We start from the raw sequence: 71481 nt of genomic DNA, 5'->3' as shown, positions 1-71481 counted from the left end.
ATATCATCCAACAACTTTAACTAATAATAGTTTGTCTGATAGGAGAAAGTTCTCTCACTCGTTTGGAGCACACAATGATAGTAATAGTTAATCTTTGCCGGCACAAACTTTTTTTATTTACTTATTTTTTAACTTATTCTCTTACAATATGCAATTCTTTAACACATTACAGTCTTTATTGTAAAAATTTCTAAAGATCAAATACAAAACATAAAACCTTCTAGACTAGTGATAGGTATTAAATAGTTTATTACGAATTTTGGACATGAAGATAATTGATATAAAGAGTCAAGTGTAAATAATTTTTATTTCTTAAATAGTAAGATAGCATACATTTTATTTTAAAAATTTTGCTTACATAAATTTTAATAAAGTTGGAGTATATGAAATATTCCGAGGCATAAATTGTGTATTATGTTGACAGCAACTATAACAATTGATTAGTCTATTGAAATGTCATTGTTTTTTAGTTGAATCATTGGACACTCCACATAATTGTTGAATGGTACCAACTACCAAGCAAACGAAGATGGATCATTTTCAATTTCATTTTCCTTTTCATACCTAGACATTCAAAATTTCCACTAAATTGTATTTATAAGGACAAGTAAAATTTTTTTAAAAAAATACAATTTTCTAAATAATACTAATAATCATCATATTCAGTGTATCCTCGCTCATATGAAAGGTATGATCAAGATTTGGAAAAAGAAAAAAAACGATAATTCATACCCATAAAAAAAAGCGCGGTCAAAGAGTCAATTTTCTAAATAAATCATAAACCTAAAAAAGACAATTATACTATTCAATAAATATTAAAATAAAATTACTTTTTTATTTTAAGGATTTAAGTGATCTATTGAATTATAAACTATTGAGAGTCTAAAAGAACAATTTCATCAATCAAAAAGGATCATCGAGTCACTCCTCATTACAAATACTACTGGAAGTCACGACGAGATATTTCAAAACAAATAAACTAGATACGTTTGTCCCATTCATTCAACATTATTTGTTATATTGATTAATTCTACTTATTTTATATTATTTTTATTTTTATTCAATAACTCATCATTTTCTTTTACTGTCATTCATACAATGTATACTCTATCTCATTTCCCATTGCTACTAATTTAAAGGGACAAGAGTGTAAAACATTACTAATTTAAACTTGAGCATATAAATTTCTTAATCCTTCTTTGTGAACACTTGAATGATATAAAGCTTAACATTCACAAATCACAATCCTCCTTTACCATTGTAAATAGAGCCGTCGAAAAAACTTTATGACATATGTACATGACTTTATAATCGAATTTGACTTTAATCCGATTTCAAAATAAATTTATAATTATGTGAAAAGTAAAAATTAATGTACACATAAAATTCAATTTTAAACCAATCTTGAATAATTAACCAGAAATCTACATATTATTAGGCAACTTACTTTTATTTGAGAATAAAAACTACAATTTTCTCGCCAAATTTTTTTTTTTATACAGAATTTTATTCCTCTCTAAGACATTGATTCTCCACCCCTTAATTTATTTATCAATGACATACAACATAACACATTTGTTACTCAAAATTAAAGCTCACACTAACTTAAATCACACATATTTGTACACAAAATCACTCATAAAGAAGAATAAATAAAATAGGATGAAGGGCCCAGAGCCTCACTTGGAGTATCCGACAACAACCCGTTTAATTCTTTAACAAATATCTCCATAGCATTTCCGGGTAAACAAAGAGGAACCACAATTCCTTTCTCTCCTTTACCATTTTTAAATGGAATATAAAAGCTCGCAACACCAGGAATTGCCCCAACCCCACCTTTAGCGGGTCCGCCATAAGCGGGTCTACCCCATCCGAAATCCAGATCCGCAAATCCGGCCCGTGTGACATCCGAAACAACGAAAGTCCGAACCACTGTGAAGTGGGGCCTGCCTTTTAGAACCATGAGGTCAGCTAGTGATCTCATATACTCTTGTGTGACGTCAGCTTTGGCTTTTTTCACGAGGTTCAAAGCGTACCCAATCGGGTTACCCGAAAGTTTTCCGGCGGTTGAAATTGCTACGGGAAAAGCAAATGCATTGCCGTAAAAACCCGAAGGTATAGGCGGGTTGAATATGGATCTTGCGTTGAATATACACATGATTCGGACCGATTCTTCCGGGTCGGGTTGAAGAGCGATTGTGCGACACCGCCATAAACATGCTGTGAGTATTTCGAATGTTGAGGCTTTTGTGTTTGGAGGAAGGAATCGCCTTAGAGCTGCTATCTCTGTGGGCCCTGTTCAAGAAAAAAATAATTACTCATACATCATATTAGTGGAAAAATTACTATTATTTGTCCATTTTAAGTTTTTTATTTAAGAAAAGTGAAATTTAAATTTAATTTTTAAAGTATGTATTCAAAATAAAATTGATACCTTTAAGGTCAAAATTGATTCTTTTAAGGTCAAAATTGAAAAATGCCAAAAAAAATAAAAAAAATGCGCAGGTTGCTACACGCGCGAATTGGGTCCGTCTAAATTGACGGTTTTATTATGAGAACATCTCGTCCAAGACCAGCTGAATAAATTTATTATTCCATATCTTACAATAATACTCGAATCAAAAACTGTGCAATAGAGTTTTTTTAATGACTTTATTGAAATGTAAATTTTAAATTAGTGGAGTTTTATATTATTGAAAACTAATTATTTTGATTGAAAAAATTTAACCAATGAGATTTCTCAATATTACATGAAACAATTTTATTTTAATGGGTAATTTTATACTTTTAATTTTTTTAGTTTTAAGATATTAGGTTTGAAAAATGAATATTATTTTCTCAAAACAATCTTATTATGAAATAATAATATATTGTATTTTATGTTAAAGGAAAAAAGTGAAATTCTATAACTTTTTCTAGTATAAAAATATAATCTTACAATTAATTATCTTTATTTTTATTTAAAAACATTTTGTATTAAAGGAAAATAGTGAGATTCCATGCTATTTAGTATAGTTTTGCCAACACAACATACAAATGTATTGCGATGTCATATTATATTATAACATTTAATAATTTTGTTGCATTTGGCAAATAATTGTTAGATTAACATTTGTCATTTAGCAGCCAAATTATACTATTATAATTTATATAATTGTTTAAATTGTTAGTTCATAAATTCATATTACTCCCTCCTATTCAGCTTAATTGTCTCATTATTTTTTAGCACCATTCACTTATCACTCTTAATTTGTATTTTAAAACATAGTTATGTAGGATCTTGTTTGATTCGTCTCAATACAAGGATTATTAATATCAACTTTTTATAATTTTTAATTAAGAATAATTTGAGATATTAAAGATTAAAATGTTGGCTCGGCAAGTGTGAAAAACTAAATGGACACATAAACTAAATAGAATAGAGTATTATTTAAATTGTTAGTGTAAGAAAAGAATATACTAATTTAAATTTGGTTATAAACAATATTAGAAAATAGAAATACATACCAAAAAAGAAAGACTTGTGAACCATATCATCTAGTGGAATAATGGTGCCGTTAGTGTCTGCAACCTCCTCGTATTCACGGTGTTCACAGGTGACTTGAGGTGGATTCCGAGCATTAAATAGGTGGCGGTCCCATACTGGCTGGGTCGATAGCGATTTAGCACCGCGAGCGAACTCAGCGATTGCGTTCATGAATAAGACTAAGCCAGGAGCATCAGCCATGGTGTGGTTTAATCGAAGTGCTAGTATGAATCCACCACATTTAAGCCTTGTCACCTACATATTGAAAGTCACTTATCATTTTTATTTCACAAATTCTTGTGAGAGACGGTCTCTTTGAAAGACCATTTTTAATTGGGACGGTCCATAAGAAAAATGTTTTTTTTTATAAAAATACAAGTGTATAACATAATTTATATGAAGTTATTATGTATGGATGTTATTGCAGCTAACTAATAAAAATCTGAGGAAGTATAAATTAAAAGAACTAGTCCTTTATTTCTATCATAATTGTGTTGATCTTATGATCTATCAATACTTCTCCATATATTTTAACTTTTTATTATATTTCCTCCTATTTAAGCTAGTAGTTATTGGGCATTATTTACATATTATTTTTGATTTCTATTTTATTATTTTTAATCGTTAAATTAAAATATAGTTATGTGAGATCTTGTTTGATTTGTCTCAATGCAGAGATTATTAATATCAAATTTTAATAATTTTTAATTAAAAATACTTAGAGATAATAAGAGTTAAAATTTTGAATCAACAAGGATGAAAAACTAAATGAACTACAAAGAAGAGAGTACCTACTAGGTTGAGCACTTGAAAGTAAAATGTTTCAATTAATTCTAAATAAATTATGAGTTAAGACTTAGGAGTAATAATGCAATGAAATGATGTAATTGTTAATAGAGTATATAGATAGACTTGTTAATTTTCTAATTTGACAAGGCTTAAAATTGGATCGAAACTTGATCAAAAATTAGTGACTTATATCTAAAACTTTTCACTTGTAGCTTAATACTAATTCGACCCATGAAATTTTAAAAAATGGGTTTAACCTGAGAAACCTAAACCCGACTTTTTGATTTGTTTTTTCAATTTTATCAATCTATTTAGTTCAACATCGCTAATTTTTAATCGGAATTAACTATATTTCTAGTATTTTTGTATTTTAAGTTTTTATTTCTTTATCAAACCCTTAAAAGAGATATATTGGTATTTTTATAAGGAAACTTTTTAAAAAATAAATATTATTATCTTTATAGTTTTTGATAAAAATTTAGTAAACTATTTTTTAAAAAAAACTTCAAGATTCGTTGGATCAATTTAAACCGATTGAAAACAAAAATAATCCGTCCAAAAAAATATATAATGTGTATGTACTATGTTCCATTCATTTATATCTATGTTAAGTTTTTGTTGGATTTACTACAAATTTTAGGTAACAATAGTTTGGATAGTAGTTCATAATTTGATGGTTTGCCACCCTAGCTTGTGCCCTGTCGGCTGTGGGTCAAGTGTTTTGTGTTCCCACAATTACTTATACCTCTTTTCTTGACACGTGTGATGTGTAAGTGTGATGTGTGATAGAATAAGAGAGGGCAAAATAACACAATAAGTCAAAATCAATAATTTAATATACCGCACAAGTTAGATTCTGAAGAAGAGAATTATAAACCCGTCAGATTATATATATACTTCATTTGTTCCATAATATCCGCTACATTTTCTATTTTTGGCAATTTCATATTACTTGCTACATTTTCGTTTTTAGTAATAAAACAATCATTTAAAGTTCTACCTACCCCTATTTTTATCCTACTCTATACTCTATAATAAAATACTATATTATACTCATAAAGTAACCTAACAACTTATTTTTTCTTTTTTTTTCAATTAACAATAATAAAATACTATACTCTATAAAGTAAACAATCAGCTACAGTGTAGGTTAATCACTTTCCTTAATTCCCGTACTTATACAAATGTAGCGACTAAAACGGAACGGTGGAAGTATTACTCTAATATAATTTTAAGGCATGATCTATTTTACTTCTTTGAGGAACATTATATTGAATCCAATCCTTGTGTAGTTTGATTTTCATATTGCAAGTTGATTAGACTAATTGTAAAAAGTTTATGTGGATTAAGAAATTGATTAGTTGACTAAAAGCTTTACCAAACTCTAAATATAAAAACAAAGAAACGTCTAACTTTTCTACATTCATGTAAAGCTATTTTTGGTGTTTATTTATTTTATGGACTGTATTAAAAGTTGAATTGTGAAAGTTTATGGAAATTCTTTCATGTGATCTACTCACCCTTCACCTCCTCAAATCTTTTGTGGTTTTCTAAAAAATGTTATTTGATCAAACATGAATTAAATTGTGGGCTAAGATCTGCTTAAACACAGATTTTTGAGATAATATTACAATGAGATTATTTTTACTGAACTAATATAATATTTACTTGTTATCTTAAAATGATCACTTATAACTTTAAGGTGATCACTTACAGTTTTAAAGTAATCACTTTTTATTGGTTTAAAATGATACCTATAAACTTGATCACTTATAATTTTAAAAAAATCAATTAAAACAATAATCTAATTATATAAACTTTTCACATACTATTAGTCTATACAAAACTTGTTACTTACAAACTCTTGTATAAAATTAAGAAACGTCCAATATTGATCTAACTTTAGTTGTTATGCCCTTTCTAAGTATAGTTTATAGAGCAACTCTATTGTGGACCATATTAAAAGCTTTGTTAATTTAAGACAATAATTTCAGCTAGTCTAATAGACGTATATTAAGTTCAGCCCATTAAAGATTAATGTCTATTTATCGTATTCTTAATACCTATTTATCATATTTTTAATGCCTACTTACATTATCCTTAATGCTTATTTATTGTATCTGTAATGTCTACTTTCAATATCTTAAATGTCTACTTACATCATTTTTAATGCTTACTTACCGTATTTTAAAAAATATATATTAAACCGGCTCAATTAAAGATAATCTATTAAAGAGACCGTCTGCCAATAGAATTATACCAGTAATTTACCCTCCCGTCTATTTTATTCATAAAAATAATGATTTGATTGATATTAGGGATCATATTTTGTCTATACTCTGAAATCTGAATCAAGTAACTTTGCCATGTTAGGTTTTTCTTTCTTTTTTTTTTTTATATATTTTTTAAATGTAAATGAACACTAATACAAAATACAAACTTTATTTTGGTTAGTGTTTGTTTTCATGAATTTCAACCATAAACTAGCACATGTCTTACAATACCACTTCTAGTTTTCAAAGCAAATTAGATCCATTAAAAGTGATTTTAACATATAAGCTCATGAATTTAGGGATACATATAAACATTTATTAAGCTGATATGCATCAAAATGAATATTAATTCCTACTCTTATTAATTAAATAATTCTATATTCAATTTCTTATAGACAACTTGAATTTATATATCCTTATTGTAATAGTAATTCCTCTAGTTTTATTAATTGTTACAATTATTATTTTCAATATAGTACTAATTTAATTCTAAATATGCAATGAAATAAAAAATCCCATAAGAGTATATACTTCTTATATATAAAGAATAAAAAATAAAATAATGGGATATTCTATGTAATAGCAATATATTTTTATGAAACAGGGAAAAAAATTCCATAGAATAACATTGTAATGTTGTAATCAAAGCTATAGTAACATTAATGGGTTAAAAACGTTTAATTGACCATTAAGTTGTAAAACATATTATTTTTCCTTGTGTTTTTTCTTAGAGTTACAGTTTTTTTATAATTAAGATTTAGTATTACTAGTGTTTCATAAAAGTATATTACTATCATATGGAATATTCTTAAAATATTTCACAACTTAATGATCAATTAACGTTTTAGCGCATTAATATTACCGTAGTTTTAAGTACAACATTACGATGCTATTCTTTGAAATTTTTTTTAGAAAAAATACTATTGTTGGTATTTCATAAAAATATATTGCTACCATATAATAGAATATCCCTAACATATTATTTGGTAAATATTTATGATGCAAGTGTAACAACTAATAAAAATGAGTTTACCTGAATGAGGATCAAAGGGGCATCCAAAACAGCAGTTGAGCCAGGCACATCAAATAAAAGTTCTTCCAAACAAGGGAAAGGAGGTTGAAGAGCATCTCCAAACTCATCTAGAGTTACATCCGCATCAGCTTCAATAAACATTATACCTTTACCATTACATTCCACCTCCAATTTCCTCCCTTCTTTCTCCCTTAGCCGTCCGGCGAAAGGGTAGTATGACACTAATGCCTTCGCCACGGCCTCTTTCACTACTCTTGCTGGGTCCGCCCCTCTGGTGGCAGACCCACCAGAGTATTCATCATTCCGGTAAAATTGTATTACCGGAATTTGAAATCGAAGACCTTCTTGGTCATCGATATCGGATAGCTCTTTAAACTCGTACGGGGTTGGACCAGCCGGAGCGATTAGCTCCGGGTTCCTCCTCGTAACTTTGAAAACAAGGGGTTGTGCCATTGTAGAAATTAAGAAGAATACAAATTAGGTGGAGAGAGAATGTTGAGAGATGTTTGTTTGCGTGTGATTTGGAGTTGAGATAAAATGTGTGTATTTATAGACAAGATTGAAGAGGATTGGAGGAAATCCAGTAGTGTGGTTTGGAGAAATATGGAGTGAAAATAGTAGGGAAATTGTGCTTGAAAATACGAGGAAATTAAAGAGTTTACACCAACATCAAACAAATGTTTTTATGAGTGGAAAAACATAACGACTACAACCTACCTAACTTTATTTTGTTTTTCTAACATTGTTGATAATAAATAATACTACTTTATAATACTTTCTTCGTTCTGAAATACTTGTTATTAATGATGACATATACACCAGAAAAATGTCACTATTAGTAGTAAGTATAATGAAACAAAGGAAATAATAAACAATGGACACACCAAATTTGCAGGTACCTTATGTTATCTAATTTGATTGATTGTTGTGCGTATTTCTTTTTGCTATTTTGTTGGAATCTTGGAAGCAGTATGTGTATGGTTTGTTTGCTACATTTTCTGTCACCAAAAGTTTGTCATATAATAACACACTATTGCATCTGCATGCATGGGCGAAGCCACACCTGGGGCCGGCGCAGACCCGACCCCCTTGCCGAAAATGTAATCCTTTGTAATTTTGGCTTCGGCCCACTTACTAATATATTATATAATTTAAAGAGTGCATAATTGTAACAAAAATTACTATAGGTCAATGGTTGGGATAGCATATTTGTAATTTGAGGTAATGGATCAAACCCAAATTTAAACTATTATTTTTTAGCAGACTAATAAATTTGATTTATCTTATAAGGTCATTACTATCTATCTTTTATAATTCACATTCATCCTTTTTAGTATGTATCTTTATATTTTTGTTATATTAATTTTAATAGCGTTTTTTTGGAGACTTAGAAGGCAAATATTTGTCAAATATAATTTTTGCTATGATTCAAGTTAATTTCAGTCTATATGATTCAAATTTTCATAGTATATCATAAATAACTTGCTAGTATATCGACAATTTGACCCTACTAACTGAAAATCCTGGCTTCGCCTCTGTCCGTAAGGATATCGAGAAAATAATAATGACAATTAAATTGTGTGGATAGGATTAAATTTGATAAAAATAGAGAGAATATGTGTATAAAAATTAAAGCAAGTAATGAGGATATTACTCAAAATAAAATTATTGACAAATTCATAAAGTTAAAAGAATATCTCATGTATTACACTAAAATATTACAACTGCCCTTATCTTATAATGCACTTTTTTTTTTTCTCTGATGCAATTCTAGAGAAACAAAGGCCAGAGAAAATATTAATTAGAAGCGATCGAACAAAAATACATTATATTATTTAAAATTTTTATTTATTTTATATAATTTTAGAAATTTTGGAACCTTATAAAACTTAATAATTAAATCAAGAACAACGCCAACCAATGTAAACAAATAGTTAAGGCGTATATTAAAATTAGTGGATTTAATACGACAAAACATCTTGCACACGCCATTATCAATAAATCATAACCTTTCCCGGATATTAGTTTTGTTACTTCCCTTGTCCCATAAATTTTACTATTTTTTTGGCTGGTCTTATAGATTTTACTAAAGTTTTATTTTTAGTATGAACTAGACTCATTTTTATTCATATTTATACATTTAATTTATTTTTTTTATTAATTCTATTTTTATATTTCTCCCATTTTTCATAAATCACAATATTTTTTTTTCTATCTTTCCTTAATTTGCATAATATTTATACATAATATACATGGCAGAGACTTTAAAATTAGTAAAAAATAAAAGTAGTAGTATTAATGGGGAGTCAGGAGTGAGGACTACATCCCTATTAAAAAGTTTTGAACTTTCTTCGGTTTTTTGTTTGGAGAAAAATATTCCTATTGACTATGGTCCCATTCCCAGTTGTGAACTAAGTAAGTTACAACGAAAGTTTGGTGAATTAGAACATAAGTTATTAAAAATGACTAAGACCATGTGGGTGACTAAACTTGACTATTACAGGAAGATGAATTGCTTTTACTATTCAATTGAATTAAGTATGTATATTATTCAAATTTGGTCTCAATTATTTTTACTATAATAATCATACTTCCTCTCTCACTCTAAATAGTTTGAGAAATTATACAAAAACTAAAATAATAAAATAAGTGTTAAAATAAAAAGATTGTATATTTGTGGATGAGATTAAATAGAGAGTAAGGCTATATTTATTTTTTTTTGGACTAGATAAGTCATATTAACACTTATTCGTTTTTTCAAAAATTTTTTTAAAAAATTTATGGTGATGAAATTCTCATTTTGATATTGTTTTTAAATCACAATTTCTCATATAACCTATTGCCGCTTTTTCAAGAAGTAATAAATAAGAAACAAATTTATGAAGAACAAAATTATTAAAGTAGGATAAATATAACTTTAAGTACAAGGTACTAATCCCTAGCCTCTCTCTCTTCTCTCCTCCTATTTTTTCTGTCAAAAAATCGTAGCCTATATTGTTAACTTTGACTTTGAGCTACTATCAATCATATGATTGATGGTAAATCCCCTGCATAATTTATTTTTTAGTTACAAATAAAATTTATTTTTTTATTATAAATTTATTCTATTTATTTATTGAATTTGATCAACTATATAGTGGATTTTAAAATCTCTCATGATGAAAGTTTGAAGTCTTGTTATCAATTCAATGGTAAAAAAGGTATATGACGTCATCATGAGTGTCAGTTCTGCTAATATTATCAATAATATCAAACTTATGTCTATTTCAAAGTCACGGTAGATTTAAAGACCCTCTTGGAGGAAAATGTATTAAGCAACGATGTGATAGAAGGAAGACTTCAGTGTTAGATTTCCTTTATAATGATTGTGACTTTTTCTACATAAAATTTTTTTGATTACAATTGTTATGTATTTGATCGATTGTTACTCTATTGTAGATCTCATATGACATTTTTATCAATGAATTATTAGTTTTGTTTAAAAAAATAAATAAATTTAAGTCGTCAAACCTTATTATGTAATTTTTCTAGATAAATTAAATCATATTTACATTATTATTTTCGGTATTTAATATCAATAATCATCCTGCGTCATGCATCACTAGCCAACAAAAGAGTCAGAGTATTGGTATTGCACTACTTCATTAAAAATTTTGCCGAAATGACCAAACTTATATACATATGAAATAATAATCTTACCTAGCTTTATGAATGTGTCCAGTTGAATAGTCATTTAGTCTTGAAGACTTGTAATGATATTTGTACTTACCTTAGACTGTTCTCATACCGTTATTGATGACCCAGGAAAAACAAGGAAATAATAATCTTAGCTACATTGATTTTAATTCAAAGATTCCCTTAACTTAAATTTAATAAAAAAAAAATAACTATAGCTATAAATTTTTATTCTCTTTGCTGCTCCGAGTTTGCTAAACTTTTTCATATTTGTTTGTTTTTAGTGATTTACTTCCGTTACTTATATAAACATGATCACCATAATTTAATTCTTATTTACATTTTTTTTCTTTTATGTCATCAACACAATTTGAAAATTGAAGTTGAGTACATGAACCAATATATCAATTTTAATGGTTGTTCATATGGATTATTAGCACGCAGTATTGTACCTCCTTAAAAATTGTTTGTGTGTTATCTATTTTTTAAAAAAGTGTGTTACCTTTTCTTCTTTTTAATTGGATTTTTCAAGTTCAATATTTAAATTCTAATAGATATTAATATTAATATTAATTACCTATATTCTCTAATTTAAGTTGTTTAATCTATATATTGTTTCAAGCATTGTTGATCGTACCGCTACCAAGTTCGATAGATAGCAAGAGAATATAGACTATAGCCATTAGAAGCATAAAGGATATTTTCTTAAGGTAATAATTGACCAGTTTTAGATAAAAAAAAATACCGTGAAAATGCAACGAAACCACTGGAACAATGATTGATGTATAAGTATTTTGTGGGCAATTTGGTTTAGATAATAAATTTTAATATTTTTTAAATTTAATATTATTTTAGATTTAATAAAAAACCTTCTAAATATATAAACATAATAATATTTTTTAAAGAATATTTCAAATAAAATTTCAAATAGTTATTATTTTTATTGTCTAAACCTATCATCTGGCGTATAAATTAGAAAAATTAATTGTTCAAGAAAATTATTCTAATTTATTAAATAAAATGAAAATGAAAGGAAAGAATCAATACAGTTGCTAACAACTCTAATTTTAATTGTAATGAGCTTGACTTTGCAATAAGACAAATTGACAAATTGACATTGACTAATCACTTTATTTAGACTTGAAAATCAAGTCTTTTGTAGTTTACTGCGTTTATTATTTCTTCTACAATACTCTTAAATTTTGAAGTTTTTCCTTTATTATGATTTATGACTATATTCATAATTAAGGAATTTTAATAAATTTTGATCACTCGAACAACCATAACCCTAGCCCTAGTATTTTGATCCACTCTCTTCTTCATATTGATTTGTAATGTTTAATATAATAATTCGTCTTGTATGAGAATATTTCATCATAAGACGGACCCATATAGATAGTCTATTTTTCTAATTGATAATTTTAAAAATTATAAGTGATCACTTTAATAGACTTAATAATAGGTTAAAACGTCAACTCCAAATACCAACTTCAATAGATTAAAACACCAACTTTATTAAGCTATAACACCAACTTCAATAGGTAATAACACCAACTTTAAATATGTTCAAACGTGCACGTTAGTTTTTAGATTTTTCTCTTTTTTAATTGTCGGGTCGGACTTGAGATAACCGTCTCTTATAAAGACTATCTCTCAAGAGAATTGCTATTTGTTTAATACTTGTATATAAGTATCTAACTGATACTTGTATATAAGTATGTAATTAACCTTTAGAACACTACTCCGTCCTTTGAAGTTTACACTATTTTATCAAAAGAAGTACTAAAAATGATGAAATAGGGCAAACTTAAAAAGAGACTAATATATTTGTTAAATAAATTTTTATAATCATTTAGATTTTGATGAATTTTAAGGTATTTTGAATATATATTTGGATTTCACTTTAACTTACTATGTCCTTATTAACTAAGAAGAAAATTAAAACGTCACTAGTTTGCAATGAGAGCTTTTATATATTGTCAAAGCAAGATCTGGCAATTAGGAGTATTTTGGTTTTTAATGTTAGCCTAGCACGCGTAAATAGTCCATACAATTTTATCCTACAAAATTCTTGTATGAGACGGTTGCCTCATACATGTGCTTAATAGTCCAATAATACAAATTAATAGTAAATAAACTTCTTATTTTGAGGTCATCTTACCGAAAGAGTAGCTCTCTTATCCGTCGTGTTAAATTTACTACAAATATATTTATGTGGCGAAGTAATTTATGAATAATATTAAAATATACTTTCTCTCGTTTTAATAATTGCTATACTTTTGTTTTTCACGCTATTCAATATACGATTTTAATCTTTAATATCATTAATTTCATTTGATAAAAAATTCTAAAAAGTTAATATTATGAAAATATGTATTAAGACTAATCAAACAAAATTCAACTTGACTATGTTTTACATTATACATGAAGAAATGTATACCAAATAAAATCAGTTGCTGTTAAACAATAATTACTACGACCTACATAAACTGTTTCAACTATTAAAATCTAGAGAAAATATAATATTATAATATTATAAACTAAAATAGAAAATGATTAGAAGTAACTAGATCATTTTTAATGAAACACTTCACAAAGAAGAAATCCGGAAGGTAGGTGTAAAACCCGAAACCGTGGACAACAACCCGTTTGACTCTTCTCAAAAATCTCCATTGCATTTGAAGGCAAACAAATAGGAACCGTGTAAGAAAATTTAGATGGTAAAATAGTGAATGAATTTATTTGGAGAGGAAGATGAGTGAATATGTAGAATGGATATTGTTCTTCATTGCACAAAAAATTAATTACATCAATGGGTATTTATAGTGCAAGTTTACTAAAATATCTTAGATATTTTTAATTTTTTAATTACTTTTCTAGTTACTTCCATTATATTATCTTAGATATTTTTATTTTTTAATTCTTTAGTTTAGATATTTTTATATTTAAATAAAATCCTAGATTTTTCTAGATTATTTTAACACTCCCCCTAATCTGAAAAATCTTGAACTCTAAGTCGTCTTCTGAAATCGATAAATCTATCAGTTGATATGGGTTTTGTGAAAATGTCTGCGAGCTGCTCCCCCGTCTTGCAGAATTGTAGTTCGATCTCTTTCTTATCTACTAACTCACGAATGTAGTGATGTCGCATCTCGATATGCTTTGATCTGCTATGAAACACTGGATTCTTCGTCATTGCTATTGTTGACATGTTGTCGCAGAACATTGTAGTTGGTGTCTCTTGCTTATGTTGTAGATCGATTAATATCCTTCTCAACCAGATTGCTTCACGTGCTGCACTTGTTGCTGCAATGTACTCTGCTTCTGCTGATGATAAAGCTACTGTCGCCTGTTTTTTTGATGACCATGAGACCACCTTGTTTCCAAGCTGAAATACGTACCCGCTTGTACTTTTTCAATCATCCACGCTTCCAGCCCAGTCGCTATCGGTGTATCCTGTGAGCTTGAAATCTTTTTCAGTTTCGTACATGATCCCATAGCTTTTTGTTCCCTTAATGTATCTGAGAATCCTCTTTGCTGCTGTTAGATGATCCTTGCTCGGTTCACTCATGAACCTGGATACGATGCTGACAGCGTTGACTATATCTGGTCTTGTATGTGTGAGATAGATAAGAGAGCCGACCAAGCTTCGATACATTGCTCCGTCGACTTTTGGTTTGCCATAGTACTTTGATAAATTCTCATTGATTGCCATTGGTGTAGCCAGCGGTTTACATTCACCCATTTTGAATTTCTTGAGAAGGTCTTCTGCATATTTCTCTTGTGATAAAAATATTTTTCCTGGGCTTTGTTTGATTTGTATGCCAAGGAAGTATTTCATTGTACCAAGGTCAGTCATCTCGTACTCCTTCATCATAGCCTTTTTAAATTCTTCGATCATCGTTGGGTGTGTGCCTGTATAGATTAGATCATCCACGTACAAGCATAAAATGAGAAAGTTGTTACCTTGTGTCTTGATGTATAGTGAAGGTTCACTGGGACTCTTGATGAAACCATGCTGGAGAAGATAATTGTCGATGTTGCTGTTCCATGCTCGGGGTGCTTGTTTGAGTCCGTACAAAGCTTTTCGAAGGCGATATACTTTGTCTTCTTGGCCTTTGAAGACGTATCCCTGCGGTTGCTCGACATACACTTCTTCTTCGAGTTCTCCATTTAGAAATGCTGATTTGACATCGAGTTGAAAGACTGGTAGCTGATGCTGTACTGCTAATGCCAAGACTGTTCTGATTGTCTCCATGCGGACAACTGGTGCATATGTTTCGTTGAAGTCGATTCCTGGTTGTTGCGCATATCCCTTTGCTGCGAGCCTTGCTTTGTACTTATTGATGGAGCCATCATCATTATGTTTCACCTTGTAGACCCACTTGAGTCCGATGATTTCCTTATCTTGTGGTTTGTCTACAAGTTTCCATGTATGATTCTTCTCAATCATTTTGATTTCTTCGTTCATAGCCTCAATCCATGTTTTTTCTTGTGCTGCTTCTTGAAATGTTTGTGGCTCACTAGAGAAGAGAGTCATCATTGCTTGGTCACAATGGTAATCTTGTAACCATGATGGCGGTTGCCGATCTCGTGTTGATCTTCGGGCTTCTTGATGTTGAGGAGTTGAACGTGATGTTTGGCTTCTTGAGCTTGGGAATGATCTTGTACTTTCAGGTGTACTTGGACTCGGAGATGATGGGTTTATTGGTTGGTCTGCTCCGTCTTCTTCACTTGGATCTCTTAGGAGAGTATCTCCTTCGCGAGGTTCAGTTTCTTTTTCTTTCCACGTCCATTCGGATGCTTCGTCGAAAATTACGTCTCTAGAGATGATTAATTGTTTAGATTCAGGCTTGTAAAGGCGATATCCTTTTGTTTCGTGACTGTATCCATTGAATATTCATTTTTCTCCCTTCTCATCGAGCTTTTCCCGATTCTCCTTCGGGATGTGGGCATAAGCTACGCATCCGAACACTTTGAGGTGTTCTACTCTTGGCTTTCTCTTGTGCCAGGCTTCATATGGCGTTAAATCCCTAACTGCTTTTGTGGGAGATCTATTAAGGATATATACTGTCGTGTGAACAGCTTCAGCCCAGTATCCTTTGGGTAGATGTTTACCCTGCATCATGCTGCGGGCCATCTCTGCTATAGTGCGATTTTTCCTTTCCGCGACACCATTTTGTTGAGGTGTACGCCTTGCTGTAAGTTCTCTTTTAATCCCATGCTTCTTAAAAAAGTTGTTGAATTCGTTGCTTGTAAATTCTCCGCCACGATCCGTTCTAAGAATCTTAAGAGAATGCCCACTTTGATTTTCTGTGAGGGCTTTGAATTCCATGAAGTGGGAAAAAGCTTCTGATTTTTTCTCCAGGAAATATACCCACATCATGCGGGAGTAGTCATCTACGAACAGAAGAAAATATCTTTTTCCGCCAAGAGACGGATTTTTGGTAGTACCCCAGATATCTGCATGAACAAGCTCTAGAGGAGCCTTGGCCCTCCAAGGTGCGGTAGGAAATGGCAATCTGTGCATCTTGCCATATATACAGCCTTCGCAAATTTTACTTTCATTTTTTATTGATGGTAGTCCAATTACCATTTCTTTTTGTTTTAATAGTTTTAGACTGTTAAAATTTAGATGCCCGAATCTCAAATGCCATAAGGTGGATTCATCATTTATTGAGTTTAAAGCCAATTTTTCTTCAAATGGCAATTTTAATGGGAATATTTTGTTAGGAGCCATTTCAACAGTTGTTATTATCTGACCCTTATTTTTATCATAGATTTGACATTTGTTATTCTCAAATTTAACCATATATCCTTTTTTAATTAATTGGCCTACGCTTAATAAATTTTGTGCAAGTCCGGGAACATAAAAAACTTCATGAATTAATTTTGATGAGCCATTTTTTGTTTTAACGGCGATTGTTCCTTTTCCGGCGACATCTTCTTTTTTACCGTCGCCAAGTGTGATGTGTGTTTTAACATTTTCGTCAAGAGTGACAAAATAATTTTATTGCCGGTCATGTGATTTGAACAACCACTATCAATATACCATATGTCACTTACTTTTTCTTGTGCATTTAATCCAGTGTAAAATATTTGCTCTCCGGAATTATTGTTTTCGGAATAGTTTGCTTCTTCTTTTTGTCGATACCAACAATCTTTTTCGAGGTGAGAGTGTTTTTTACACCTCTTACATTTGTACCGACAATCATTATTATTGTGGTTAGTTTTCTTACATAATTTACAATAAAGGTCAGTTTGATTATTTAATCGACTCCTTTGATTTTTAAAATTTGCTCTCTCCTTGCTACAATTAGTTGATGTTTGTCCTTTTTCATGATTTTTACAATGACTATTTTTATTTTCACCATTAGAAAATTTTAATTTAGCTTGAAATGCTTGTTCTAGTGGTTCTTCGTTAAATCTTTTTAATCTCTCTTCATGTGCAAGTAATGATCCCATTAATTCGGGCATACTTAATTGAGATAAATTTTTCTTGTTAACTTCTTCTATTGTTGTGGCAATAATGTTATATTTTTGTGAAAGACTCCTTAATATTTTTCGAATCACATTTTCATCTTCTATTTTACCACCATTTGATCTTATTTGATAAACTATATTAGTGACTCGGTCAAAAAATGAATGTATTGTTTTATTTTCTGCCATTAATAGATTATCAAATTCTCTCCATAGTGATTGGAGTTTAAAAAGAATTACCTCTTCGAAACCTCTGTATTTTGTCTCCAGGATCCTCCAAGCCTCCGTAGCTGTTTTTGCAGGCATGATCGTTGTAAGTATTGCCTCGTCGACTCCACGATATAATAGGGATAGGGCATAGTTATCCCTTATCCTATTTTGTTTATATTGTTTTATCTTTGTTTCATCCCAAGATGACTCTTTAGTGTCATCTTTGGGTAGTTGCTCGTAACTTTCTTGTACTAATTCTCATAAATCTTGGGAGATAAATATTGACTTCATTTGCATAGCCCATTGTTCAGATTTTTCTCCCTTAAATGTGGGAACCCAATTAACTTGGGGGTAATTAATGGTTGAGGTCATTTTTTATTTTGTGGTTAGAGGTTTATTTTATTGTGGAGTATGTTGGTTAATGTGTTTAGGTTGTTTGGAGGTCTTGGTTTTAATTAGCTCTTGATACCAAATGTAGGAAAATTTAGATGGTAAAATAGTGAATGAATTTATTTGGAGAGGAAGATTAGTGAATATGTAGAATGAATATTGTTCTTCATTGCACAAAAAATTGATTACATTAATGGCATTTATAGTACAAGTTTACTAAAATATCTTAGATATTTTTAATTTTTTAATTACTTTTCTAGTTACTTCCATTATATTATCTTAGATATTTTTATTTTTTAATTCTTTAGTTTAGATATTTTTATATTTAAATAAAATCCTAGATTTTTCTAGATTATTTTAACAAACCGCAATCCCAATTTCTCCATTTCCATTCTTAAATGGAATATGAAAACTTAAAACTCCAGGCATTGCCCCTACGGCCCTACACCACCTTTAGCGGGTCCACCATACACGGGCAAGCCCCACCCGATATCCAGTTTTTTTGACCCAGCTTTCGTAATATCAGAAACGATGAAATTACGTACCACGGTAAAGTGGGGCCTACCATTAAGAACCAAGAAATCAGCAACTGATTTCATGTATTCTGGTGTGACAGCAGATTTGGATCTTTGTATGAGGTTTAATGCGTACCCGGTTGGGTTGGATGAAAGCTTTCCAGCACGGGAAAGGGCTACCGGAAAAGCAAACACGTTTCCGTAATACCCGGCACGGAAAGGGGATTTGGGTAGGGTCCGACTGTTGACGATGCTCATGAATCGAACTAATTCTTCCGGGTCGGGTTGTAAGGCTATTGTTCGGCATCGCCATAGACATGCGCTTAGGATGTCGAGTGTGGAGGTCTTTAGGTTTGGTGGAATAAAGCGCCTTAAAGCTGCATTTTCTGTAGATCAAAACACTATTGACGTGATCCCTTTTTAAAATTGTCACTTTTTAAATAAAAATTTCCACTCAATAATGATTTTATTGTTATTAATTATTACTATCCTGTTTTCTGTTCTTTCCATTTGAAATATTATTTTAAGGAGAGAGAAATTTAGTTAACGTTTTTTTAACACATATTTAAAATGTAAAATATATTCATGTGAAATCTCGCTAAATTCGTCTCAATGTATACTTTTTAGTATGTATTTTTTATAATTTTTTATTATGTATATTTAGAGATATTGAGGTTAAATTTTGCATTGAAAACTGTGCAAAAAGTTTAAGGGAAGAACAAAAAAAACGGAGAGTATGATTATCTTTGACTTACGACTTCCTTATTTTGAGTATATTATTATTCTTATTAATTTTTTTTTTATTTTTCAGGTCAAATCACATTTAATACATTAGAAAACTATATATATTTCATGTATTTCAATTATCTATAAAATGTTTTCAATTTTATTTATTAAACGAATATTATTTAGTGTATTAGATATTTTAAGATGGTTAAAACATAATATACTTTTATTAGGATTTGTTTTTGTTATTTACACTCTTGGTTACATAAATGCAATGATTAATTCTAATACGATTTAGGTTGTAACTATCTTTATATAAGTCACATGTAATTTTTATGAGAAAAAATTATTTTTGTCGTTTGAACTAATAAAATAATTTTACATATTTTTATATATTTATATTTGATTTTAAAGTGTGTTATTAATAGTAATAATATTTGATAATTCTATAAACTAATGTAATAGTTATTTTTGTTAGCATAAATTAGTATGTTATTTTTTATTAAAAAACTCATAATTTCGTATTGTACCCAAGTTACGAACCATTTGCTCTTTTATTCAAAATGAAAAATATAAATATAAATATAATTATGGTGCACACAATGCAAAATATGATATAATGCACGTAATGTATACAACTGTTCAGCCAGTCTTTATGAATATCGTTACTATTGAAATGTAACGAATATTGTGAAACGGGATAGTATTAACTTTTTATAATTTTTAACAAAGCACAATCAAAGATGCTTTAGATTAAAATTGTACATCTACAAGTGTTCAACAATCAAATAATAAATTTAATTAGAATATGAGGAGTTATGATTTTATTGGAAACAATCTTCAGCCAGTCTCTATGAGAAACGTCTCTCAGACTCAATCCATTAAAGCTTATTGCCTACTTTTACTCTATATTTTTCTTTATAGGTCGACCCAATAAGAGTTGATCTTTCAAAAAGATCGTCTCTGGCAAGAATTTGTGAAAAGTCTTGTATGAGATCGTCACATCATGAGATGGGCCCATACAAGCAGTCCATTATAAGAAAAAAAACATAACAAGAAATAATGAAATTTGAATCCACAATTGTATAGGAAAATTAAGAAAAATAGTTAAAGTAATATTTTATGAAAAGTTGGAAACGTGTGAGAGATAAGTAGATAAAATGAAAATGTAGTTTAAATCTATGGCCGAAAATTATTAGAATATGAAATTATTGTTCTAAATTTATAATACCAAATTACCAAGGGCTTATATCCTTATGCTCACATTTCTTTCTCTATTTCCGGCCCATTGAGGTTCATTTTTGTTTGGGCCGTACGTAGCCTGTATTCGACCATTTCATAGGTTTACTCATTCAGTCGGCTTGAGAAATCGTCTCTTTGAAAAACATCTCTCAGGTCCAATCCAACAAAGCTTAATATATATTTTTACTCTATATTTTTTATGAGCCGACCCAATTGAAGATGGTCTCTCACAAGAATTTGTGCTACTCATTTCCAAGAAACGTAAGATGGTATTAAATTGAGTTAAATAACATAATTAAATTAATTGAAAGATCTACTTTTCTTGTTATTTTTTAACACCCAATGAAAATTATTCCCTTTTTTTTATCTTTGGAATATTTATTTTACCACCTTTTAATTAATCTCGAATAATTTAAATTTTGAAGTGCATTTTCCTCTAGTGCACCGATGTGCCCATTAACATGTACAATAAGTTTTTTATTTTTAGAAAACTCTGAATAAATTTTTAAAAACTAAAAAGGCAAGAAACAATTAAGAATTAAATAATTTTTTTAGAAAAATTTCTCATCCTTTTGCCTTTTGCATTTGCATTGGCTAGGATCTTCTTGAGCAGAATATTAGTCAGGGTCAGCCCAGGGGTGCATGAGAGAGAAGGGCTACCACCCTGAGCCCAATATGAAATTACATAAATTTGATATGGATAGGCCTACATAAAGAAATAATAGCTGGTCTTGGACGATACGGCTTTATAATGAGACCATCAATTTGGACCGGCCCAATTTATACATGTAATAATCTAGGCATTTTTTTCATTTTCTGGGTATTTTTCAGTTTTAATCTTAAAGGTTATTAATTTTGACCTTAAAGGTATTAATTTTCAAAACTGATACTTTTAAGGTTAAAATTGATTAATGCCCTAAAAATTAAAATGTTGTTATACACGCAAATTGGGCCGGCCCAAATTAACGGTCTCATAATGGACCCTCTCATCCAAGTTTTTGTGAAGAAATTATATCACTAGAGTGGGGCCAGGGATGGATTGGGTGGAGACAGGGTCAGGGGTGCCCACAGGGTTAAAGTATAAATTAGTGTTTTATGTGAGACATACTCAAATGAAACGGTCCGTGAACCTATTTCTATTGGATTAATTCATTGTGTATTTGCAGTCTCAAAGGATCATTAATAAACCTTAAACTGATTATTTACATGTTACAATCTTAAAACAATTAATTATATATAACTTTAAAGTGACTATTTACAATTTTAAGGTGATCAATTAGAGAAATAAACTGATCATATGGGCTCGTTTCATAGTGAGGTCTCAACTGTAATCAGGGTTTGAATGGGAAGAAAAGCGGTAGCTTATAACTATAAATGAGAGTATGATCACATTCGACATAAAAAAGATTCATAGATAAATCCTTAAATTAAACCTCAGCTGATTGTTTAACAATAACACATCTATACATCCAGCTCATATAATTAATACATGTGCATATTAGTATTGTTTTCTAGAAGCTTGTTAATACTTAATTTGTCAGAGCATATAATATGTTTTTTAATTAACAAGTTTTTCTAATGAAAGAAATTCTCTTTTCTCTCTCAAAAAATATTTTTTATTTTTAAAATTATCACAAAAAATTCTAATTAATAAAAATTTAAGAGTATATGGATAAACAACTAAGAAAAAAAAAAGAGAACAAATGGAATACAGTTTGCTGAGTTTGGAATTACTTAAATTGTGTAGTCAAAAAAGTAATTTTCTATGAGTTTAAAGTTTAAATGATTGCATAGTGCTAAAATTTTATTTAAAACTAAAACTTTTAACTAAAAATAATTTTCTAAAGTTTAAATTTTAGCTGAGTTGAAAAAAAAGATTAATATTCCACTTTTGACTATTTAAAACAAACTAAAAACTAAAAACCAAAAACTAAATATGATACTCTCTAAATTCCATAAAAAAAAGGTTTTATTTTAAATGTAGATATTTCATTTTTGACAAGTTCATTTTATATGTGTTCATATATATAGAAAAATCTTTGATATAATTAATTTATCTTTTATTTTTGTATTTAGAAAAACTTATGTTATATAGAAAAACTTTTAACAAATAGAAAAATTTATCATGAAGTCACATTTTTTGGGGACGACTCTTGTCATACTAAAAAAGCACGAGTAACGACTCTTGTGTAGAGCTTTGACTCATTTAACTCCATACAACTTCGTTATGTTAGAATATATTTCATTTGTCCCACTTAATTTATATTAATTGTCATTTTAGTTTGTCTTATTTATTTTGTTTTACTTTTATTTTTGGATTATGACTATTAATTTTTTTATATCTCATTCATACATTTAAACTTTGTTTTAAATTTATCCATCCAATTCATTTTCTTCATTTATTTATTATTAATATTTATTTTTTATCAAAAATTTGATCTTTTTTCTTTAATGCAATTCTATCAAGTATATTGTATATATATGTTGACATAATAGTTCAATAATAATAGCGTATTAATTGACAACCTTGTAATAATCAACTATGGCAAATCAATTTATATGCAAACAAAATAGACCAAGTCCTCAATTGATTGACTTGCCTTATCTTATTACTCGTAATTTTTTAATTCAAATTAGAAAATTCTAGAAACAAATTCATTCCCACTTATTTGCACTTTACAATTTTTTTTGTTTTATTAAGAGAGTTCACATGATTTTAAAGCGTTTCGGGTTAGTAGTTTTCTAACCTATTTATATGACTTAAATACGAACTCGACCCTAGTCCTCACGTGATCTGTTCCATAGGCCTATGGCAAACCAAACGAGTAGGAATCTAGGCCCAAGACATTTGAATATAAACCTATTAATATTGAATTGTATAACCTGTAATGTTTTAGTTGTCAACGATTCAGTTCTTGTTTACCCTCCAATGATCTAGTCCATGCCTTGTCTAGTTCATTTCTTAGTGTTAAACATCTTGACAATAAATATATTATACGACCTAATGTTAAGGAACCAAAACAATCAAAAGATTAAGGTAATGGTTGAAGTCCCAACAGGATGTGTTACATACACTAAGTCTCTAACACACCCCCTCACACGAGATCAATGAGGGGTGGTTGAGATTCGAGCTCGTAACCTTTTGTCACAATGCTTTTGATACTATGTAAAGAAACCAACTCAACCAAAAGCTTAAGCTGATGGTTGAGGCCCCATAATCATACGTTCTATTTATTTTATTGTATAATAGCATAAGGTAGCTTGATGATAAGCATACCATTTTTTTTTTCATTGGACGCTATTAATGCAATTTGAGTGATTGACATTTATTTTTGAATTTACCATATTTACGAATTTGCATTTTCGGAAAAATGTATACATTAATGGATGCAATAAATTACAATTATTCCAATTACACTATTATATATAAATATATTGTTTAAAAATTATACGTTGAAAATATATGATGTACTGCGTAGAAATTATATATTGTCTGATAAATTATTGGAATTACACTATAATATATATGATGTACTGTTTAAAAAAAGTGTACTGCGAAATGTATGATGTACTATGTAGAAAATTATACTACATAATAAATTACATTTATTCCAATTATACTGCGATTTAAGAAATTACTGGAAGTACATAATTGCCCTTTTTCCAGCAATTGTTCTTTAAAACTGAAATGACATAAATTTTATTTAATAGATCATTAAAATCAATCATTTGCATTGTTAGACTACTATAATTACAATTTTGAATTTTAGAAAAAATGTTAAGAATATTTAATTGAATGTCAATTTGGTAACAAATAAATTAATGCAAAAAAGCAGCCAATTGTAATCAGTCTATATGCAATCAAACTTCTCAGATACCAAATATAGTGCAATAAAAATCAACCAACTGAAAATATTATCGAACTTTCAATAATGCAATTATCCCTTTTTAGAAATGTATTAACAATTTAATGGCAGAAATTACTATATAATTAGTCTAAATTTTAATATTTTATTAGTCTAAAATTTTATTAAAATATTAACGTATTTAAAATTCGTACACTATCCTAGTATATTATATACTCTAACAAATATGTCATATGCAATCTTGACACTCATGAATTATAATGCACTCCTAATTCTAGCACCAAAAATACGCAAACGATCTATAATCTGAAATATCATTAACGAATGGTCTGATTGAACTCTTTGCACACCATTTGGGCATGTATTATCCTTGATTAAGCACACATTACATATTAACTTAATTAGCATTACTTCTTTAATGACGATATTAATTAATAGAACAAAAATTTAAGGCTACATGTATCTTGCTATGAGACCATACTCCTATATACATGTCCTACCTCGATATATAATAATAATTAATTATACTTCCGTTCATATAAGTTTGTCCCATTAATTTTCTCAATATAAAAATTCTTTTGTAGGTCAACGAGCGTTAATGTAAAACCACTACTTGTTTAGAGCATTCCATGTCCAACTTTCCATGTCTTCCATAAGAGGTAGTCCTTGTAACATCTCATCAAGATCAACCATGGTTAAATTAGTATCATTAGCAATGGTATGGCTACTATCACTAACAATACCTGTACGTAGTTGTGATTGTGGTTGTAGTTGTAATGGTTGTGGTTGTAGTTGTAGAGATGGAGATAATGGCCCGTGCTTTTTAGAAGAAGAAGGTCGCGAAGGAGTCGATGCAAGAGACAAATCGTTTCCGGTTAAACTTTGCACCATAGATTTAAAGTCCTCAACGTTCACCTTAACATGGCGAGTTTCAATAAGTGTTACCTTCACAGGTTTTCTATCCATAATAAAACCAGAGTGTGTTTTAGTACTCAATTTCTTATTGTATGTGTTTTGAATCATAAGTTGATCAGGTATTTATAAGCACTGAATATTTATTAGAATGAGGTAGGTTTAATATTGACTTATTTGGAGATGCTAATTTTTTGACCAAAATCAGAAATGAGGAAGAAAAAGAGAGATAGTCAATGATTGCCAGACCTTTATTTCTGGTCAATTTTACAGCACCAAGTTGCTCAAAGAAAAGTTGGTAGACGAAGTATTATATGCTATCAACAATACTTGGCTCTAATTCATGTTTGATCCACAGTCCCACACACTATAACGACGTTTACTTTTGTTTTTTTTTTCTTTTAATTTAAGGAAAAAGAGATGAAGGGCACACCAATACATAGTGTTAAAAGTAATCAACTCAATCAAAAGTTTTTCAAATATATTCGAATATGCTTCTTCACAACATAATTGTGGATCTAGGCGTAACATATGCCTTTCTCATACCTTGTGGTAATATTCTACTTGAATTTAAGAGGTAGTTGAAATTCGAATCTGTGACTTTTTTTTAAATAGCTTATGATACTATGTCAAAGAATCAATTCAATCAAAAATTTAAGCTGATGGTTGAAACCCCATAATATGTTATATATACTCTAACACCTAGTTGACCACATCTCTAGTGTACTTTCTTTGTTTTATTAAGTTGGTTACGTTTAGTTTCTTATATTATAATTATTATATATTGGAATTAAAAATTAAAGATTTGGTATAGTATTCATTAATTCATGATTTTGTTTTTTGGTAAGCATCCTAGTTTTTACATTCTATTCAACATGTAACTCTAAATCCTACATCCTCTCTCTGTCTTAAAAGAATTAGCTTTATTTTTCTTTTTAATTCATCTTATTAAATTTGTCTCATTTGTATTTTAACAATAGCCTATGCTCTTTCTTTAATTTCATTCATTCATTTAACTTATATTTTCATCTTTTTCTTTAATTTCATTCATTCATTTAACTTACATTTTGCATCTTTATAATAACAAGACGGTATCTCTAATGATATAGTATTACAAGTTTTATAACACTCCTTCGTTATATACTTATTTTACTTTGCTTTATCATCTGTAACTTCACTGTGAACAAGAAAGAGGGGTTCTTAAGCTTGCTATGCACAATAAAAGATAAAGCTATTGAACCAAGGAAAGCCTCCAAGATGAGAAAGCACATTTGAACTATAAGCCCATTAGTTTTCCATTTGCCTGCAAAATTCCCAAAACATAGGCCAAAAGTAGTCAGTTATATCTATCATCCAATTACAGCATAAAAGACCACTGCACTGATATGTACACTTACATTACCTAAAACTCCTTAATTACCTCCCCTGTAATCCAAGTAGCAAATTCACAGAAAATCGGGCACTTGAAGACAAGATTAATCCTAATCGATAGAGTATATAACATATTCTAGGGCTACAACCAAAAGCTTTTATAAGCCTATAGTCAGAGTTGGTTCCTAGACACTGATTGTAAAGTAAGTTACTTAGAATTACTACCTAGTGCCAATATCATCGGCAAAATCTTTCGACTCTACTTGATTGTTATGTAGCGATTAGTACCATGTTTGGACCAGTGGTCCTTCAAATCCACAGGCATTGAGTAATCAAACCCTTCCGATGCTAGCCGACTCAGCAACTTTGAGAAAGCACTTCCTGTCATTTTCCGACCACCCACACGAGCATACCGCTTATTCGGGACAACTGGAAGAGGATAAACAGACAAGGTTTTTGTGCAACAAGATGACTGCCAGCCACCGCTCCCCCACTTGTAACACTGCCGAGGAATCCCAGTACACGAGCACACAGGAGGTGGCATAATGGAGGCGTCGTAATCAACTCTGTTTAAGCCCAAATTTTGACCATCCCAGTTGTTCACCTTCAAGTGATCAGATTCAGAAGTCGGTTTTTCCCTCTTTCGCTTCCACGTACATCCCTTGCTGTCCTTTGTCGTTTTGTACGGAGAAAACTCGTCACACTCAGAAGCAACAGAAATTCTACACAAAGCATCGAGAATTTGTAGTTCACGAGCACCATACGGATGACCAGCCTGCACCCTATTGACATCAAGTTGGTGTCCAGCGCTTAAAGTCTGCCGCATGGAATCATGAAGGGCGTGGAAGGCCTTGTTTCTTTCCATTACGGCATCATCTCGTTCTTTGATTGCCAAATTCCTCTGTGAAACTGCCATTTCTCGTTCTGCCAAGGCCCTTTCCTTTTCAAGCCATGCTCTGTTCCTTCCCTCAATTGCAGCATCTCTCTCGGCTAAGATATTCGTAAAAAGTTCATGTCGGCACTCTATGTTCCACTGTAACCAAGAAAAGATGTTGCAACAGTACTATGTGTTATGATTATTATTCATTAAACCGAGAGACGGGGAGGGGAGAAAATAAGAGATCTAGATTATGCTTTTCTCACCAAAGGAACCTCCCTGAAATCATCAAACTTACTCCTTGCACCTCCATGCTGTCCCCCAACATCCATAAGATATAAAATCTATTGCAAACCAGAAATGAGTTTGTTTCGAGCAAATAACCAGATTTTGCAAATTACTGATATTCGTCCTATAAAAAAAGGAAAAACAGTGAGTTAGAATGATACACACAAAAAAGGACTCCATTAATCGATCAAAGAGATTCGTAATGTGAAATTTAAATAATCTAAAATGCCAAACACCTTTGCAAAATCAAGAGGGCAATTTTTTTCTCGACTTATATATAATCAAACAAAGCTGACACTATCGGAAAATTAACTTGACTTGGAGCGTGAAAAGCAATTTATTATCCACAATAAACTAGTTGACGCTAACACCATCTACGAACCAACCGAATTTTTCCCTCCCTCAAACCAAACAAATCATCACATGAAAGCAACCCAAAACTGAAACATGCGTTTTCTACCTCTACTTACAAGCTATAACGCATTTTCGACCTCATCGTGAATTATCACTACACACGGATAACTTCAATATTCACACATGTAGGGATGTTAAGTCGTTATATAAAGCATGCACTACGCAGATGCTAAAACTCAACCCAGGATCCCGAACACTTCTCGTCAACCTTGCTTACTAATGCCTCACGGGCAAAACACAAGAACAACTTTTTTCCACCGAATAAATGATGTTTTTGATTTTAAGATGGGAGAAAGAAAAATATGCAACATGCAGTAGTTTTAAGAAACTGTTGCAACCACCGCCAACTTTGCAATTGCATACTGGTTTTCAAATACCTTATCATAAACAAGCAAATACCTCACTTCCAGAATAGAAATAAAGAATATTCAACATCAACCTATGCATCAAAAATAGTACTCCATTAGCAACTAGTAACTCAATCTTTGAGCAAAGTTTGAGAGCTCAGATAATGACCACATTTTATATACATATTGAGGCGAGCCAGATTCCAGGCGACTAAACAGTCAGTGAAAACCTGCACTCTTGAAGTGAGTCAAAGAAAGCACGTCAATACATTGATAAGGCATGTTTGGATTGTCAAGAAGAGAGGAACCATAGTGGTCCCCTTCAAACCGCCTAGATCCCACGAGTGTATTGAAAGTTTGATCTACATTGTAATTACTAAAAACCGAAAAACCAAGATAATTCAGGGCGAAATCAGATAAAAACCACAATACTACAAGGCATTCACCGGATTGCGTTGGACGGGAAACTAATTACATTAGAGAAGGGGGGAAGGAGAGCATCTATGTTCGGACTTCAGATAATATGTCATCTAGGATAGACTACTAAAGCGATCCCGAGAAAGGCAAAGCCTGCAAACCAATACTTCAAATGCAGGATGTAAGGAGCATTGCAATTCAACTTAACTTCAGGGAAAGCAATCAACTTTATGTGATCAAGGTCAGTGAAAATTACTAATTACCCTAAGAAGTATACAAATAAATCATCTGTAGTCCTGAGATTACTAATTGATTAAGGTCCAATTTGTGATTTTTGAAGTCTAAAGGGCTTAAACTACCAACAATGAATTCAAAGACAGTGTAAAAAATCAAGAACACTTGAAAAATGAGCAGGAAAATTCTGAGTTCTTTAAACAATTAAAATATATAATGTCATAGTTCATATTTTTATAGCATATAAGTATTGAAATACAAGTATCAAAAGTACAATTTTTCTAGATACCTAAAATCAATCATGGGGGCAAAGAATGACAAATAACAAAACTTTCACTCTTTTAGCGATGTTTTACCAAAATTCAACAACTAAAAACTGCCCATTACGCATTTGTAACAAATTAATCCTTTAGTAACCCAAAACTGAAACAAAAATGGCAAAACATTTCCCCTTAAACAATTTCTGGGGAAAAAAAAGAACAATTCTGATTGGCAACATCACAGACAAAAGATCAAGATCAAATATTTGGTTCATACTTTCTGAACCCAAGTCCCTTGATCAAAACCCACATCAAATTGCATGAATTTCCAAAACAATCCAAGATGAAAAAAACCCCTATAAATTCCAAACAAAAGCAACCAAATACAGTCTTTATAACCCTTTTTCACTGTGTTATTTCTTGGGATACAAGAAAAAGGGCGAATCTTTAGATGGAATAAAGTGTCAACTTAGAACAATAAAAGGAAATAAGTGTCAAGAATTTGAAAACATAAAAGGAAAAGCAATAGGATTCTGAAAAAGACACAAAATCATTCAAGAAAAAAGGTAAATGAAAGGGACATCATTATATAATACTCCATAGAAGGAAAATTCTGTAAAACGTGACAAGATAAGATAGTGAAATAGAAAAAATCACCTGAATTGTTTTATATGAACATGAATGATCAGCCAAATTACCTTATATGTGAAATGCAGCAGTTTAAGCCCTCAGGCTGAGACAAAAAGAGAAGAAGAAAAATGGGTATGTTTGTTTTGCCTCGTGTTGTAGGGATTCTTTCCTTCCTACATAAACTTGGAAAGGATCCCAAAGATTCTTACTACTTGTATATTTTTTGTTTAGTTGTGAGATTAGGGGAGATTAGGGTTTCCACCTTTATACCCAAGGCTAGTGTTACTAGTGTGTCAAATTTAACTTAAGTAATTTTTTTTATTACTTAACAACGATAAGACGGTGAATATTCAATTTTAAATGAGAATCACTTGTATTTATTTCGTTCCGAACTACTCACTACATAACGTTTTTGACACTATTTATCGTTCAATTTATTTTATATATTACGGCTAATGTGTAAGAAAAAATATAGTTAAGTGAGATCTTGTTTTAATTATGTAATCACATATAATATTAAGTTTTTATAGGTTATAGATGTGTATAGTTCAATATATAAATGATAAAAATAACATGTTGAATTACGTAATAAGTCAAATGTAGATTAAACGGAAGAAGTATTAAGGAATGAAATGTTGTTATTTCGCTAGAATTGTATGCAATTTGTGTCTCATTTTAGTATTTTCAAAGTTGTTTTTTTGTTTAACTTTAGTTTTTATTTGCAACTTACATTTTCTTAAAATTTTTGAAATAGTTTATGAGACATTTGATCTCAAAATATTAAAATTATAAATAAAGTTATCTTTCTACAAAAGAAATAATACCATACAAATAATAATTTTAATTGGACGAGTTTAAGGTGACTAATTTCATATAGTACTTAGTTGAATTCGGATGAGTTTAATAATTTTAGTAGTGAGATGAGAATTGAGACGAAAGTTAGATCTGTGATAAATAATGGGAAAATGTAAGATGTGTTTACTTGTCATTCTTGCCCATCCCTACCCTCGACGCACCATCTCCACCCACCTTGTCGATTTATGCTCACCTTATATATTTTTAACATACTGAAAATGAGGGTCCATTTTTAAAAATAAAAATGATGCAAAATAATAGAAACAACTCAAAATGAAAAATGATGTTAAATGAAAATAAGAATATACATATTTTTTATATACTAAATAGAAATATATATCAAAGCATGTATTTATGGAAGTGATTAGAATAGCAAGATTGTATGAAGTTATTTTAAAATTATATTCTCTTACTTTGTAAATACTATACTCTATATAAAGTGGGTTGTGGTGCATTCTTTGCAAGGATTAGTTAGGTATAACCGTATAGGGATCATATGGATGATGAATGGTGAGGTTGGGTTAGCATTTGGCTATTTGCCTTGTGAATTGTGGGGAGGGATGAGATTTGATATGTACCGCATCCATTTTGCCTATAGATGACAATAAGTCGAACTAGGATCAAATTATGCAAATTTTGAATTTATTTCAAATAAAAGTTGGTCTTTTGTGTATCCACCTTCCAATTCAAACTCAAATTTTATGTCTTTCGACTTTGCTCCAAGTCAAATTCTCAAACATTCAATGGAGTTAGATTATGACCTTTTTTGGAGAATCGTTTAACAATATGTAAATTCGCAATATTAATGTTTTTTGAATAGACTTTGATTTGTCCAAAATCTATGTAACAAATAAATGTTGTTCGACCTATTGATTCAAAGTTTCTTTCCTCGGATTTGAAACAAAATGTTCTTTTAGATAAGGTTGGACTAGACTCGAATTGGAACAAAACTATCATCTCTTATACAAATCCCAATGTCATGCTTTTTCGAAAAGTATAAGACAATTATATTTCATCTTTAGTAAATCATACATTTCTTTACTTATACAGTTACGTTAACGAAAAACTAGTCTTTTAATAATGAAAATTATATATTGATTTAGAGGTTTAAGTTTTCTCTTCCATCATTGTCATAAAAATTTAATTCTTAATATCAATCTTTCTCCTTGAATCATTTTAACTCAAAATCTCAAAAAAATAAAAAATAGTCTCAAGTAAATATAGTCTCCTTCACTTTTTAATTGGAGTACATTGTACATGAGAGACCGGTACAATAGAAGGGCCAAGGAAAGGATGGTAAGAACGAGAACCAAAGTTAAATCTTCTTAGAATAGACTTCATTCTCTCACATTTGCGCTTTTAAACTCCAACAAAGCAAACGAATGTATCCCCAAAACCCCATCAGCTTTCGAAAAACTACATAACATGTTTCTTGTCTACACTTCATTAATCCTTCATCCGGACCAACGGTTCCTTGAAACCGGAATCGTGCGGTTCACCCGGCCCAGTGGTTCTTTGGAATCGGTCAAAAAAGTAGCCGTTGGGGATTTTTCTATAAATACTTCACACTTTCAATCATTTTCATTCACAATTCATCTCTTCTCCTACTCTTTCTACTTAATTACTTAATTACGCAATTATTTTCTTAATTACATAATTAGTCTTTAAAATATTTATTAATTACATAGTTAGTCTTTTAATTATTTATTTATTTCTTAATTACATTATTATTTCAATATTATTATGTCTTCTTTTTTGAAAAAAACATCTAAAAAGTTACTAAAGTGACAAAATCATTAGGAGGTTCTAGCTCCAAAAGAAAGGTCACTTTAACTCCGTCGGTATCAACAACACCTTCGGTTAGTAATTATGGACTAAATTATCCAGAAGGGTACGACAAAAAATTACACGATTATGTAGAAGAAGTGGAAAGAGAAATACAAAATAAAGAAGAAGAAGATGTAACACCCCGGCCCCTCGGACCGCTGGTGACTACTTTTGGAGACTGTAAACTAGCCCCACAAACCAACACAAGTCTTTTCAACACACTTTGGCCTCACTCGTGCGCACCCGAGAAAACTTCCCAGGAGGTCACCCATCCTAAGATTGCTCTCCACCAAGCACGCTTAACTGTGGAGTTCTTAACAAATGGGCTCCCTAGAAAAGAAGATGCACCTTGTTAATATGAGTAGTCTATCAATCCTTTTTCAATCTAAATTTGGGATATTACACTCACCCCCACATAAGAATACAACGTCCTCGTTGGACCATAACTTCAGGATCTTTTCCCCCGCTAGGTGCACTCAACACTATCAACGACGGTCGCAGGGTTGCTCTGATACCATTTGTAACACCCCGGCCCCTCGGACCGCTGGTGACTACTTTTGGAGACTGTAGACTAGCCCCACAAACCAACACAAGTCTTCCCAACGCACGTTGGCCTCACTCGTGCGCACCCGAGAAAACTTCCCATTACAGAAGAAGAGTAACCAATGACCCATATTGGGATACTTAGATCTCGATAATCATCAACGAGATCACTAGAGGTATAACAACAAAAACAAGCTCATGGTAAACGAGTCAATTTCCAAAGTATCGGTTAGTTTTATAATTTTATTCTTCAAATTGATTAAATTTTAAATTATAATTTATTTATATATTGTGGTATTTGAGTATGTCTTTATGTTTAAATTTAGATGAAGATGAACCAGTAAGACAACCTTTTTCCGACAATGCCACCTCCTAGTGGTAGAGCTGTTTCACATGTGTGGTCGTATTTTACAAAACAACCAGCCGTCATTCCGGATGTTTTCTTGTGCACTTGTCAAATTTGTGAAAGTTAAGGAGTAAAACCCTTAGTTTCATATAATTTCAACAGAGGTAAAATACCTTTTAAGTTTTTATACATGATATTCATAATTTGTAAATCAAAAATGTATTAAAAATTCATTTATTGTGTTTTGTGAATACATGTTAGGTGATGGTAGGGGATCTTTCAACAAACATGTGGCAAAGAAGGCAGCAAGCGACAGTGGGACCACAAGTGGAAGTCGACAGTGGACAAAGGACATCCCCGGCGGAGGTATGCCTTTTAAATGTAATCGTAATGAAATGATTGATGAATTTTCTAAATATGTAATTTGTGATGAGTTGTCATTTAACCATGGTGAAAGTAAGGCATGCGAATATTACACTAGAAAAACTTTGCAACCACAATATAGAGTAATCCCTAGGAACACTCTTAAACGACGCACAATAAAATTATATGAATCAAAACGCTATGAATTAGTAGAAATGTTTAAAGCTTTTAATGGTAGGGTTAGCATAACAACTGATATTTGGTCTGCTCCCCCACATTTAGATATTTATATATGTGTAACAGCACATTGGATAGATCATAATTGGTTTATTCAAAAAAGAATAATTGCTTTTGAGTTTATGCCCGAAAGACATACTGGTTATAACATAAAATATAGGTTAATAGAGATATGTAAAGAATGGAACTTGTTAAATAAGATATTTTGTTGTTCTATCAATAATGCAACCACCAACATTAAATGCATCAAACTTTTGTATAACGAACCTGCTTTTAGTTTTATCCTTGGTGGTAGATTATTACACGTACGCTGTTGTGCTCATATTGTTAACTTATTTTGCCAAGCAGGTATTAGAAAACTAAGTGATTTATTAGATCTCATTAGAGACATAGTGAAGCGGCTTAGATTAGGACAGGTAAAGAGAAAATATAAGCAATTATGTGACCATTATCAACTAAAAGAACTATATTGGTCATTAGATACTCCTATACATTAGGGCTCAATCCATGATTTATTAACTTATCGTCCAATTATAACACAATTGTATACTGAGTGTACAATCCGTATAAGTGATGAAACATGGGAACTAGCTATAGGCGTACAGAAAATATTAAAAGCATATGTCCGCACAACTAAGATTTTTCATATGTTTACGAACCAAACGTCCACTTAGTAATGAGTGAATGTATTACTGTTTTTAATCATCTTCTTAAACATTCGCATGATGATACTAATGTATTTTTAAAGTCGATTCTTGCAGATATGATGGAAAAGTGTGTATTTAACTGATTTTCCTTTTATTTATGGAATTGCGACAATTTTAGACCCATGTTTTAAGACGGAAAACTTACTAAATTATTTGGATTTTACTACCAGTCATTAGATTGCCCGCCTAGTGATGTACCTAATTATGTTGAAAATCGTAAAAAGATTTTAGCAGATCTTTATGATCACTATTCTAGTGTATATAACCCAAGTCACGATACGTCTAGGCGTGCTAGCGTCTCGGCACGTTCCACTTATTCTAATCCCATAATAGCTAATATAATAAGCCACGATGATAGTTTTGTAGGACCATCTTCTTCCTCATCCTTCGCTTCATATTTAGAACTAGATAATTATTTTAAATATCACTTTGAAATTGAACAAGGTAGTTATAATATTTTAGAATGGTTGAAAGAAAAATCAATAAAATTCCCTATATTATCGAGAATTGCAAAGGATATCCTTGCAATTCTTGCTTCTACTATTGCGTCGGAGTCTACTTTTAGTGCAGGTAGAAGAGTTTTAGATGAAAAGAGATTTCGTCTTACTTCACATACTATTCAAATATGTGTTTGCAAGAAACATTGGGATCAAGCGGAGGTCCGAACACAAGGACTCAAGAACGATGATGATCAAGACGATGATAATCCATAGATGATGATGGATATATCTGCATCATCGTCGGGAGAAGAGTTAGCGGAAGCATCTAACCAACAAGATGATGATGACGAAGAAGAATAGGATCATGAATATCGAACAATGATCAATCAACATTCAACAACTACAAATAAAAGGTATGACAAAGAACTACGTGGGCTTTGATTCCTTCGGGATACGTAGTCAGCTTAGTATTCCTTCGAGATACTTGGTTCAAGTCCATTTTCTCTCTCTTTTTTATTAATCATTTTTATCGTTTCTTATTAATTTATTTTTTTCTTTCTTTTTAGTTAAATGTTTTAATAACTATGACAAGCAATGAATTTCGCTAGTAATCAATAAAGGTACGTCCGCATTATTATTGTATATTTATATTATATTTAAAGAAAAAATAAGAATGGAACCGATGGTTCGACCCACCCGACCCAGAAGTTGAAACCGCCGGAACCGCCTCATGAACCGCCAAGGAACCGCTCGAAACCGAAATCGGGACGAAACCGGCCCAACCCAAGACCCTGGCCATCCCTAGTCATACTCTCTAACTAACATTCTTTAGATTTAATTTAGTCCAAGATACTTCTTATGAATTTAGTTCATACAAAATTTACTTCCATGTAAATTACCTTTGTTCCGAAACACTTACTATTGATACTATATGTTATGTGAAAAAATGTCATATATATATATATATATATATGTATATATATATATATATGTATATATATATATATATATATGTATATATATATATATATATATGTATATATATATATATATGTATATATATATATATATATGTATATATATATATATATATATGTATATATATATATATATATATGTATATATATATATATATATGTATATATATATATATATATATATATATATATATATATATATATATATATATATATATATATGTATATACATATTATGAGAAAATCATTACTCTCTTCGTCTCTCTCATTATGTACCTTTTTTCATTTTAGTTTGTCTCACTCATTTTGTACTCTTTATTTTTTTGACAATGACTCCACTTTATTTCTTTAAATCTCATCAACAAACTTATTTTCTCCCTTTATTTAACCACTAATTTCTATCATCTATTTCATTTCTATCATCTATTTGTTTTTTTTTTTTGTCTTACTCTCCAACTATAAGTTACAAGTATAATAAAATGCAGTATATCAAACAAAATCAGATACGTACAACGCACTCAATACTAAAAACAGATGGCTTGATCACTCCATCGTCAACAAGGCAAACAGCTTAAAAATTGCTCAAATAACAAACTTCCCCTTTTACTTCACTTCATAGTTCATATGCTTTCTTCCCAAGTTAAGAATTTTAAACCCAACATTGATTGTTCGTTAAAAATTGGGTCTTTGACTAATTTTTGAACAGCATAGAACAATTAAACCTATTTATTAGGTGGGTTATCTTGGGAGATTTAGACTTTGTTAATGAAAAATGGAGAATGGATTTGAAACTCTGCTGAGAGTGTCATGGATAGCAGCGATTTTGCCCATATTAATTGCTTCTTTACCATGTTCTCTTCTCAATCCTTTTCATCATACTCTTCTTGTTTTTGCTGGTCGTGGCAAGATTTTGCAGTCTTCTTCTCGTTTCAGTGTAACGTTTCTATCTTTTTTAGTGTTGAGATCTTGTTTTAGATTATGGGTTTGATTTATTTAGTGCCTTTGAGAATCATAATGTGTGGTTTCATTGATTTATTGTTGATAACGGTAGTGAAAAGAATTTATATTGGACTGATTAAGTTTGGGATTCTTTGTTTGGGTTTTATGTAATTAAGGGTGATGTTGATATTGGTTTGATTGTTGAATTAATATCTGAATGTGTACTACTTGACTACTTTTATGACTGCTTTTTTTGTTTATGTATGTATTTAATATCTGAATTGATTGCCCTGATGGTTTGGAAATTGGAATTTAGATTGAGAGGAGTTCTTTTAAAGATTAGGTGAACCGTTTTTTATGAGGCAGGATTTGGACCTTGAGTTATGAGGAAAGGGTTTATCTTGGTCTATGTTTCACAATAACAACAATTGTTAGTTTATCAAAACCTTAATTCTAAAGATTGGGTCAACTATATGAACTAATATATCAGTTTCATTGGTCATCCACATGTATTGTTCTCCTCTATTCATTCCGATTCTTTATCATCTCAATTTGTAACTTTATGTCGTTCATATCATTTTCCACTCGTCTTTCAAGTTGATCTTCGGTCTTTCCCATCCTCTTTTCAAATCTCTTGAGCTTCAACTTTCTATCTTCTATACCGGTTCGCTAATACCCCGTCTGTGCACATGCCTAAACCATGTTAAACGATTCTCTTTCATCTTTTCCACAATATTTGCGACGCTTAAACCTTTTCTATCTTCGTTTTGAATTTTATCTCTCAAGTTATGCCTAGTCATCAATCAAACAATCACATAATTGCTAATCCCATATTCTACCATGTTCCTTTCTTAAATTCTAGGAGTAACATTTTGATCCATATAGTGTCAGTCCAATGATCCTTCAATAAAACTTGCCCTTTAACTTTTAAGGGCACACCCCGTCACAAAATGTTCAGTAGCCGCTTTTCATTTTGCAACCCACACTTAATTCTATGGGTCACATCTTGTTGGATATCCCCACTACTTTAAAATATAGGCGTAAGGTATTTGAATCATCCATTTAGAGTGATTTCATTCTCTTCTAGTTTCATAGGGCCTCTCATTATATCGTTTGTAGTAAAATTACGCTCCATGTAGTCATGTACCCTATTTACTTCGACTTAACTTGTAACCTCGTGACTCAACTCTTATTTCCATCGTTACCATAACAATGTTATCAGCAAACAACATGCACCAAGGTACGTCTCCATATATCGATTAGTTAACTCATCTATGACTGCTATAGTAAGCTTCTCATTCATTGGTGTTTTTTATAACATATCATCGAGATCCTCCTTAAATTTTCTTTAAACTGATTCCTTTGTTCCTACTTGCATTGCATAGGCACTTATGACGTTCAAAATCTCATTACCATATACAATTTTCAATCTTATAACCCAATCATTATTTTTGCATACATCTACTATATCCTTAAATGTTCGTTCATCAGTAATAACACCAACTCCATTCCGATTTTATATTGTCCTGAGCACCATGATTTATATTCTTTCCTTTCACCTACTATTGTTTTGCCCAATCTCAAATATATTTTTTTCTCTTATAGACATAAAATGTTAAATTTTTTTCTTTTTTCGTGATCTCCATTAAAGCTGAGATCTTTGTGCCTGAGTGGTTATTCTCAAGACTTGTGAGGATTGTTTCATTACTGCAATGTTGATTGGTTAATCAAATACAATCTTGTTTGAGGGGGAGATGTCTAAGACACCTCATTAATCATCTTTGTGCTCCTGTATGCGTGTCTTTATGCTTCTTAGTGTGTGCTCTACTGTCAATTGTTTTCTTAACTCTTGTTCTCTACTTAATAGAGTTCTTAAGCCTTTCATTTCAGGATGCCTGAAACATTTTCCAAATTTTATTGCTCCTTCCTATGCATTTTGACTGAATATACCTCATATTCTTGTCATAAATGTAGGAATTCCCTTTGTTTCTCTCATCTGATTATATTAAGCTTCTATCCATTGCTTATATTGGAAAGTCATCTTGCTGACAAGTACCATTCTGTTTTGTAGAAACTCACAGTGCCCCAGAAATTTTTCTCTCATTTCTATGTCTTCGCTGTGGTATGGACATCTTTTTTGCTTCTCACAACTTGGGTATATGCACATAAAATTGGATCTTTGGTTTCCGAGTCGACATCTCATTCTAGTGTTGCCAGCTTCTTGACTGGAGGTTCACATATTCTATCTATTCATAAAACACAATCAACTTCACCAGAGCACTCCTTCTGGGTTTGGCGATCAGTCTTTCTCCTTATTTTGATGGAAATTCAAGTATTGTGGCGCTTGTATGAGTCACTATACGTATTTAACTACAGCGGTACAGCTCGTATGCATATCTTTGGATATTTCACAGGTTTCTTGTAAGATACTTGTAACTTTTTTCCCTATAGTCCCTGATTTTTACTTTCATTAATTCTTCGTACATGTATTTTTACTGAAACATTTTCATAGGGACTGGTAGAGTAGAACTTACTAGATTGAGGTAAGCTTAGATTAGCCTTGGTTCTTATGGTTTGTTGTATAGAGAATGTTTGAATTGATTATTTCTGTTTACACTTGAACACATAGAAATGTGTTTTCTCTTTGCTTATTGCATGACATTCTTTCACTTGATCCTAACACGTTCGTATTTTATTAATTTAGCTTTTATACAGCAGCACCGTTGTCCTTTTCTTGCTACCGTGCACCAGAAGCGATCACATTTGTAGCAAACATAATGGCCGAGTTTACTGTGAAAGGAAAGAATCATATGCCGCCTCTTGAAGTTCAATGGTTTGAGTATCTTAGTCCTCTCTTCAAGCTCGGTTGGTTCCAGTGGATTGGAGCAGCGACTTTTTTCTATGGTTGTCTTCATCAGCGTCGTTGTCATGCCGTTCTTGTGAGTATTACTCCGCAATAATATAATAATTTTTTCAGAGATTTTGAAATTTGCAAACAATTTGGTTTAGTAATTATCTTGGTATCTGCGTTTTGTTCCTATGGCTATTGTGAATTATTTTCTTGGTAATCAAGAACAATGGAGAAATGATGGTTGTTGTCTGTCGTAATGACCCTTGTTTTTTTTTTATTTAATCTTTTTATGCGCATGATTCTAGAGGAGAATAGAGTTAGGGCCTCGGGGCCCTGGGGGAGACAAAAAAATTACGAGTGTGTTGCCATTTTGGCCTGGATTTTGAGTCTAATTAGGGAGGAGTCATCTATATTAGTATTGATTGGTAATTCATCTAGGACATTTAATTGAAATTTTTTTAGTACGAGTTAGGGCGAGGGAAGGGAGGCCTATGGGAGGGGGCAGCGACAATCAAAAAATATGCTCTCTTCCGGAAAACAGTTCTTTATTGCTGTAATCGTTTGTTCGTATCACTTCTCTGTGGCAGATAGTAAGTGCTTACTAATGCAAAATTACAAATATTAATCAGGGGAATCTGCGGAAAGTGAAGGAACAAGCCAGTGATTACAAAATCCCGCGTGGTGACTGGTTCGATATTGTCTCGTCTCCACATTATCTTGCTGAGATTGTAATGCCCCTCTTTCTCCTGTCAACCCCCGCTCCCTTGAATTAAGAATGTACATTATTATTCTGTATCTAAGCAAGGTTTTCATGGCAAGGTCTTCTTTTCTGGTAATAACTAGTGATTGATCAATATACAGGTTATGTACGGCGGCCTTGTTGTTGCTAGTGGAGGCCTCGACCTGACTGTTTGGTTACCTTTTGCATTTGTGGTACTCTTCTTTCCGTAGCTAAATGAATTTTGGTCATAGGTATTATATCTTACCTTCGGAAACTGACGTGAATCTTGTCTAATGATTTGTGGCAGGTGGCTAATCTTGTGTTTGCCGCGGCAGAGACACACCGATGGTATCACCACAAATTTGACAACTATCCGAGCAATCGCTATGCTATTATTCCCTTTGTTTATTGACAGTTAGCAAAGTGTTAGATTTGTACATATATGAATAGTCGAATTAAAGAGCATGTTTTTTGTTTAATGGTGGTTTTGACATGGTAATTCCTGCGCTCCTATGTCCTTTTCTTGAAATAGTGAAGCAGATTAAAAAGGTCAATTCTGTAGCAAATTCAAAAAGACAATATAGTAAATTTTATGAACAAAAATTACTTAATTAAAAATGTCTTTTGACAATTTTATGATTGTACTTTGAAATTGAAGACATATACTCTTGTTCAAAGGCTGAATACAAGGCTAAACATGTAATGTTATTGTAATTTTCTTGCCAAGTTCTACAAAGTGGTACTAAGTTTTTGACCAGCTAGCAAATAGTCCATCTCCCATGAACATGTCCTAAACTCTGATTCATAGTAGGGCCTCAAGCGTACAGATCTAATCCCCAGAACTTGGCTGGCTGATTGGTCCGGTACTTGCGGTCTATGCTTTTAATCTGTTCCATGTCTTCCTCGGTCAGATTGAAGTCAGATACAAGGAAATTCTCCTTCAATCTATCAACTTTGGACGACTTTGGTATGACAACTGTATTACGCTGGATCCCCCATCGGAGAGCTATTTGTGCCGCAGACTTTTTGTACTTCTCTGCAATACCCTGATTGTAACAGAAGAGGATTAGATGCAGTGGGCATCCAGAATTGAACTGGTTCATAGTTCATACTTATTCATATCCTTGAACCTCCAGGAGTAGATGAACATTAACAATAGAAATAGCACCCTGCACTGGATGTTTATGGTGTAATAACATGCTAGTTTGGATTATTAATATCAATTTTTCCAAATCCAAAAGCAGAAGGTTTTTCAAAGTTACTTGATGCTATGTTAAATAGGTCTGTATCCACATAATACAAGATGGTAATCTTTACCTTAAGAATTGGATCATCCAGGCAAGATACTGTACCAAACCATTCAGTGTTAGCAGCAGCACCTCCAAGAGGAGTATGAGCAGTAACACAGATTCCATGCTTCTGACAGAACTTCACGAGAGAATCACGCTGGAAGTAAGGATGTGTTTCGATCTGGTTCACAGCAGGCTTGATTTTGGAATACGCTAAGCAGTCTCTTGTTAGAAAGACATCATAGTTGCTGTAAGTAGTTTAAATAAATTAGTCATGACATGGTCATGATTGAAATATCAACATATAAAGCATTAGTATAGTTTAATACACTCCATAAAGTTTAGACCCCAAGTTTTATACAAAATATGGAAGTCCAATGAGAGAAAATCCACAGCAATTATATTTCAATCTCCTTCTTGATTCTTGAAAGAAAAACGAAAACATGAAAGACATTAATACACACCCAAAAACAACCCCAGGCTGATGTATTATGAATTTATGATTGTTATTATGCAAACTATTAAGATGTCTTTCAGGGGTATGCAAGTAAACAACGTCTCGAGAGGGAAATAGAACCCTGTTGTAAGAAAGTGGGAAGAGAAAAATTTTCTCTTCGTATTTATTTTAAGGTTTGAAATAACCTCAGCTTAGTTACCTGATACCAATGCTGCGAACTAAACCCATAGAAACAAGATCTTCCATAGCATGCCAGGTGGTCTCCAAGGATATTGTTGTGTCAATCTCCAGCACACCGTCCTCATCCAATGCACTTGCAGTGGTTCCAACTCCTGTAAGAATATTGTACATGATTGTTGTTAGCTTGATATCTGAACGAGAGCTACAACAAGGGTTTAATCAGTATCTTTTTCAAATAAATTCTGGGAAATTGATGAAATTTGGAATTTAAAACTCGTAATCCAGAGTGCTTCTTTACAACAATGTACTCCTTTGTCCACTTAAGCTTGCTCCTTCAAGGAGAAAACGCTCCCATAAGAAAAAAGAAAGGGGCCAAACTCATGGACAGAAAAGTACAAGTCTGAATCGTATAACAGCACTGAACAGTGGTTTCTGCTCGCATTCATCTCAAGACACTGTACTAAATGTCAAAAAACCAAGATCCCAATTTGCAGACATCTCTTTTTCCTACAAAATTTAGTGATCCATATTTCAGAAATCGAGGATTTTGATACCAGTATGCTTTGTGGCTACAGGGAAGTGAACCAAGTACAAATCCAAATAATCAAGTCGGAGTTTTTTTAAACTGTCTTTGCAGGCTTCATGTACATGTCCATGATCTGAATTCCACAGCTGCAATCAAATTCAGATGTGATATATGAGTGTAATTGTAATTTTAAGATTAAGATAATACGATAACTCAAAAACTAGAAACCTTATTCCTTTTCTTCCATTGCATGTAGACTGACCTTAGTGGTTATGAAAAGATCCTCCCTCTTAACAAGCCCCGTCTGGAATGCTTCAGCAAGTGCCTCACCAACTTCAGCTTCATTTTGGTAATCAGCTGGAAAAAATCTTACCTGGTTAATTTCATAATTCTCTCAATAAAGATAAGTAAATGCAAGGCAATGAACATTAGCAAGAATTTTCCACTACTTGTTCTAAGCCTTATGCATAAAAGCATATTTTGGAATAATTGACTGAACACAATTTTATAGCAGTATATCCATAATCTACGATAATTATGTTTCTAAAACATTAAATAGTCGATAAAAAAATCATTAATTAAGTAGCAGAAGCAACCACCACCAGGTCCACATTCTCAGCTATTGATGATGCTCCCATTCATAAAGTAATTGGAACTCAGAAACATGCCAGGACAAGCAAACAACATGCATGTATTAGCTAAACTAGACTCCAACCTACTCAGAACCAAGTTCATATATTTCAGGCTAAGTTGAGATCATAACACATCTTGACTTTGAATCAAACTCAATTGCTTGAATAATGAATGCCCAGTGTTAGAGTATGTATAGCAGATTTATGTATAACGGTTACATGTATTACGGTTATTTAGCATAAGTAAGTAGTATAGCAGTTACAGAGGCAGTTGCTTATTAGAAGCGGTTACTTCAAGCAGTTTTCTTTGAACTCTTGTATAAATAAACACCATTACAATTGAATGAAATATACAAAAATTAACAATAAACACAAAAACTTGGTGTTAAACCAGAAATCACCCAGCATACAAAAACACTTTTAGCATTCCTATCTCCAACTTGTGAAAAACTTTGTGATCTTCATCAATACTTGAAAAGGTCAATTACTCATAAAACCATGTATCATGAGTGTGTTTAAGTGCATTTGTGATATGCATATAGGTTTGTTAACGTCTCAAGACTCGAGCTAAACTCAATTATCCTTAGCTAGGCTCCTTAAAATCTCTGCCCACTCTGGTTCCTAAAGCTTTACTAAATCTCACTGAAATTGATCTTTGATCGAGTTGAAACAGAGTAATTACTAATTTCCAGGCGCGTTATCTCATTATCACCCTTAGGGGTGTTTGGTATGAACTTTTTAATACGAAGTAAGGGATTCAATTGCCATTACTCCACATTTTTTTTGGTATAATATTAGGTGAACTCAATAATGGATACCCTTATTTTGTTACCATCCATTTATGTCAATAACAAATTCCCTTTCTATGATCAAGTACATGTTTCCCTTATATTGTTATACCTAACAACGTATAACTATAATCCATACCCTTACCCTGACTCCTCTTTATCATTTCCCTTTTCATTACATTTAATGTTCCCATACCATACAAAACACCCCCTTAGTAGGTAACAACTTACAGAGAAATTATTCCCCAAAATCAGAATAATCAATAAGCACATGCGCAAATGAAATTTACAAAAGAAAACCAAAATCATCTTTTTGTCAATAACATTGGCATTGGCCTTCACTCCTTTATATGCAATCACACCTTTCTCTCTTCTCCCATTTCTTACATTTTCCAAACAAAATGTTGCTCATTGAGATTAGCTTAGATCACACCAATAACTTCATTAATTTGCAAAGAGCACCAGTTTTGACTCTTGATATCCTAATTTTACATTTCAAACCCAATACATAAAGGTTGAAGGGATTAGCTACAAGATGATGTTTTATCAAATAAGTACTACTAATAACTAACAATTATCAAATTTATAAACCAATAGAAAATAAAAGGATCGATTAACACTTAATTTAGCAAAAAAACATTATTACAGTTTACAAATAACACCAACAAAATTTTAAACTATACTTTGTCATAAAATATGAAATACCCACCCATAAAATCTGGATATTTTCTAATTTCTACTTAGCAATTAGACATACAAAAATAATCCCATAATAACACATGAATCAGAAAGCAAAAGGAGGGAGAGAAAATACCAGCGCAATCAAAGTGGCGATAACCAATTTGAATGGCGTTGAGAATGAGATCTTTAATATCCTTCTTCTCCATTCTCCAAACACCAAGTCCAATTATCGGCATTTTGAATCCATTGTTAAGTGCTATCGCCATTTTTTCTCGATCTTTTTCTCTCTGTAAAGTTTTTCAGTAGTGACTAGTGACTAGTGACTAGTGACTGGTGAAGAACTGAGAAATGAAGAAGGTGATGTACGTAATTCGGTTTTGTGGTTTTCAAGCAAACAAAAAAAATCAAACTTATTGATGCGGTGTCGTTTTAATTTGGCATAATCTAAGAATAACTCATTTTTTACCATGAAATTCCTCTAATATTTCATATTTGTAAAACGGTGATACTTGCTCTGACTTTTTAATTTTTACTTATTCTTAGGATTAGTTTGTTTAATATAATACCTTATTGATAACAATAAATTATTTTAATTAATTAATTTACTAAATTTTTTTTGTTAAATTTATTAAATATTAATTAATATTAAAAGGTTTCACTACTCAATACATGCTGAATAAGTTAAAATTGCAATTATACCAAACACTCCTAATTGTTTCGGCAATAGGTTATAATCACGTGAGAGCAGAAATTGTAAATTGAATGGAAATAGTTAAAGTAATCTTTAACAAATAAAATAATTCTCATGTACTTTTTTGATAAAAAAAATATGTTAAGCAATTTTTGACAAAGTCAAAATTTTTCTAAAATGTTTGTGACAATTTTTTTGGGTTTGATGGATGTATAGGGTTTAATAACCAATCATAATATTTTATTTTGTGATTAATTTCCTTTTTTACTTTCTAGATATATTCAACCCTAAGGGAGTGTTTGACATGTTGAATTTAAGGGAGAGACTTTGTCTTAAAAAAAAAATAAAGTCCTTATTTGTTTTAAATGATTGGAAAAAAAAAATCTCTATTCTCCTGTGCCAAACGGCTCCTAATTCGTTGTCACTTAAGTTCTATACTTCTATTCACAAACATAAACCCTAGATCCCCAATCCTCTTTACCTCAGCACGGATTGGACTGCCACCCAACTCACCACCGTAGTAAGCTCCGCTAAGGCTGTCACTAATTGCCAATCACCGCCGCCGGTCTTCTCTTACCATCGCCTGTCTCACTGTCTGGTATGGACCAAAATTCTTAAATCCAAATGTCAAGAATGTTCATAATTCTTGTTATCTAAGTATTAATTTTAGGTTTGAGAGTTCTAGTTAATATTCATTTTCTAATTACGTGGGTATTTTAGTGAATGATAAAAAACTTATTTATGATATTGTTTATGGTTTTGGTAAGTTTGAGTTTGAGTAGGGTGGGTGTCAAGTCATATCATTGCTCAATTCAAATTGTCAAATGTCAAGAAATTCGGAAAATTTGGTAAATTGATTCGTACAGGTTTGAGTGTTGTTTTGAAAATTATTGTTTTGTTTAAATAACACAGCTCAAAATTGTTTGTTACCTGTTCTAGTGTGAGGAGTTTACTCTTCTTGATCAACATCTTAATTTCTGCCACTGCTTAAGCTGTAATGATTTATTGGACTCTACTTTTTGAGTTTTGTGTATATGTTTTATTTCTGAAATTAGAATGTTAATTGCTAGTTCATGTGGGCGGACTGTAAATATCTTTTTGCTATTTTTCAGTTTCTAGTGTGGGATGGTTGCCCGCTAGTTCATATCACAAGACAGAAGCTAAATTCCCTGTTATCAAATGGCGGAGGCAAGTGAGCAAGACAAGGCTGAACAAGGTTTGATTGATGCTCCCTAGTTTAATTATTTTGGGATATTCTACATAGTAGTCACAAACTTTAGCAAAAGACCAGTGGTAGCAAATCTTAAAAAATTCTATAAAATAGCATTACACTTTTCCGTAACATTATGAACCAAAACTTTTGATTTTTCGTTATCTAGTGAAATTTCATTTTTACCCTTGTGTAATTTCCTTAAAATGCACCAACCCCTTTTCCTTTATCATCTTCTTCTTGCATTCATCAATATGGAGGACTAACCAATATTGAATCATCATAGAGTTCATTTTTTTGTAAGAACTAATCACTGCATTACCTAAAAACAGTTTTATGTAACTAGGTATTGTCACCAACCTATAATCCCAATGTTTGTAACAGTTTTAATTGACCTAATTGAGTTGGTATTGGTCCAATTAGCCGATTTCCAGACAAATCGAGCAATGTAAGATTCTTAAGATTGCCAAAACTTGCTGGGATTGATTGAAACAAAGAAATGGTGCCTCATTCTGATGGAGAAGGCATTCATTGAAACAAAGAAATGGGTATGCAGCCAGGGAGCTTATTATCACTTGCATTCATCAACCTTACATAAACAATCATAATCTTCACCCAATCAAATACCCAACAGTATCTCTTTGTATCTCCTCTCCAAAACCCCTCCAAAACCCACAAATTTTGAACCCCAAAATCTCCTTTTCCCAATTTTTCAACAATCTCTGCCACTCCCAAAACCTCACTCAAGCATTGTTTGTAATCAAAGAACAATTACCCAATTCATGTTATCATTCAACCCAATTAGCTGAGGTTGTTAGTTTGTTGGTACAATCTTGGGGGCGGCAAAACAATATTGAAACTTGTAGAGAAATTCATGAGATTATCTCAACCCATTATAGTAATGATCTTGTTCTGCATACCTTTTTGATTAAAATGTACTCATTATGTGGATGAATGCAAGAAGAAGAAGATGGATGTAGGAGAAATGGTTGCTGCATTTTAAGGAAATTACACAAGGGTAAATAAAATTTCACAAGATAACGGAAAATCAAACGTTTTTGGTTCATAATGTTACGGCAGCGTGAATTCCAAAAGTACAATGCTCTTTTGTGGAATTTTTTTTAAGATTTGCTACGACTGGCCTTTTGCAAAAGTTTGTGCCTACCATGTAGAATATCCTAATTTTTTTTACTAAAACTGTTTATTCCTTCAATTCAGTCGCCTATTCTCGTTTAATGTTCTAATTGTTGGTGAATTTATTTTCCTTGAGCAGTATGCAGCTTCTTTAGAAAACCTATGAAGAACAAAAACATTAGAAAACGAGCTGTTGATGAAAATGAGGATGAGGATGATGATGTGAAAACTGAGGGTTCCGTATTGACTAGTGCTAAAAGGCCTGTCAAGGCAGACAACAAACTATTCTTTACAACTGGAGCTTCCAAACATTCAGCATCTGCTGAATCGTCCAAGGACTCGAAGAATATCTTGTTTAAATACGAGTCTTCAAAACAAATTCAAGTCCAGAATGATAGTAAAGCAACCGCTACACTCGAAACTGAGACAGATATCTCCAGAGATGCCAGAGCCATTCGAGAACGTGCTCTCAAGAAAGCGGAGGAAGCCTTAAAGGGCAAGAATAAGCCATCTGGTGATGAAAAGGTATACAAGGGTATTAATAATTACACTGATCATAGAGCAGGTTTCCGTCGTGAACAAACTGTTGCTGCTGAGAAAGCTGGTGGGGCTCATGGGCCTCTTAGGGCTTCTGCTCATATAAGAGTTTCTGCTAGATTTGACTATCAACCAGACATATGCAAGGACTACAAAGAAACTGGCTACTGTGGCTATGGTGACTCGTGTAAGTTTATGCATGACCGTGGAGATTATAAATCAGGATGGCAGATGGAAAAGGAGTGGGAGGAAGCTGAAAAAACAAGAAAGAGAAATTTGGCTTTGGGGGGCCATGATAGTGATGAGGAAAATGCTGAGCATGACGAGGAAGATGAGGATGATTCTTTGCCATTTGCCTGTTTTATTTGTAGGCAACCATTTGTAGATCCGGTAGTAACAAAATGCAAACACTACTTTTGTGAGCATTGTGCTCTGAAGGTAATATACTATATTCACTTTATCTCTTTTATTCAATGCATTGCTGTTGGCCCATAAGTGTTTTCTATAACATGCGTTGTTTTTGTTGAATCTATGAAATTCTTTCTGGTCTAATTGTTTTAGAGGGTTGTTGGTTCCTTGTGGCATCTAATTTATGAAGCAGGTTTCCAGCATTCGTAGGCAGGAGCTACCATTTATGAAATGCTTTTGGCTAATAGAAATTTTTTTGAGTTTAAATTCTTTCAAGGAGACTAGTATGAACTAAATTAGGGGTGTAAACAAACTAGAGAATTAGAAAAGTTGGCCGCTGTGTGCATCCATCAACTACCCAACCTCCCCTATCTAATTCTAGGACACTGAGCCATTGGTTAATGACCAACCCACCAGTATCAGTGCTCAAACCTTTCTCTCATTATATTGAAGCCGCTTCATTCATGTCCTGATATTTCATTCGTCATAATGTCATATATTTTTGTGTAGTGGAGAGGAAAGAGACAGAGACGGTATAAAGAAGAATGTGTCTGATATCAAGGACTCAACAATCAACATTAAGGGAGAGGAGAGAGTGAGGTCAAAGTCAGTTAACGAGGAGGTAGAATCTGGTCAATTACAGTCTCTATGACTCAAGTACATGAGAGAGTAGAGATTTTAGGGTCAAACGCGGTCAGCTAGGAGATGAAGTATAGTTGTAGATAGGCTCTGGTGACCTTTGATGATACATCACAAGTAGAGATGGAAAAATGGGCGGGTGGATGCGGTATGCCCTCCCCATACTCATACCCACCTTTTACCCACTACCCATGACGGGTGAAATTTTCATACCCACATCTCCCCACCTAGGTATGCATTCAAACTCATCCTCTTGATTTGATATACCCATCATGGGTATACCCACCTTATACCCATCCCACATTCACTCCAAGTTCGTGTTATTTACTCCAAAAATCCCTACAAAATTAATTGTACATCTAATTTTGTATAAATCATATAATGTAATAAAATAAAAATATTCTTAATTTTTTTCAATAATTTTTAATAAAAATATACAAAATTGATATAAATTAGTATATTTTAGATATAGGGTTGGCGGCTATTGGGCAGGGTGGGTATTGGGTGGGGCGCGGGGTAAAGAGGAGCGGGTAAGACCTCATACCCACCACCGACCCATTGATGGTGGGTAGGATTTTTCCTACCTATACCCATCCACTACCCATCAAAATCATACCAATATCCGCCTCGAAAGGGTCGATGCGGTGCAAAACCCGAATAATTTTATCCACCGGTCATCCCTTATCACAAGTTCATAACTATTCATGAATAGAGGTGTGCAATTGGGGGCCCGCTTAGAGCCCTTGGCCCAGTCCTTTTAACAAGGGTCTAGCTCGTTAAAATTTCAAAAAGGGTCGGGCTATTATCGAGTCGATTTGGGACGAAAGTCAATGGGCTGGGGCGGGCTTTATTGTGTCATCCATGTGACTTTTTCATTCTCTATATGTATGCCTCTGCCCTCTATTTGTTCAAAGATATTGACTTGCAAGGACTTTATCTCTGTTTTTCTTTTTTTCAGTTTTGGAGGATTAAGCTAAGACTAGCGCTATTGCAAGCTACTTTGCAGCAAAATAAAATATCAAAAACAATTAAACGGTCTGGATTGGTCGGGTATAATGGACTGTTGACTGACCTGCCCTGACCTGTCAAATTTTTACTTGGCCCACCTTAACCTGCACCGTTTAGAAATTGCACTCACCCGCTCCTTTGAACACCTTTAGATTGTGTTTGGATAGAAGGAAATGGAGGGAAAGCAAGAGAAGAGATGTAGAGGGATGAGGTATCTGTTTGAATAACAAAATGGGAGGGGAGAGATTTGGAGGGATTGGATGGATGTATTTTGTTAAGGTATTAATCTTTCCAAAGTTGAAAGATTTGATAGGAAAATTCTATTTTCCTTCTTTTCCCTTCCCTTCCCTTCTTAACAAACAAGAGTTTCTTCCCCTCCATTTCTCTTCCCTTCCTTTCCTTTCCCTTCGCTTCCTTCCCTTCCTTTTTTCTCTTTTCTCTCCAAAATTGCTGTCCAAACAAAGTGTTAGTAATGAAGACAGGTTAAGGATGTTTTCAAGGAATTGTAACTGTTGGAAAGCTTAGGGAAAGAGGGGACTATTTACTGTAGGAAAGAAAAGGCAAGACAGATTCCATGTGATACTTCAACCTGGTTATTGAGTTAGTACTAAAATTGCAAGATTGGGACTGGTTTTATTTAATCAATAAAGAGATAAATTAATAAGGGAGAATGATTTTGACTAATTTATTAAATTCCAAAATCAAATGGCCAATTAAATGTGATTTCGGTAATTTTAATAGTTAAACTGATCACTTTAGTTTATTTGATCATGTTCAGGAACACCCTATATTATTGGGCTTGGGATTAATATTATTATAGGTTGAGCAAACTGCGAAAACTAATCATACTCTCCCCTTCTTGCCACCTCTGAATCGAACATTAGAATCAACATATTCTCGTGTTAGGAATTTAGAATAACTATGTTGTTTTCTCTCATCTCTAAGTTTCCACACTGAATACATCGAATAGCTTTTTGCCATCATTGGGGCAACCTTAAAGAGACAGAGAGACTATATTGAACTATTAGTGTTGTTGTTGATCTATCTAAATGCAGTATAATTAACCAATTTGAATCTCTTGGTCTTATATGCAGCATCATTCCAAGAACAAAAAGTGCTTTGTATGCAACCAGCCAACCCTAGGAATCTTCAACACTGCGCACGAGATACGTAAAAGGATGAAAGCAGACAAAAAATGAATGGACTTGTATTAGTAGATTATAAAGATCATGGAATGTTTATAGATGATGAACTCAAACTGTTGTAGATTGCCATAACATGACCTTTGAATGTCTAAATATATGGAGTCTTGAGATAGCGACAATGAAACGAAGCTTTTCGGAGCATCACAAATCCAAGGTTCTGTCAAATGAATTGGCTTTTCATCTTATAGGCTATAGCAAGAACCTTTGTCTTCGATTTTCTTACAAAGGGCAATGTCATTGATTTGTTGTAACTGGTTTTTTTTTTTCATCAAAAAGGGATCAGGGCTAATCTGCTACATTGCACGTGATTTGCACATTTTTCTGATTTTTTTATTTTCTAATTAACATAGAATAGCAGGTTAACAATTGGACAGTAATATTGTAGGCAAATAACATAGCTAATAGTTAAGATTATTCTGGAAATTAATAAAATGTAGGATTATTGTGGGTAATTTTTTCTAATAAAATATAGAAAAAACAATAAAGAAAAGGAAAAATTATTTAGAATAATTCAATATTTTCATGATTTTTCTACAATAATTCAACTATTGATTAACCATTAATAATTTCAACTTTTTTGGGTATTTTTCTAGAGTAAACTTAAGTACCAAGATGATTTGCTATAGTAAGTAATTTACTGAAAAAGTAAACTGAAAATTAATATAAAGTTAGAGAAAAATTTTGAAAATTTACATAAATAATTCTAAAAGAATTTCAACATTTTTAACATTTTTTTCCACATATATTTTAATTTATCTTTTTTTAAAAAAATAAAATTTGCTATAGTAAATCATCCGGTTATCCGAGTTTTCTCTAGGAAAATACTCTATGAAGTTGAAATTATTTATAGTTGATTAATAGATGAGATTATTGTAGAAAAATTATAAAAAGGTTGAATTATTTTATGTTATCTTTCCTAAACAAATAGTAGGAAAACAATCATAATAAGAATTGTAGGAGTATTTATTAGTCATACATAAATGATAATAATCAGAGAAATCTAGCCATCAATCTTATTCCGTTCCATAGTAGTTGTAATATGAGGAAAAATTATACTATTTATTTATCACTCTTAATTTGTAATTAGTTTTTAACATATAAGTTAAAATATAGTCAAGTGAGATTTTGTTTGATTCATCTCACTGCAATGATTATTAATATTAAATTTTTATAATTTTTTATTATATATAATTAGAGATATTAAAAATTAAATTAGTATATTGAATTGCATGAAAAAGTATACCTAATTTTTACATGACGCCCCCCTTTTCATGAAGTACTACTTGAAAATTCTAAATTATTATCATTCTAGTGGTTGTGGGCAATGCATATGCGGATCTAGTAATATAACTTTGGATAGCACGTATTATTTATGATTATTTTTCAAAAATAAGTTTTGAGAGGGAAATTAAGTCTTTATATACAGTTGTTGAATTTTCAGATGTACTGTTTTTTCTTTCTCTTCAGTGTCTTTCTATCTTACACTTCGTCTTTATTCTCCTTCTCAATCGATCGATTCTCCTTCTTTTATGCCCCTCAATGTTGTGCTTCTCTTCAAATTGAATTTCCCCTCCTCAGAAGTCAGACCTCGGTCCTCGATTTCTTAGTACATAATAATTTCACATTTTATTTATTTATTTACAATTTATCTATTTGTTTACTTAAATATATTAGTGTTATCCATGAGTTTGGATTATAGATTCGCTACTGACCGAACCCCACCAAAGCTCCATAATGATATAGTTATTTTTGTGAGAGAACATTTCTCGGTTGAGAAAATAACCTCAAAATAAATTGTCCATTTGCCAAATATGAATTTGTTGGATCATTCAACCTATGTGTGACAGCGACTCACGGAGAGACTGTCTCGTACAAGAATTGGTGAAGATGATAATGCCATTGTGCTAGTTTAACACCTTACCTTCCTCTCATCGAGTTACAAACGGCTAATGTAAATTGGGCCATAAAAGTGGGTTCCCACCTATTACATCATCAATTGAAACAAAATGGACTTAATTCAATGAAAATAATTAATTAAGTTTTAAACGTCGACGTTTATGGCTAAGAAAACTTTAGGCGAGTCTATCTACGTCTTTTCGGATCTTAGACGTGTTTCATAGGACGTTAATCTTTGACCATTGACCTGAGATCCAATAACATTCATCATTTGTCGCTTTACTTTCGATATTTTTTTTTCTTGTTTTTCTTCAAATAAATTTCACTAAAGACACTAATAAATAAGAGTATTAAGTAATACGTCACGACTCACGACTGGAAGGAAGCTTTTCAATTTTAAAATCGTTAAATTCGTTAGTAGACGCAATTAACCTAATATATCTTATACCTTTTTTTGAATTGATACATTCCAAAATAAATTAGGTTATCATTACTTATGATGTATATATATGATGATAACCTCTTGTATCAATTTGTTCTATTCTAATTTAATACGTATTAATCTTAAAAGATATTAAAACGTAAGTGTTTTTATTTAATAAGTCTATGCAAGACTTTTACTATAAGTATGATTACTTCTCAGATAATATTTTATGTATCTTTTGTTGGATCAATAGATGAGGGATATTGTTAAAATTAAATCACTTAATAAATTTGAGGAGTAAAGTTACGTTTAGTTCACCTTAAAAAAGTAATTAGTAAACATAAGTATTAATCAGCTATAATCAATAAAAAACAATTTTAATTGATAAAACCTAATCATAGTTTATAACTAAAAATTAGGTTTAACTAGTGAAAATTAGGTGAACTAGATAGATCTTAATTTTTTTTGCTATTACCAATTAATTTTTATATTGTAAGTAAGTTATTTCTTCTGCTTCTTGTTTAAATTTTGCATGACTTAAATTTAATCAAAATCTTCCGGTAAAAATGCGTTTCATTATCATTTTTGCACCATTGTTATTGTTCTTTTCTACCCACTTTCTACTAGGCTAATTTTCTGATCGAAAATGAAAAAGGGTTATCTAGAAAAAATATATAAAAAAAAAACCTTTACTAGGATTTTTTTAAAAGAAAAAGAAGAAAAAAATTGAATTATTTCAGGATCTTTTTCATTTAAACTTAATGTTGTGCTCGTGTTCCTTTTTAGAAAATGATTTTAATTTAATAAGAATATATGTGTCTTACCACTTTAACATCGGAATTATTAAAAAGTAAATATATAAAATTAAATAGCAATCAAAATCAACGAAATTGTTTAAGAATCTTGCAGAAGATATCTTTTAGTGTTGCACATGAGCATATCTGCACTAAATCACTCGGCAACATATGCTATCGGCAGAAAAAGAAAATATGATAAATCAATTTTGTCCACATCAGATTTATAGATTAGCTTCACTTAATTTTTTCGTCCTAAGAATTTTTTTTGATAATTTTTTTAAGCCTAAGGACGTTTTGGTCGTTATTTTTCTTTAAAGGTATGGGTTGTCATCTTTCTTCTCTTTTCAGACTCTGATCATACGTTTAATGGGCAGAATAAATGAATAATATGATAATGATGATGATGCAACCACATGCAAAACAAAGCTCTAAATAATAATTAAAAATTTGGGTAATAATGTTTTCGTGGAGCTTATTTAAGTAAATGTGAATTATTTGTTTTTTTTTTTTTGTTTAGTCTTGTACTTTTAAGTTGTAATTAGAGTTTGTTTGTAATGAGTTTAGAACTAATGAATTATCTTGGAGGAGGAAAAAAAAGAAAATCTTATATTCTTTTCAGTAACTTCATACTAAACTATTGACGGCAACTAAACTAGTTTTATAAGAAGTAACACATTTTCATTCAAATACCCTAAAATTCAAATTATTTATAGAAACTAACCAACTTATTTAGCCGCTTAATATATGTTCTAATAGAGTATTACAAGCTTTTAAAAGTTATTGTTAATGTGTACATGTTTTGGTTGTATTGTCATGTTATTTAAAACTTGCTAACCATATATGATATATACTTGGTCACTTTATATGATAATAATAATAATATTATATTTTATTTTAATAGTAATGTATACGATAAGATAGTATGTTTGTCGAATTAAAAATTTTTGGACATCTTTATTTTTAGATCATCGGTATATGTTGTTATTACAAGAGTTTCTTGGAATCTTGAATCCACTCTTGCTTTTGCAAACCTTAATCAAATCCTTGTTTGATATAATTTTCAATAAGAGCTTTTTTTGGATCGGATGCTGTTTTTTATAGAATTGAATCTAAAATAAAATTTTTTAGATCTAAGATTGATATTTTCCTTAACACCATATAAACCCTTAAATTATAGTACCTTTTACAATAGAATTAAAACCATGACTTTAAACTTTTACGACTAGAGACATCAAAATTTCAATAAATAATTAGAAACACCCCATTTAAATGAGTATAATAACTTTCCAAGGGAGGGGTAAAGTGTTAGAATTTATACATGAATAATAAATCAAGATGTTCAAGAACACATGTTAAATCAATAAAATAATATATATGAGAAAAATAATATATATAAGAATATTATAAACAATATACCTTTAATAATTCATAAAGACCATGCTTAATGTTTGGAAAGCTCTTATTTAAAAGCATTTGTTAAACCTTTCAAATGCAATGTCTTATAACTTGTGTAATTCCTCATTAAGTCTCTACTAATGGAAATGGAGACTAAGTGTAACTTTCACATACTCTCCTCTGTCCAACCAATTTTTCATCAATGTTAATTGGTGAAATAATTTTTTAAAAAATGAATAAAGTAGTATTTTTTTGGAGAGTGAGAGAAATATATGAATTAGATGAAAAGGTAAATTATATATGTGGATGAAACTTTAAGAAGTACGAGTCATGGTCAAAAATAAAAATTGGGCAAAATTGATTAGATAGACTTAAAAAAAGTGGGGCAAATTTTGTGGTACTAGGGGTGAATCCAAAATAAAATCAAATTAATGACGTCAATGTATTAATTATTGTTTTTAAATACTGTTGATGGCTAGGCTTGAATCTGGGACAACGCAATCACACGCCAATTTTTTAACTAACTTAATCAGTATACTTATTTATGTATTTAGAGATATAAGTTATTAAATATTATTAGTTGATCACATCATTGAACAATGTTGCATCCATCCCTAATCACACCAATATATTTTAATTTATAAACTAAAAATAATATATATATATATATATATATATATATATATATATATATATATATATATATATATATATATATATATATATATATATATATATATATATAATGATAAGTAAATAGTAACCAAATATTAATGTGACTTACTTCCTCCGTTCCGTTTTAGTTGCTACATTTGCATGGGCACGGGCATTAAGCACGGGTATTAAGAAAAGTGATTAACCTACTCTGTAGCTGATTGTTTACTTTATAAAGTATAGTATTTTATTATTGTTAATTGAAAAAGAAAAAGGAAAAATAGGCTGTTAGATAACTTTATAGAGTATAGTATACTATTTTATTATAGAGTATAGAGTAGGATAAAAATAAGATAGGTAGAACTTAAAATGATTCTTTTATTATTAAAAACGAAATTATAGTAAGTAATATGAAATTGTCAAAAATAGAAAATGTAGCGGGTATTATGAAACGGACGAGTATAAGATTAACAATTGCCAAGACATTAATTGAAGACTTGGAGTATTTTATTTGAAAAAAGGTGGAGAATTATTTCCGGAACATGGAGTCAATAAGCGCCGTCGAATTGCCGCGTGGTAATCACTTGAAACGTGAAGGTTGGTTCTAGCCCGGCTACTTCTGCCCCCACTCCTACTCCTATGAGTCCTACTCCTGCCATGAAATTATTTTTATTTCCGAATCCTTATATTCCGCCACCCTTTTCATTTTATCGCCACCCCTGAGTAAATTACCATTTTACCCTTACTTTATAAAAAATTAACAATATTGCCATTAAGGGTGAAATTCCTATATATACCACACTCCACCTAAAATTATTCTCACTACAACTAAATACAACTCACTAAAGCTAAATCTCGGAGCAAAAATTAAGTACAATCCCCAAATTATTAATCGAGGTAAGTTATTTTTAAATTAATTAGTTGCAAAAGAAAAAAAAAAAATTTCAAAACGAGACGCCCAGATCTAGGCGCCTGGTTTGGAAAATTTTTTTTTTTCGTGTATTTAGGATTAATTAATATAAATATTGAATTATTATTGTAAATTTGTATGTTGTAATGTGTAATTTTTATATTTTTTAGTAAATTTTATATATTGTTTTGAATGCAAAAGAAAAAAAAAAAAAAAAAAGGAGGCGCGCAGATCTGGGCGGCTGGACCCCCGGTTCAGGCGCCCAAAATTAGGCGCCTGAACCGGGGTTCAGCCGTCCAGATCTGGGCGCCTCGTTTTGAATTTTTTTTTTTTTCGTGTATTTAGGATTAATTAATATAAATTTTGAATTATTATTGTAAATTTGTATGTTGTAATGTGTAATTTTTATATTTTTTAGTAAATTTTATATATTGTTTTGAATGCAAAAGAAAAAAAAAATTGAAAGGGAGGCGCCCAGATCTGGGCGGCTGGACCCCGGTTCAACCGCCTAAAATTAGGAATAATTAGGCGGCTGAACCGGGGTCCAGCCGCCCAGATATGGGCGCCTCCATTTTTAAATTTTTTTTTTCGTTATATTTAGGAATAATTAATTTAAATTTTGAAGTATGTTATTATTGTTGTTAATGTTATTATTATTAATTTAATTTTTATTATTATTGTGATTGTATTTTTTTTTATTAAATATATGTTAATGTTATTATTAATGTGATTGTTATTTTTTTTATTATTATAAATATGTTCATGTGTTGTTTTATAAATTATTAGTGTAAATTTGTATGTTAATTTTTTTGTTGTTAAATTATTATTTATCTTTGAATAAAACTGTAAAAATTGTAGAAAATGGCTGGTAATCAAGGAAAAGGAAAAGGTTTTTTTAGGCAATTGTTGAGAGGTAATAGTTCAAGGCCTACTTTACTTAGAGGGGACCCGCATGAGAGGGGGGTGACGGGTTCTGCTAGGAGGGCTAGGCATGAAGAGGCTGTCAGACACAGTGAGGCCCAAAGGTCGAGTACGCTGAACCAAGTGCGTACTCCTATTGATGACCAGGCTGACAGCCTCCAGAGTAGTTGGGGGGTTTATAGTGATGATGATAATGATGCTGATGATGTTCAGTTCCAAGGTACTGAGTGTTGCCAAGTGGACTGGGCTGTTGTTCGCGGCCGCGACGAAAGATTTGCGCGGGGCGGCCCGAGTTCTTCTGCCGCATCTGAGCGCGCAGGACGTAGTTTTGTCGATAATCAGCCCTCACAGTCCACTAACACGGACTGGTTAGTGACATCACCCCAGCCCGGTGGTCCGACAGATACGCGACTGATCCCTAGCTATGGCGGGCACATAGCTAAACTTATTTATGACGGCTCCGAGCGTACGCCTCCGATTCTAGAATGCCGTATTAGGAAGAGACCGGTGGAGTCCATCATCGGACTGAAGGATATGTCCGATGCGCTAAACGATGTTCTACCTGCCACTTCCCTCGGCCTACTACCGGTCATTATGCACCAGCACATCGATTGTGCTTTGATATCTGCGTTCGTCGAGAGGTGGCAGCCGGATACGAACACCTTCCACATGCCCTGGGGAGAGATGACGATTATGTTGCACGACATGCAACGCATATTGGGTATTTCTATTGAAGATTCTCTGCCGGCTGAGCCTTCGGAGGCGGAGTGGGAGGTTGGTATCACCAATCTGTTCGGGGAGCCTCTGTCTGAGCTTCGGCGTAAAGGTTCATTCACCGGCGGATGCATAACCGTTGCTGAATTGATGCGGCTGTGTCATAGGTCGCAGGCCATGGATACCTAGAAGACAGCGTACTACATGGCTGTCATCGGCTCTACCTTGTTGGCGGATAAGTCCAGAATTGGCAAGCGACCTCACCCGAAACTTGCCGTGAACGACGATCAACAGGACGTGGCCTGGGGTGCGGTGACCTTGGCGTTCTTGTACAGGCAGCTCAGAATGGCATCTAGGGCTGGTTGCAAGACCATTGCTGGATGCCTCACATTGCTCCAGACATGGATCTATGAGTACTTTCCCGCTTTCCGCCCTCATGCTCGCCGAGAAGATGTGCCAAACATGACTAGGGCGGAGATGTGGACACCGAAAAGACCATGTTGTGAGCTGGACAGGTTGAGGGACTGCCGCAAGGTTCTTGATTCAATGACGGAGACTCAGGTACTGTACATTACATTTTTTCATGCATGTTGTTTTCAATTTATAGTATTTTTTTGTGAACTTCGCTTGTATGCAGGTTGAATGGACTCCCTACAATTCTGCTGCTGGTGCGTTGCTGAATGATCACCCACGCACCACCGTAATCGGGGGTATCACGTGCTTTGATGTTGTGGAGGTGTATTTGCCGGAGCGGACATTGCGACAGATTGGGTTCGTGAAGGCTATTCCTCCCGCTCCTATTAGACCAGCCAAGGCTGTCCGACCGGCACACGGTACCTACTACGTGACCTTTCCTTCTTCTGCTGTATATTTGGAGGCATGGAGTAGGTTCCCCTATAGTGCCTGCCTTGTTGAGCAGGGACTTCGTCGGGCTTCTGTTCCTTTTGAGGCTGAACCTAATTACGTTGATTGGTTCAAAGTGTGCTCACACCCGTACATAGCCCCGGACGAAGGGCCTACTTCCGGTCCTGGTCCTTCTCAGAGCAGATCTGAATACGTGAGTTTTATTATCATTTTTTTTTCAGATTTTTTTTTAATGAATTAATAACGGACATTATCCTTTTGTGTCTTCAGTTCCTGAATGAATGACCCAGTCGATTCGGTCCACTGGCAAGACTACCTGCTACGGTTGCGGATTTGAACCCCCGTCAACGACATGCGTTAGAAATATACCTTAATGATTGTAGAGATTTATTTGAAGAATGGCAAATTTTTAAAGGGCATGACCCTGCATAGTCTGTACTGAAACTATTTTACATTAATTATTGCATTTCTTTTCGTCAATGAATGTCATTCGTATACACAATAGTATAATTATGGATTATATACAATTTATAATGAATGTCGTGTATAAATTCTATGGAGTATCTAAATTTACAGCATCGTCAGCGGTGGTATTAGTTGGTTGTGAACGTGGCCCGCGTAGATTATTCCAGAGCATAATCCTCGTACTGAAATGTGTGTCAAGATGTTTGGTGAAATTGTCAGCTGCTTGTTTCCAACTTGGATGGATCGGCGGTAGAGGGGACGAATCGTCGTTCATTAAAAGTTGAACAAAATGATTTCTATTAACCCAACATATATGTATTACTTTATTTACACTATTCACGCCCGATGCTTTCCTTAACGGGAGAATCAAACCGTTGTATTGCGGATTACAGTCAGCAGAACCATAATAAGCAATGGCAATGTTTAGAAATGTTGCTGCAGAGTACAAAGCCATCGGTGCATCCATCCAGTGCATGAAAGGAGCAGGTCCGTTTGCGTGTGAACTTATTCTGAATATAGAATCGTGTAGTGACTCCTGGGATAGATACAAAGTTAGGTATTGCGCTCTATTCATTTGCATTTCCATACTCATAGCACGCCTTAAAAGAGGCCATGCTTCCTCGCCTCCCAGCTCTGTGACGGCAATTGCTCTAAATCCACAGTTACCATCACCTAACACATCAATCCAGTCGAACAAGTAAGGAGGAAGGATAAATGGGATGTTATTAGGCCATGGAAAGTGTGAAAAATCTCGACCTCCAGGATCATCTACAATAAATGTAAATAAAGTTAATATGCGTAAACTGAGACGAATTAATGCAAAAAACGAAAAATATAGTCAAGTACCGAATAAGTTGAAACTGAACTTAATTCCTACTGAGGATTGCGTCTCTCGACCACTAGATCTGCCACTAGATCTCCCGCGGGAAGAAGATGTAGACCCTCGACCGCGAGAAGATGATCTGCTATATTCAAATGAACTTTTTCTCCTTCTCATGTTTTTACTTGTGCTTGGTCTTCCCTTTCTCGGTGGACTAGCGTAAGGCTCAGGTATTTCCGCGCCATCTGGGTGTAGTTCATATTCAAGTAACTGAGACATTCGGCGAACAACAGCGGGATCAGATTTGAGGACTTCATCGACTAAAGATTGAAAGTACTCTTTGTCATTGGCGTTCGGGTATCGTACTCCTTCATCGGTTTCGTCTCTTACCTCGGTGTACCTCAAAGTACTCCAGAATTCATGAATGTCATCCAAATACAAAGCACCATGTGATCCGATGGACATATGTAAATAACATGCACACGGCAATCCATGGGTTTGTTGAAGTACACAACCACATTTGTTAAACACAAAATCACCGAGTTCTAACATGCGATTATACTCAAGCTGGAGCTGCTCCAAGGCATAGAGAGATATGTGGCGATATAGAGGTCTAAAGTAATGCTGTCGCATCGATCTTTGTACAGAAGACATAGAATCCTGTAGCGCTTGTCGGATTGTAGCTTGCTGATTTGTAATCTGTGCGTGCGCCCTTTTGAAAAGGGTATCGAATGAGCTATTACCGCTACCAAGGTAATACTTAAAAGACGAGTGTTGGCTTTCAACTCTGCTGGTAGTCCGGTTACCCAAGTGTAAACAATCATTCGTCCACGCACGGACAAATTTCTCTCTCAGTGGAATCCATGTTCCAGTCAAATACCGAACGACCTTTTTGTTCCTAAGCGACCACGTACTGACGATCACTTGCCATTTATCTTCATATTCCTCGATCGTAGAACTTTCAACCAAGGGGTTCCATCTACTTTTCCTGAATACCTGCCCTTGTTGATTTTTCTTGCCGCCACACAACTTGTCCACCATGTTCTCAACGTCGTTGCCAATATGCCAGATGCATAACAAATGCCGCACATCTACATTAAACAAAACATTGAACGTAATTAAGACATTATCATTAGATATAACCACAATAATGAATCAGCAAAGCCTTTTTACCTGGGAAGACGTCACGAATAGCTGCAGATAAACCTTCGTCTCGATCGGTTACAATGACGCTAGGAGTCTGAGCAGTGCCGAAAATATCTCTCAATCCCTGCAGCACCCACGAATACGACACAGCCGCCTCATCTCGCATCAAACAAAACGCAACCAAGAAATTGTGATTGGTTGGCGTCATTCCGATCACTTCACATAGTGGCCACTTTTGTTTGTTCGTTTTGTACGTTGTATCTATCAGCACAACATACGGCCACGTACGTATCATTTGGATAGAGGTAGGATTTGCAATTAATAGTCTGCTCAATTGCCCTTCGTTATCCAAGTCTGTCCAGACCACATAATTAAGTTCTGTGGCCATATGAAGACAGTGTTGAAGGGGAGTCCTACCCTCCATCTCTTCTCTCCTTATTGATTGTCTAATATTATATATATGATTCATACTAGCATAAAAACCAGGAAAATTATCTCTAATAGAATTCATAATAAAGGCCGGTTGCATTCCGGTTGCACTAAGCTGTCGTATGTGCTCCCGAATGTCTACATTAATCCTATTTGCCCTTACATGACCATCTCTGTACACCAAGAACGGGTGGTTATGTTTTCCCTTTTCACCAGGACACACCCTTACCGTCCAAGGTCTTTCTGGTGGTTTACGACTACTTCCTACAATCATAAATTTACACCCGCAACTTCTACTTTTAGAACCAGGTCGGGCAGTATTATCTAGATTATGTACATCACCCCTAATATTACCATAGCGGTGACATCTTAAATAGACACTAACTCTAGGACGTCCTTCTTTTTTTTTATAAGAAGCACGTGTAAATTGAAAACCGATTGTTATTGCTATCGCATCGGCCCAACTATGTAACTCATCTAAGGAGATAAATTCCCTATCCGTAACAAAGCTACCGGAGTAGTCTACGTTGTCTCCAAAGTTTTCAAACTCCTGCAAATTTGAAATATAAATAATATAAATTAAATACATTAATGACTACAATAATAATAATAATAATAATGACAACAACAACAACAAATTAAAAACATTACGTAAATAAAAAAATCTTAGAAATTTAAATTTATCGACAATAAAAATTTATACGGAAAATAAAAAAAAATGAATACGGAAAATAAAAAATAGTACTAACAATAATAATAATAATAATTTAAAAAAAATTAATACGGAAAAAAAAAAAAATTCACAGGCGCACAGATCTGTGCGCCTGAACCATGGTTCAGGCGCCCAGATTTGTGCGCCTGAACCATGGTTCAGGCGCCCAGATTTGTGCGCCTGAACCATGGATCAGGCGCCCAGATTTGTGCGCCTGAACCATGGTTCAGCCGCCCAGATCTGTGCGCTTGAACCATGGTTCAGCCGCCCAGATTTGTGCGCCTTTTTTTTTTTTTTTTTTTTTTCCAACGACAACTTTACGTACCGCATCCAACTCATAGTCGCTTTCGTTAGCCATATTTAACCAATTACGGGTTACCACTTCTTTAACACTTTTTAGAGAGATAATACCAGTTTTTAGAGAGATAGTACCGTGTTTGAATTCGTACTTCATACGCATCTCAGAATTCCATATATATAGACAAATCTTACGCATTAAATTCTTATTAGTGTTATTAAGCGTGATTTACATTTATTAATTAATTTTTAAGTATAGTGGCAATTTTGTAATTTTTTTAAATACAGGGGCAAAAATGTAATTTTACAGGGGGGTGGCGATAAAATGAAAAGGGGTGGCGAAAAATAGCATCACCCTTTTTATTTTAGCCAATGCTATGATTCCATCGCAATTAAACAAATTCTTGTGAGATATGATGTCTTTGGGACACTATTTTTAATTAGATCGGTTTATTATATATTTTTTAAAATATTGTAAAAAGGTCTTAAGAATGATGTAAGTAGACATTTAAGATATTGAAAGTAGATATTAAGGATATAGTAAGTAAGCATTAAGAATAATATAAATAGACATTATTCATTAAGAATACGATTAAACATTAATCTCTAATAGGCTTAACTTGAAATATGTCACTCAAAGAGACGGTATCTTAAAAGACTAATGGACGCAATTATTGTGTGGCGCTAGATCCAAAGAAGTCAGAAGTCATTGAATACTCTTTTGTCCCTCTAGTATTAAAGTAAAAAAAATTTTACTACTTCGTCCAATTTATTTTGGACCAAAAAAGAAATAATATTATTTAAGAAAAAAATAGATATTGATAATAAATGAAGAGAAAAAATGAATTGTGTGGAGAAATTGAGACAGGATTAAAAATATATAGATGAGAATAAAAAAAGTTGAGGTTTATTATCTAAAAATAGAAATGATGTAAATTTAGTGAAACAGACTAAATGACAATTAATGCAAAATAAATAAGACGGAGAAAGTATGTTTTTTTTGAAAAGGATATTTAATAATAAATACAAAGCGAGAATAAATTATGTTGGTAAAATTAAATATGAGAAAATATATACACGAGATTAAAAGAAAGTATAGTACATTTGTCTGAAAAAGAAATAATTTAAAATAAAAGGAATAACTTAAAATAGAAAATGACACTAAAGAGAGGAAGAAAAGAAGGTCTAACTAATAAAAGTCTATAAATTAATTAAAATTTAACATTGAAAAAATATAGACGATGAAATTTAACCTTAACAATATCGAGATAGACATTGATTTTCAAGTTTGTAATTAAATTTCATAGGTTTATTGGAAAAAAAGTTACAAGTCATGCATAATGTGAGACTTGGCTAAACAAGCGACTTGATTTTTTTATTTTATTAAAATTTTCTATAAAAATTGTTTATGATTTTTTTAAATAATATATTTTGAATATTTTTAGAACTTTATTGGTGTCGATAAAGATTGTTCTACAAAATTAACTGCGAACAAGAAATTCGAGTCTATAAATAAATTACAAGGCTGTCTCATATATTTTTTAGTTCTAGGGCGATATTTTTAAAAAGAACCCTCACATATAAAAGGCGAAAATTTTGACAGTTTTGACTTAACAATTTGTACAAAATTGTTTTTTTTTCATCTAAGTCATTATCATCATTTATCTAATTTTTCTGATGCCTATTGTTTGGGGAGGACGAAATCAAAACATGTCAACCCTCATCCAAAAAAATTAACGTTATTGTCGATTTTTTTTCATCTAATAAGTAAATATAATAAAATTCATATATTCATACATTTAGATTTAATATTGGTTAAAGTTTTTAAAATTGACCGCAAAAGTCTAAATATTAACTACTAAATAACATTGATAAAGTATATTTTAATTATTTTAAAAAATTAAATATAGATATTGAAATTAGAGGCCATAAAAATCTAAATCTAATCCTTTATTTTTGAAAGAGATACTCATCCCTCCGTTCATACTTTAAACATTCTATTTAATTAAAAATGATACTTATATGAATAAATAGTGGCAAATTATAATGAAACTAAGAGAATAATAATGTCGAACTTACTAGTTTAAATCAACAAAATAGAAAAATTAGAAGTTCAAAATATGAAATAAAATAAATTTGATAGCAAATTCCTAGTAAATTGTGCATCAATAAAGTTTTAGGGCGGAACTAATCTACAGGGGCTACAGCAACATCCCCAAACCTACATCCCTTATAATCTAGAACTAAAAAGTACGGTAAAAATTCACTCAAAGGATTCGAACTCATGGCCATGATTCAGCAATTCACATTGACTCCCAGCTAAGCTACATGTTGTCGAATCGAGAATATGAGGCCCCTCTTAAGGCCCTGTTGATAGGTCGTTTATGTACTATCAAACAAATCCTAATATGCAACTAGTACAGCGGCAGTTAGGGTCGAATCCACAGAGAACAACGTAGTAAATAATTATTTTCCGGCTACCAATTGATCCTTAGTAACACACAATTTCAGAGAATATGTACCTAAACTAACTAAATGACTAGAATACAAGCAATTAAATTAGAAAGGTAAATTAATGATATTAAAACATCTAGGGATAAACTTCCCCACTAGCATGATGTGATGACAATGAGATCCTACTACCCCTACAACGATCATAACCAAGTTCAATGGGACGAATACACCATTATAAATACTAATAACTCCTTTCGAAGACTATTAGCTTCACTACCATACTATCAAACCTATTTTCATGGAATCAAGTATAGTAATGACATTGAGCATAGTATTCTATAAGGTCCAACAATCAACTCTATCTATTTTCATGAAGATTATCAAGTCCTTGATCTAAAAGGCAATTCATTCAACTCTAACTTTCGTTAACGAAGAATAAATTGTTAACCACAATTTCCAACGTTCCATTGAAAAACGTAAGTTAACTAGCATAAGAGATCAAGCATGAACAAGGATTATGCATAACAAAAAGGGATTGGAACTCAATAATTCATCATCAAAATCATGGCTAGGGTTCCATCTAACCCTAGATTAAGAAACTACTCACACATATTAATTGCAATAAAATAAAAATTCATTAAAGAAAACATGATTAAAAATAATAACAAGAAAAGGGATAAAGAAAAAGTACTTGAATTCGAATACCAAATGACGAACGAAAGTAAATAAAGTTACAAAGGTTTTTCCCCAAAGTGAAGAATTAAAAGTGTCTAAAGAAAACTGAGAAAAATTGTTAACCTCCCGTCTACGGTTACTTTCCTCATCATTTAATAAAAACCGTGCGGAAAAACGGTTATTAGAGCAGGATCGGACCAGGTTTCTGGAAGACCGGATTAGGTCCGTGTGCTGAGGGTTTGCAGAGAGCAGAAATCACAGAACCCGACCGGGTTTGAGCAAGACCCGACCGGGTCCGTGGGTTGAACATTCCATCAAGTAATTTTAGACAAACCCGGCCGGGTTTAAGCTTGACCCGACCGGGTCCTGGGCTTGGATGCTTACGTTCTTATTTCTTGCTTGAAATCACCCGGGTATGAAAATACCCGCCCGGGTCTATCATCTTGTGCTTACTTTTCTTCATGAGAACGCGGTAAAAGTACAAACAAAACCCAACGGGACTAAAAGCATGTCCGAATGGGCCCGTGAGCTCACAAAAGTGTCGTAATGCGGTCTCGAACTCTGCCAAATCTCGAAGCACACATTCTAATGCTCAGGAGTGATTCGCTTCCAATACAAGAGTGGAGTAAAATGGCCTGAAATAATCACACAAAACTCCAACCAAGCGTAAATCCACATGGAAAATGCGAAATCACACTTCAAAATGCCATAAAAATGCAAGGGAAGGGAGCATAAAAGTATAGTATAAAGTGCACAGATCAAACTCCCCCAAGCCAAACCCTTGCTTGTCCCCAAGCAAATGGAACGTCAAAGAAAAGTGGAGATCATGTAGGTCAACAAAGTTCTTCCCCAAAGATTTTCGAAATTCAATTAAAAGCAACTTCAAACGATTGGGCATTTAGGCGCACTCAACATCAATCCAGAATATCATAGCGCAATAAGGCTTTCACAATTCATCCAAAAGGTAACCAGTTAAGGCCATCGTAAACACATCATAAATCAAATGAGGAGGTACTCACGGGACAACTCACCACTCCATTGTCGATGAGTCTAGAACTCATTACACACACCGAAGTAGTAAAAATGACTACTTCCGTTCCCCAACAGTGTTTTCCTCCCAAATCTTACACTCATGTGTTTAGAAAGACAAAATGATCTCTCCAATACAAATAACATTCTAAAGACTTTCACTTTAACCTTGCTATCCTTCTCCTTCGAAAAAGATTCAACCACCAAGAGAATCAAATCAGGCTAATAACGGGTGTAACGTTGGCTAAGGTTATTGGTCGTGCTAAAAAAAATATGAGACCTAGTAGGGACAATAGGGAGTGAATACTCTTTTCTCGCAATTACACACATTTCGAGCATAAACAACATACAACCAATCTTGAATGAACTTAACCAGCGAAATTTCGAGCTTCTAGAAGAACAAGACATAACCCCTTTATTTGACTGAATTCATAACTACAAACAAAGATCACTTTCTTTTTGTTGTTTCTGTTGAGTTTTTTTTTTTTTTTTTTTTGAAGAAATAAATAGTACTTGGGGGTGTCTATATACAGAAAATTTAAAAGAAACTCGAAATTTTACAATTATGGATCAGTAACCACACCAACAACCAACATCAAACTTAAATACGTAATTCACTCCCTAAGGTGTATAGGGGGGAAATTTTGGGATTGTGGAGCTTTAGTAATGCGGGTTGAAAGAAAAGGGGCTCAAGCTCAAGAGGGCTAAAACCTAAAGTCAAGTAGTGCAAGGTGGCTTTTTAGTCCATGTGGTTTCAAGTAACATCTAAGCCTGAAAATCATTTTCAACAAGGTATATCTAGTCAAATTCTAGGAGGAGTAAAGCAAAGTCAAGATCAGTCTAGCCCCTAATGGGCGTCCTAGCAGATAATGCACACACATTTGATTAGGTTTACTCACCAGCTAACCTACTCATGTTCATGAGGATATTAAATGCCACTTAACTGGTTCTCAAATTAGGAGTGTCTGCGGTTTGCCTCTGACATCCAAATAACAGTATCACATGCCAAAATACCAGTCAAAACATTTTGCAAAATTCATTTTAGGGGAAAAGACAATGTTACTCATATACAGGGGATTCCAACAATTCTGTTTTTTTTTTTTTTTTTTTATGCATGCGAGAAAAAAAAACTAACTCTATATGCCGAAAATTATGCATGCGAGAAATAAAACCTAACTCTATATGCCAAAAATGATAAAATTATGCTGAAAATGATAAAAATATGCAGTGGCATGAGGGAGTGAGTGAGTGGGAAGTGATTATCCCCCCCAAGCCAGCCCAAGCACGGTCCGCAGTGTTTGGCAAAAGATCAAATAAATGATCACTGGCCCGAACCACCACCTCCAGGACTAGAGGGACCACATCTCATGAATGCAGAATGAGGGATTAATACCCTTGATGTCATCAATAGTGTACCCAATAACACTCTTATACTTTTTCAGAACTGTGAGTAATCGCTCAATTTGAGTGCCGTTGAGTTCAGCATTGACAATAACAGGGTAAGTGTCATTATCCTCTAGAAAGACATACTTCAAAGAAGGAAGGAGGGGTTTTAATTCTACCTGAGGAGGCGTAGTACACTCCTTTCGTTCCTCAATGGTGGACACCTTCCAAGGTGGGGTGTCGTCAAACTTAGCTTTTGCAGGAACAAATGTAGGTGCAACATCTAAAACATGGACCATCTCAATCACATTGGCCCTATCCTTCTCGTAGTTGCCTTCAATAGCTACATAAAGTGGATCAACAATGGAGGGTGTGGACTCCCTCTCTGTAGTAGCATCAACTATCGCATCCACCCGACAAACAGTCTCCCCAATGGCAGAATGTGCCATGGATGAGGGGAGATGGAAATGCAGCTGTTCTCCCAAAATTTCAAGTGATAACTTGCCATTCTTCACATCAAAATTGGCTGCTGTAGTCTTTAAAAAATCACGACCCAAAATCACCGGAATGCGAGCATCCTCTTCCATATCCGTAATGACGAAATCGCAAGGTACAAAGTAATTACCAACTTGGACGGGGAAATCCTCAAGAATGCCAACTGGGTATCTCACAGATCGATCGGCTAATTGTATGGACATCCGAGTGGCTTTTATCTCGCCATTGATCTTTTTGCATAGCGTTAACGACATCACACTCACACTAGCCCCTAAATCAGCAAGGGCTATGGCAGACATATCTTTCCCAAACTTCAGCGGGATAGTAAAACTACC

The 71481-nt window shown here is 32.6% G+C and overlaps 8 protein-coding genes across 11 annotated transcripts; 3 read left to right on the top strand and 5 right to left on the bottom strand.

Moving 5' to 3' along the window:
* Positions 1–1391: 1391 nt before the first annotated feature.
* Positions 1392–8244, bottom strand: LOC130824445 (benzyl alcohol O-benzoyltransferase-like). The gene is made up of 3 exons (XM_057689458.1): positions 7622–8244; positions 3508–3781; positions 1392–2295 (listed from the first exon to the last, which is right to left on the bottom strand). The coding sequence occupies exons 1-3, from the start codon at positions 8072–8074 to the stop codon at positions 1637–1639; spliced, it is 1386 nt and encodes a 461-aa protein (XP_057545441.1). The 5' UTR covers positions 8075–8244; the 3' UTR covers positions 1392–1636.
* A 10566-nt stretch (positions 8245–18810) lies between these two features.
* Positions 18811–25691, bottom strand: LOC130823853 (benzyl alcohol O-benzoyltransferase-like). The gene is made up of 2 exons (XM_057688698.1): positions 25364–25691; positions 18811–19277 (listed from the first exon to the last, which is right to left on the bottom strand). The coding sequence occupies exons 1-2, from the start codon at positions 25689–25691 to the stop codon at positions 18811–18813; spliced, it is 795 nt and encodes a 264-aa protein (XP_057544681.1).
* A 941-nt stretch (positions 25692–26632) lies between these two features.
* Positions 26633–30694, bottom strand: LOC130824426 (protein BASIC PENTACYSTEINE4-like). Of its 3 annotated transcripts, none has more exons than XM_057689447.1 (3): positions 28965–30694; positions 28152–28297; positions 26633–28041 (listed from the first exon to the last, which is right to left on the bottom strand). In XM_057689447.1, exons 2-3 carry the CDS (start codon positions 28215–28217, stop codon positions 27268–27270), a joined length of 840 nt encoding a protein of 279 aa, XP_057545430.1. In that variant the 5' UTR covers positions 28218–28297; positions 28965–30694; the 3' UTR covers positions 26633–27267. The 3 variants fall into 3 exon arrangements, with proteins under 3 accessions (XP_057545430.1, XP_057545414.1, XP_057545422.1); XM_057689431.1 differs by having other exon boundaries at positions 30503–30694; XM_057689439.1 differs by having other exon boundaries at positions 30544–30694.
* Positions 30695–37283: 6589 nt separating this feature from the next.
* LOC130824409 (polyprenol reductase 2-like) lies at positions 37284–41842 on the top strand. The gene is made up of 6 exons (XM_057689411.1): positions 37284–37704; positions 39781–40130; positions 40414–40648; positions 41190–41288; positions 41422–41493; positions 41589–41842. Exons 1-6 carry the CDS (start codon positions 37543–37545, stop codon positions 41691–41693), a joined length of 1023 nt encoding a protein of 340 aa, XP_057545394.1. The 5' UTR covers positions 37284–37542; the 3' UTR covers positions 41694–41842.
* A 27-nt stretch (positions 41843–41869) lies between these two features.
* Positions 41870–46200, bottom strand: LOC130824419 (NADP-dependent D-sorbitol-6-phosphate dehydrogenase-like). Its single transcript, XM_057689421.1, has 6 exons — positions 45968–46200; positions 43996–44090; positions 43762–43879; positions 43227–43359; positions 42599–42818; positions 41870–42327 (listed from the first exon to the last, which is right to left on the bottom strand). The coding sequence occupies exons 1-6, from the start codon at positions 46098–46100 to the stop codon at positions 42097–42099; spliced, it is 930 nt and encodes a 309-aa protein (XP_057545404.1). The 5' UTR covers positions 46101–46200; the 3' UTR covers positions 41870–42096.
* A 675-nt stretch (positions 46201–46875) lies between these two features.
* Positions 46876–52831, top strand: LOC130824400 (zinc finger CCCH domain-containing protein 1). Its single transcript, XM_057689404.1, has 4 exons — positions 46876–47123; positions 47638–47741; positions 49009–49844; positions 52556–52831. Exons 2-4 carry the CDS (start codon positions 47705–47707, stop codon positions 52658–52660), a joined length of 978 nt encoding a protein of 325 aa, XP_057545387.1. The 5' UTR covers positions 46876–47123; positions 47638–47704; the 3' UTR covers positions 52661–52831.
* An 8030-nt stretch (positions 52832–60861) lies between these two features.
* On the top strand, positions 60862–61713 carry LOC130824391 (uncharacterized). 2 transcript variants are annotated; one of them, XM_057689392.1, is made up of 3 exons: positions 60862–60938; positions 61015–61434; positions 61512–61713. In XM_057689392.1, the coding sequence occupies exons 1-3, from the start codon at positions 60924–60926 to the stop codon at positions 61524–61526; spliced, it is 450 nt and encodes a 149-aa protein (XP_057545375.1). In that variant the 5' UTR covers positions 60862–60923; the 3' UTR covers positions 61527–61713. The 2 variants fall into 2 exon arrangements, with proteins under 2 accessions (XP_057545375.1, XP_057545364.1); XM_057689381.1 differs by having other exon boundaries at positions 61015–61713.
* Positions 61714–62579: 866 nt separating this feature from the next.
* LOC130823778 (protein FAR-RED ELONGATED HYPOCOTYL 3-like) lies at positions 62580–64101 on the bottom strand. The gene is made up of 4 exons (XM_057688580.1): positions 63700–64101; positions 63066–63617; positions 62742–62846; positions 62580–62668 (listed from the first exon to the last, which is right to left on the bottom strand). The coding sequence occupies exons 1-4, from the start codon at positions 64094–64096 to the stop codon at positions 62580–62582; spliced, it is 1143 nt and encodes a 380-aa protein (XP_057544563.1). The 5' UTR covers positions 64097–64101.
* Positions 64102–71481: the final 7380 nt, after the last annotated feature.

Source organism: Amaranthus tricolor, chromosome 1 (genome assembly GCF_026212465.1).
Source record: "Amaranthus tricolor cultivar Red isolate AtriRed21 chromosome 1, ASM2621246v1, whole genome shotgun sequence".
Taxonomy (NCBI): Eukaryota; Viridiplantae; Streptophyta; class Magnoliopsida; order Caryophyllales; family Amaranthaceae; genus Amaranthus; species Amaranthus tricolor.
Note: the sequence above shows the minus strand (reverse complement) of the source record. Positions and strands in the feature narration are given on the sequence as shown.

Bases quoted from the DNA above. Each gene is read 5' to 3' on its own strand.
- LOC130824445 (XM_057689458.1), bottom strand. From the start codon at position 8,074: ATGGCACAACCCCTTGTTTTCAAAGTTACGAGGAGGAACCCGGAGCTA. The intron at 3,782-7,621 runs GTAAACTCATTT...TTCAATATGTAG, and splicing joins CCCCTTTGATCCTCATTCAG to GTGACAAGGCTTAAATGTGG. The intron at 2,296-3,507 runs GTATGTATTTCT...TTTCTTGAACAG, and splicing joins TCACAAGTCTTTCTTTTTTG to GGCCCACAGAGATAGCAGCT.
- LOC130823853 (XM_057688698.1), bottom strand. From the start codon at position 25,691: ATGGATAGAAAACCTGTGAAGGTAACACTTATTGAAACTCGCCATGTT. The intron at 19,278-25,363 runs GTTGGACATGGA...TTTGATCTACAG, and splicing joins TCTTATGGAAGACATGGAAA to AAAATGCAGCTTTAAGGCGC.
- LOC130824426 (XM_057689447.1), bottom strand. From the start codon at position 28,217: ATGGATGTTGGGGGACAGCATGGAGGTGCAAGGAGTAAGTTTGATGAT. The intron at 28,042-28,151 runs GTGAGAAAAGCA...TCTTGGTTACAG, and splicing joins ATTTCAGGGAGGTTCCTTTG to TGGAACATAGAGTGCCGACA.
- LOC130824409 (XM_057689411.1), top strand. From the start codon at position 37,543: ATGGAGAATGGATTTGAAACTCTGCTGAGAGTGTCATGGATAGCAGCG. The intron at 37,705-39,780 runs GTAACGTTTCTA...TCTGTTTTGTAG, and splicing joins AGTCTTCTTCTCGTTTCAGT to AAACTCACAGTGCCCCAGAA. The intron at 40,131-40,413 runs GTAAGATACTTG...TTATTAATTTAG, and splicing joins GGATATTTCACAGGTTTCTT to CTTTTATACAGCAGCACCGT.
- LOC130824419 (XM_057689421.1), bottom strand. From the start codon at position 46,100: ATGGCGATAGCACTTAACAATGGATTCAAAATGCCGATAATTGGACTT. The intron at 44,091-45,967 runs GTATTTTCTCTC...GATTTTTTCCAG, and splicing joins TCGCCACTTTGATTGCGCTG to CTGATTACCAAAATGAAGCT. The intron at 43,880-43,995 runs GTCAGTCTACAT...ATTTGATTGCAG, and splicing joins ATCTTTTCATAACCACTAAG to CTGTGGAATTCAGATCATGG.
- LOC130824400 (XM_057689404.1), top strand. From the start codon at position 47,705: ATGGCGGAGGCAAGTGAGCAAGACAAGGCTGAACAAG. The intron at 47,742-49,008 runs GTTTGATTGATG...TTCCTTGAGCAG, and splicing joins GCAAGACAAGGCTGAACAAG to TATGCAGCTTCTTTAGAAAA. The intron at 49,845-52,555 runs GTAATATACTAT...TCTTATATGCAG, and splicing joins GTGAGCATTGTGCTCTGAAG to CATCATTCCAAGAACAAAAA.
- LOC130823778 (XM_057688580.1), bottom strand. From the start codon at position 64,096: ATGGAGGGTAGGACTCCCCTTCAACACTGTCTTCATATGGCCACAGAA. The intron at 63,618-63,699 runs GTAAAAAGGCTT...TGTTTAATGTAG, and splicing joins TATTCGTGACGTCTTCCCAG to ATGTGCGGCATTTGTTATGC. The intron at 62,847-63,065 runs GTGATTTTGTGT...TTCAATCTTTAG, and splicing joins TAATCGCATGTTAGAACTCG to TCGATGAAGTCCTCAAATCT.